This window comes from Dermacentor variabilis, chromosome 9 (assembly GCF_050947875.1).
Source record: "Dermacentor variabilis isolate Ectoservices chromosome 9, ASM5094787v1, whole genome shotgun sequence".
Taxonomy (NCBI): Eukaryota; Metazoa; Arthropoda; class Arachnida; order Ixodida; family Ixodidae; genus Dermacentor; species Dermacentor variabilis.
Genome location: NC_134576.1, coordinates 49,666,611 through 49,738,699, shown reverse-complemented (window position 1 = coordinate 49,738,699; position 72,089 = coordinate 49,666,611). Strand labels below are relative to the sequence as shown.

At 45.8% G+C, this 72,089-nt stretch overlaps 2 protein-coding genes across 2 annotated transcripts in view; both read right to left on the bottom strand.

The window, feature by feature from the left end:
* Positions 1–25,093, bottom strand: part of LOC142592664 (ATP-binding cassette sub-family C member 2-like) — an 87,880-nt gene extending 62,787 nt beyond the window's left edge. The window contains exons 1-3 of the mRNA XM_075704230.1: positions 24,916–25,093; positions 13,831–13,906; positions 10,608–10,821 (exon numbers count right to left, since the gene is read on the bottom strand). Of these exons, the coding sequence (XP_075560345.1) occupies positions 10,608–10,821; positions 13,831–13,906; positions 24,916–25,088 (463 nt within the window). The 5' untranslated portion in view covers positions 25,089–25,093. The remainder of the gene's footprint in view (positions 1–10,607; positions 10,822–13,830; positions 13,907–24,915) is intronic.
* A 6,888-nt stretch (positions 25,094–31,981) lies between these two features.
* On the bottom strand, positions 31,982–65,103 carry LOC142558346 (ATP-binding cassette sub-family C member 2-like). Its single transcript, XM_075670491.1, has 9 exons — positions 64,982–65,103; positions 57,479–57,641; positions 48,918–49,175; positions 46,529–46,732; positions 45,230–45,376; positions 41,185–41,281; positions 38,850–39,052; positions 36,237–36,413; positions 31,982–32,170 (listed from the first exon to the last, which is right to left on the bottom strand). Exons 1-9 carry the CDS (start codon positions 65,053–65,055, stop codon positions 31,982–31,984), a joined length of 1,512 nt encoding a protein of 503 aa, XP_075526606.1. The 5' UTR covers positions 65,056–65,103.
* Positions 65,104–72,089: the final 6,986 nt, after the last annotated feature.

Below are 72,089 nucleotides of genomic sequence, written 5' to 3'. Positions count from 1 at the left end.
CAAGCGTTGCATGTATGTCACATGTATTGTTTGTTACAAGTTTTGAGAAATTGGGCATTCGGAGTCCGTACGGACAAAGGACAGTCATCAAGAAATCCTCCGGGCGCAACGCAGTCAGTTTAGTCTGCTGCTGTATATGCGCCTGCCTGGGTTGTCATAAGCTAGTGTTTCTTATTATGTATTCCTTAATTGTTAATCAGAAAGTCTACACGAACGTTATATTGCAAGTGGTTATCTGTGATGTTTTCAACCATTGTAAATGAGGAAGTATGAATGTTTTGTACTTAGTGTGTTAATCTGTTGTCCTGCCCAAACTTTCTAGCATCCTTTGTATGCTTTGTTGCATGTACTATATTGTTGGTGTTTATTGTACTAAAATGTCTCTTCCACCCCCTACCCTTCCTTTTTATGTAATCTCTGATTGGCCTTCAGGGTAAATAAATAAAGAAAAAGAGAACGACAGCAGAAAAAGAAAGAAGAAGAATACACAGAAGTCAGTTTTGATAGACCCTGAGTATATATATATATATATGTTATCGAATTTATTGAGTTTCCTCTTTATGCATACAACATCACGCAGTACACATCCAGGGGGCCGGCTAAAAGCTCACCGCCGGACGAGGCCCACACTCCTTGTGACAGGGCATTGGGCACGTTGGCATGAAGGCGCTTCTCAAGTCGTAATAAACACAACGAAAATTTTTGCGCTTGTATATCCGAAAGTATAGGAAGTGTTGAATTAACAGGTCAGCGAATAATTGACAGCATAACCATTATAAACCGAATATTGCAGAGCCTTACATCGTAGTTTATGTACCGGCCAACCGTTTCCTTTACGATGTTGTCCGCGCCTTGGGAAGGCCTTTCATATTTACCTGCAACTAGATGTTCTTGTGCGATATCACGATGCTTCAGCTTTATCTGTATACGTAGTGTCGAATGTTATACTACAACACTCCGTTTCATTGCGAAATGGTAGTTAGTTGCGGGCTTGTTGTTATAACAACATATCATACGGCAAACAGAACAGATACAGCGGCGAAAAATTAAGGAACTGAACAACATGGCCACTGAATTCCAACTAAAGTTCTTTGCGAAGGAATGAAAGATATTGATAGAGAAAACCAACACAAGCGCAGAAAGAAAGTGCACGCACACACAGATAAAAACGATTACATCAGTGACTAAGATATTCTGAGTACGCGAGATGGTGTGAGAGGGAGGAGGGGAAGATGAATTATCTAGATACCCCGATTTTCTTGCGAAATAATCGAATGGATGCCGTACTGATGCAAAGCTTGTACTTGACAATAGTAAAGGCGTCGATTATCTTGCGTGTCGCGGGATCTGCATGTCTCTTCATGTCGGAGACTTCCTGGCCTTTATGCGTGCACCCGCACGACCTGCAGTGCGAAGCGAAGTTGGAGCCGTACTTTCGCTTTTCATTGTTGATATGCTCCCGGAAGCGATAGTTGAGGCAACGCCTGGTGTGCCCCGCGTATTGTCGACCGCGGTTTAGAGGGATGTCATAAACGACTCCCCTCATACAACTGGTGAAGGGCGCCTGGAGCCTCTTCTGACTTCCTGTGTGCATCGGAAAGTCGTGCTGGCTGACCCTCGTACGTGAGTTGTTCAGCTTACTTGAGCGGAGAAATCCCCAGGCACACACGCACTGTGAGACCACCGTGTTGGGCCAAGCAATGCTGCGACCTCCAAAGCCACCCAAATCAGCTGATTATATGCGACAAACTGTTTAACTGGTAACAATATTGGATATTAATACTGGACAAGTCCGAATTGTAGTTTGGTGAGGCGGCGAAGCTAAACAAGGACCGCTAAACATAGGATGATGTTTTTAGCTTTCGTAAGACGCCTTCGTCTTAAGCAGTAAAATCTATCATATTCATGCCATTTCGACATGTTGGATTGTAAGAAATCTAACATTTGTGAACACTTCGCCAGAACAGAGCATTTTCACCGAAGCAGCAGCGTTTCGATTGGCTAAATGTCAGAAATGCACACTATTTTTCAGCAAGAACGCTCCAAGCAAATAATAAATAGTGTATATTGGCTGTTATAGTAAGGGCAAATGTAGGCTTGAGTAATGTAAACGTATGGGACAGCGCATGCTAGGAAGCAGCGATGTGCAATTTATGTGGCTGTAATCATTAAAAAATAACAGTGCTGCTTACACTCTCTCTTATGTAAGCAAACGTTATGTAGAAACCATCGACCATGTTTGTCAATGCAAGCGAATTGCTCGAACCAACGGACGAAGAACAGCGAGCTAGAGACCGTACCCCCCTTCTCAGGGGCGTAGCCAGGGGGGGGGGGGGCTTATGGGGCTTCAGCCCCCCCCCCGAAATTTTTTCGTGCTGTCCATGCACCGCCGACAAAAGCAACACCCGGCGCCGGAAATCATTCTGGATTTTGTCTAGAGCATCTTTTTCACGCTCGAAAAGCCATTTCACCGCGAAAATTGCGAACTCGGGCTGAATTTTGCGGCAACGCCCATGCACCGGTAGTCACATAACGCAAGCAGCCCCATCCGAGCACAAAGTTTGAAGGATGTTTCATGGCGAATGGGCTCGCCGCGACATTTCGCGGAGGCCGCGGAATCTACACTCTATCATGGAATTTACGGAGCGCGTGGATATCAATTCCGAAACTTTATGGGTATAAAGTTCTCAAAAACTTTTGATGTGAAAGGTGCACTGACATTTCCAAACGTGTGCTTTAGATTTTCAATTGCGGAACTTTGTAAGTTTAATGCTCCCATAAATATTTGACGCCGAAGGGGCGTTGACTTTCCCAATGTCGCACATCGGGCCATACAACGAGACAAGCCAAATGAACACGCTATCAGACAAGTTGACAAAGCCCGCAGCGAGGCCCGATGAGACGAAACGTTGTGGTGGTTAATTCGTGCCGTAATGTCACATAAAAAATGTCATTTTTTTTTCACCTGCGCCAAAGGATCCAGTGAAGACACTAAAGCCACCCAAGGCAACTACGTTCTTATTTATTTTTTCTACTTTGACTTTTAATCGCGAGGACACAATGAGCCCCTTCAATTTTTTTGTTCTCGCTCCCCAACTCGCGCGCGGCCACAGCCAGCCAGAGCGCATGCGTTTTTTTCGTGTTGCCCCGACCACCGCGCGGCGCACTTCGGTGCGCGTTCGGTTTTCTCTGGCCGAGTGCATTTTCGCCTGGCAGAGCTTTGGACGCTTTCTAGCTAGCAGACGAGAAAAAGAAACAGTGGTCGCTAGCCGCCATCACTGTGGGGGCTCGGCGGATTGCACCGCGTTCGCTTGAGCGCAACTTCTCCAGAAAGTCTTGTCTCGCCGGTGTAGGATACCGAGCAGTATGCGCATGGTTCTTGGTGGACCAACCATCTCGTGTTTTCTTCGATATTCCTTTAATAGCCATATTAGTTGCCCAAAGTAAGCATTCGATTGTGACCAACATACTCTGGGTTTTTTTTTCATTACGGTGCCCCCACCCCACAAAAGGAAAAAAGAAGAGTTGTTGCGGTGCAGCGAATTGTCGCATAGTGAAAGTGCTATTTTGTTACTTCTTTTGCGGAAAGTAATGGGCCATGGGACGCTTCAGCTGCCGGATACTCTTATTATATTATTGCGATAGCAGTTATATGGACACTCTAGGCGCATACCTGCCGTCGCCGTCGCGCTGATGTTCCGCATAAAGTCCAAGTGCGATAACATAGTGACCCCGCGCCCCATGCTGTATGTGCGAGTGAAAGCGTGTGTTTGTGTGGGGGGGGGGGAAATAGGTTAGCCGATGATAGTGGCTCAGTCTTGTGTGCGCAAGGGAGAAAAGTGAGGAGCAAGCGCGCTGCCTTCCATCGCCCGTAATAAATCGGGGGGAGTGGATGGAATGGGGGCAGGATCTAGGATACTGTGAATTTGTGATTGCGCAACATGTTTATTTGCCTTGTTTCACGCATTATATACCGTGGCTTTTTCGTAGATACGTAGATTTATTGGAGACTTACTTATACGTATGTTTAAATATCTTGTTGCGAGGTTTTGTGTATATGTGCAGTTAACTTCGTCTCGAGTGGCACTTTTTTGCTCTATATCAAGCTGTATCTTCGCATTTGTATATTCCATTGCATCTTCGCATTTCTAATGTACGAGGGAGAGTCAAATGAAAGTGAGCCTACCCATCCCGCGCAATTATGGTTCTGTTCATTATCTGCAAGGCGTGCGCGTAGCACACAGGCATCTCTCATTTACAAAAGTGACACGCAGTTGTGAGGGTAAATGTTCTTTAATGCTCTCATGCACTGGGTTGAACATGGTTGCGTGCCGTAATGGACTCTCCACAAGTTCAGCAGCGTGGTGCCGTCATGTTTTTGACAGCTGAAGGTGTTTCCCAAAACGAAATTAGTCGCCGTATGGCTGCCGTATACATGGAACATTGCATTTCATTGGCCATTGGGGAGCGTTGGAAGAAATGGTTCAAAGAAGGACGTGAAAGTTGCAAAAACGATCCGAGACCGGGCCAAAACCATCGTGCAATCACCCCCAACAAGATTGCGAAGGTTGATGAGCTGATGAGACAAGAACGGAGGACAAGCATCGATGAACTGGCAGAGCGTGTAAACATCAGTCATGGTTTGGTTCACACCATAATTCATGAACATCTCGGTTATGGGCTCCTGTGTGCGCAATGGATGCGCAAGATTTTGAACCACCGTCCGAGTACGGAGAAGATCAGCGCTGCCTTTACTCATCTGATACGGTATCACAATAAAGGTGACGATTTCTTGTCTGCAATTGTGATCGGAGATGAACCATCATGCCACTACTAAGAGCCTGAAACACGACGGCAAAGCTTACAATGGAAATATTCAAATTCACCTTCCCCAAAGAAAGCAAAGGCCGTCATTTCCGCCAGAAAGGTGTTGAATTTCATTTTTCGATCGTCAGGGGCCATTACTGATCGAATTTGCTAAATCTTGAGAGACTATCAATTGTTTCCGATATTGTGAAATGCCGGATCGGCTGCGTGTCGCCATCAAGAACAAACTAGATGGAAAATTGGCGAATGGGGTTATCTTGTTCCACGACAATGCCCGTTCCCACGTCGCTGATGCGGTTAATACAAAACTGGAAAAGTTTAAGCGGGAAACGCTGCAGCATCCGCCATACAGCTCAGACCTGTCGCCTTGCGACTTCCACATTTTCGGGCAACCGAAAAAACAGCTCAAGGGAACGAGATTCGTCTCGGACGATGTCGTGAAAGTCCCTTGCAGACGGCTTGAAGCAACAACCCAAGGAGCTTTATGAGACGGGAATTGCGCGACGACTCTTCAGTCAATGGGAAAAATGTCTAAATGCTCATGGGGGCTACTTCTAATTAAAGTACTCCGTTTGTTATATATTCGCATTGGCTCACTTTCATTTCACTCGCCCTCGTATATTCTGCAGAACTCCTGCTTTTTATACGTGGTCTCTGTTGCGACTATAATTTCAGTGCAATTACTAACGATACACGACCGGTGACAGCTGCTGCTGCGTAATACATTGGAACAAATGGCAGCGACATTGAGATTTTTCACTGGCCATTGCATATGTACAAGAATGTAAACAATGATCTTGAATGACAAAGTGTCATTAACATATTTGTCCTCAGCTTGTTCATTTCATGGCCCTTACATTTTTCATATCAGCGGCATGCACTGCTTTGCTGGCTTCGAACTAATGTAGTTCTAAAGTTTGTGTGATATTTTCTTTACTTATGAAATAGACAAAGTACATGGAAGCATTCACGTCAGTTATGTTGGGCACAATTTTTGGCACATACGAGTACATTCTTTTATGAAAAAATGCATATTTTACTTGTATTGACAGTGCGTAGCGTTCCACAATTCGTTTGCAGCATCTTTGGCAATGGCAATGCAGTTATTATTCGTGTATTTGATCCTGAGGCAAATTGCTTAAGAGGAAGCTTTAGCTCGGGCCAAACTCCGACGCGCCCTATTCAGATACATGTAAAAGGCAGAAACGGTTTTCTGAGATAACACCTGAATCGCTTTTAATGAAATTTCTTGCATTTGAAAGAGTATGTTAAATTTTAGTGTCTGTTGGAAGTGGAATTTCAATTTAGTGGCTGAACTTTGTTTAAAATACTTTGAAAATTTCGGAAGTTCGAAAAAAAGAATAGAAGCACGAAGTTTAAATATTTCTGCAAAAGCCGTATTTCCATAATACTTAATTTTTTGAGACTCATGTGTAACACATCAATTTTGTCCGCTGTAGATGTACTATTATGAGCAATTGAGAGAATTGTGATATCAATTTTTATTGCTGCTTTACAGAGTTGTAAACTTAATTGTTTCGTTTTCTGAAAATTTTCGATTTTTGCCACTTTTCATTAAAATATTGACGACCTAAATCGAAGACTCGAAACAAACAGTCACTAGAATTTAAGTTTTTCTTTTAAATGCAACAAACCTCGTCAAATTTGGTGCAGTGGTTGCCGAGAAAAACGAATTCTCCTTCTACATGTATTTAGATAGGAGCATCCGACCTAATGTTTCCTCTTAAGAGGAAGCTTTAGCTCAAGTGCTCCTATCTAAATACATGTAAAAGGAGAATTCGTTTTTCTCGACAACCACTGCACCAAATTTGACGAGGTTTGTTGCATTTAAAAGAAAAACTTAAATTCTAGTGACTGTTTGTTTCGAATCTTCGATTTAGGTCGTCAATATTTTAATGAAAAGTGGCAAAAATCGAAAATTTTCAGAAAACGAAACAATTAAGTTTACAACTCTAACTTAACCACTAAAAATGATAAAACAATTCTGTGAATTGCATCTAATAGTACATCTAAAGCGGACAAAATTGATATGTTACACATGAATATAAAAAAAAAAATTAATCATAGAGAAATACAACTTTTGCAAAACCGTTGTAACCAACGTAACAAATTCACGTAAGATGTAAAATGACATATTGAATTTGTCCGCTTTGAATGATCTAATGGATGCCGTTTACAGAACCGCGATATCGGTTCTTGATGCAGAGCTATGAATTTATAAACTTCGTGCTTCTAATTTTTTCGAACGGTCAAATATTTGAAAATCGTTTTAAGAAAATTCAAGCCCTAAATCGAAATTCCGCTTCCAACAGTCACTAGAATTTAACTTTCTCTTTCAAATGCGACAAATTTCATCAAAGTCGGTCCAGGGGTTATCTCATAAAAACGTTTTTGCGTTTTACATGTATTTGAATAGGCCGCGTCGGAGTTGCGCCCGAGCTAAAGCTTCCTCTTAAGGGAGGAGGTCCACCTGGAACGTCCGCCCCCCCCCCCCCCCCCCATGAACGAAATTTCCGGCTACGCCACTGCCCCCTCTCCCTCTCTTTGCCGCGCATTGCCGGCTACTCAGTTGCCGAGAGCACGCGTCCTTTCACTCGGCGCCTTCTCGGAGTCGGCCTTGGAGAGCGAACGCGTCCGCTCCATGCTCTCGTTGGTGTGTTGGCGTCAACACCGTCAGTGTTGGACCGAACGCTCGCCTGCGTCTGAGGTTTTCGCTTCGTTGGCGAGAATCTGCTATGGATTCTTGCTCGCCGCGTCGTCCCCGACGTGTAGGTCACCCCTGGGAGGCCAACGAGACGCGAGACGAACGAGCGAGCGACAGCCTTCCCTCCTCCTTCCCATGGTTCCGCCCGGCCACTCGCTTGCCCGAGCGCACGCGCCCTTTCCCTCATAGCACAATTCGTTTCCAGCAGAACGTCCTGACACGGACAGGAAGAGACGACAACACACTCTGGGCTAGCAACTGAATGTTTATTATTACTTTCCCAGACTTTTTCTAGCCACAAGGCAGCGAATGCTTCTTTATTGTCATGCCGATTATTCTTTACGTTCCTTAGGTTCCTCAGGTTGAAATATCGTCCTTGCGCAAGTAGCCCTTTTCTTTTTCTGTTGGTACTATTGATGGCGTACTGCTGCAAGATTTCGAGCTTCTGTCAATTGCCATGGCTTCTAAAATTTAGTGCGTAAGCTTGTCTTTACTTTTTAGTAAACCTTTGATGTCGTGATAATGAAAAGCGGCCCGCCGTGGTTGCTCAGTGGCTATGATGTTAGGCTGTTGAGCATGAAGTCGCGGGATCGAATACCGGCCACGGCGGCCTTATTTCGATGGAGGCGAAATGCGATAGCACCCGTATACTTAGATTTAGGTGCACGTTAAAGAACGCCAGCTGGTCGAAATTTCCGAAGTCCTCCACTACGGCGTGCTCATAATCAGAAAGTGGTTTTGGCCCGTAAAACCCCGTTATGTGTTAATGAAAAGCGAAATGCCTAGCGGAGAGTCCTTCCAAAGATGCTGCATGCTCTCTTGTCCTGTTATTGATACACCTCCCTGGCTGTCCTATACATCGTCGGCCACATGGTAAGGCTATATCATATATCACCCCTATTTTGCAGGTAGTGTGCTTCTTCTCGTGGTTTATTGTGCTTTGCTTATTTTGCTGGCCGTTATTGACTCGTGCACGTATTGCTTGGTGCTGGGCACACAACCATTAGGCCTTTCTTTCCGGCTATCTTTAGCTCGTGGGTTAGGCCGTGTACATAAGACACAATGGCGACCTTCTTCCTTTTCTGTAGAATGCTTGCTTCTTGTTGAACCTTGCTGTTCAAGAGTCTCGCATTCTTTAGGAACCCTTCGGTGACCACTGTAAGCAGGCCTTTGGGATAGCCACCGTTGTTGAGCCTGGTTACCTGGTGCATTAAGCCCTCTAATATTACGTGATGACGCGACTTCTTTAGGGCGGCCTGTAGGACTGTGGTCACGATGGCTCATTTTACATTCTTTGAATCGTCAAAAACGTATGGCAGGAACCCGTTGCAAGAGCGGGTTTCGTACTTCCAGCATGTGTGCTGCTTTTTGAAGTTGATGACGAAATCAAGAAACATAATTATTTTTCTTTCTGGCATTTCAAAGCTGAAGTTTAAATCTGGACACACTTCATGGAAAGTAGTTTAGGACACCTTCCCTACATTTGTTCAGCTCTAGCCCGTACGCTGTATTGCAATACACGAGAAGATCATCTACGTAGCGAAAACTTGCTAGAACGTGGTTGTCTTTTAAAGCATCCCAAATTATTTTGCCCAAAGAGATATTTAAACATTTGGAGTAGGATAATCGGTGTGACACAAAAAAGAAGTATTGGCTGTCTTGTGCTATAAAAAGTGTAGGAAATCAATATTAAACCTTTAGTTGCTAGTTCAGCATGTGTCGTCGTCTGTTCCTGTCCGTGTCAGAACGTTCTGCTGGAAACCGATTGTGCTATGTGCAACTAACGACCTGAGGCAAACACTATACTGAACTTTTCTCATCTTCTCGTGACGAGTGAGCGAGCGAGCTAACGAGGGACAGTGCTTCCCCACTTTCCCCTCCCACCCTTCTTCGCCATAGGGTTACCCGAGAGAACGCACGCTTTCCCTCGGCGCGTTTACTCGCCCACGTGACCCGAAGTGCCACCACCGTCGTACCATCAACCTCCCATGAAAAAGGCCGAAAGAGCCAAAGGTTCACTTTAAAATTATTCAAATCCAGTGTGCAAGAGTGCTTAAAGCATGTAGTTTACGTTGGATTTATTTTTACTGTGGATTGCGTAGGCCTGATGTGAAGTCAGTAGTGCGTTCCATGAGGGTTCAACATTCAAAAGCCTGTTGGGAAGACAAAATCTGCCGCAGATTTATTCCACTGTCAGTAATAGGAGCCATCATTTGTTCTTGCGACAACGTTTACACTTTCTTTTTTTCGTCTTCGCTGCAAATCATTGTGTACTTCGATAAATTATTTGATAAAACCGACAAGTGGTGCCTAGAAACGCAAGGTTCCCCAAAAATGCCCCAAAATGTCACTTACGGCCTAAGTTTCATCACAAATGAGCCTGGAGCGCTTTAGCCGAAAGCGGTTTACACTGCCTTTCGAAATCCACGCAAGACAGAGTTTAGGCCCTAAGTCCGCCCATCGTTCTCTGTGAAGTTCATTGCCGTAATCCAACCTTTGAAAGAGTAGGAGCTTTTGCCAAACTATCCGAATGAGCGAATGAATGCCAGACTGAACGAATTCAAAACGATTTCATCGCTGGATGCATTCTATAACATCCTCTTACTTCTTGCTTTTGAAGTGCGACTCGACCAACATGCGGCAAGGAGCAACCACATGCTTAAAAGCTGTCTTCTGCTTTCAAAAACGCCAAAGAGGTATAAAAAAGAAATAGGAAAACGAAAGTAAAGTAAGAAATAAAATAAAACAGCTTCACGCTTGTGGAAGCAGTAGAGTCGTTTGCGGAATTTTTTCTGATTTCAAACTTCCACTATTTTTATGCACCCAAGTAGGAGGCGTCGGTGGGTGTCGGTGGAGGCCGAGTGAACCGAAGCAGCATGCTTTCGAGTTCGAACTAAACAATTTATTCTTCGACGATTTCCTCACCGAAGTTTCCCAGTACATTCGATTTAGGTGAACAGCCGAATTGACCGAGTTAAAACAACGGAAGCTGGCAAGCAACCCGGACCCAGTAACCGGTACAAAACGGGACAAAGACCGTGTGCACGTGACCTACCATCTGCGAGACACAAGGCGATGAGGATGCGAACCCACGGTGGTTGCGATGCCGAAGAAGCCGCTGAGTCGTGAACCGCGGAGGCGTCAGTCCATCGCTTTATCCAGAGCTGCTGCATTCCGAAGGCGCCCGCAGAACCAAGGAACATGAGGACACTGATGGGCGCTGGCCACTGTGCCAAGCGAAGCAGGCTGCTTAGCACCTGCCACGCTGTCTGGAAGCAATAAGAGTCATTTGTACAGTTCATCATCATCATCATCATCATCATCATCATCATCATCATCATCATCATCATCATCATCATCATCATCATCATCATCATCATCATCATCATCATCATCATCATCATCATCATCATCATCATCATCATCATCATCATCATCATCATCATCATCATCATCAACAGCATCATAATCATCATCATCTTTTAAGTGTTACGCATATCTTGGCGAACATTCGCCACTTCGACAGTATATATATACATCTATCTATCTGGCCGCCTGTCTTGGTGCTCTCATTGGCATAGTATGACAAGAGTATATGATGTACATAAATGATAGGTCATGACATGAATGTGACGACATGCGTGTCATGTAGGTCATGAAAGAGCTGCCTAGGCCTTGGTGCTCTCATGGTCGTTTTGTTAACTTGATATGCTCCCCTCCTCGCACACTGCTTAGCATAACATCGATTCTCAGAGGGCGTGGGATCTGCCGGCTTTTTTGTGTCCTCTGCAGGACGAAGGTCACTCCCGGCAATCTCTACTCACGGCTGTCTTGCATGAGCACATTTTTTATTCTTCTCTAAATTTCATATCTCATGATCTGGGTCTCTTGCGAGTAATTGACCTAGTCATAAGTACCCTTTCAGAGACTCTAAAGGCACTACGGCAACCAGTAGGTAAACTCCCAACCGTATTGAAAAATCCATATGCCTCATAAGTCCTACATCCAATAATTTGATGTGCAGCATATAGGATCCCACGCAAAACCCCGTTTTTCCCATATTCTGATAGTTTTATTGGATATAGGAGTTATGCGGAATACGGGGTTATTTCCGTCGGGAAGTAACAAAGGACTTTATAATGAAACGATAAAGCATGCAAGTGCCTAACTCAATATATCATGCAGAATTAACTAAACTGTTAAAGCTGGTAAACAAGAAAGTAAGCAATATTCTTAATGACAAGGTCAAAAGAATTGAGGAAGCCGTAAAATATGGCCGCAGCATGAAATCAGTGCGAGGAAAACCTGGCATAGGAAAAGGCAAGGTGTGTGCAAAGATAATTAGCGCAATGTCATTAGGAAGTTTGGTGATATATAAAAGAAGCAGAATAATACTATACTGACCTGTGAAGTACCCATAGCAGCCATGCAACCTTCATTTAAAGCAGCGAAGAACAGGATACAGGGGCTCCTACAGCTAGCGATGAAGTTAGAAGGGACTTGCAAGACATGTCGCGAGGAAAAGCGGCTGACGAAGATGGAATAACAGTCGATTTAATAAAAGATGGAGGAGATATGCTTGGAAAGCTTCCGGCCCTTTATACACAATGCTTCATGACTTCAAGTGTACCAGAGAGGTGGAAGAACGCCAACGCTATACTAACCCCCATAAGAAGAGGACGTTAAATAATTGACGAATTATAGGCTGATTAGCTTGCTTTCAGTATTGCACGAAGTGCTCACCAAGATGATTCTGCTGCTCAAGCGGAGACAAAATATTGCGAGATCTGCGAGTGCGTACCAAACTGCGTATTTGCGCACTCTGACGAAGGAAGCCCCTAGTGTTGAGACGTGGCATTGTGAGACATGACCAGGTGCATCGTACGTCATAGCGTGCTTCTGAGCCTGCCAATACACCCGCTTCTGTCCAACATGCTATCGCAATGGCAATGAGAGCAGAAGGCGACATAGTGGCGTCTGTTCCGGCCAATTGAGAGTGTGGTGCATTGTCGCTGGTGACAAATTAGGTCTGTCCGTATTGGTGAATCGATAAAAACTTACTAAAAGATGTTTCGCTGTGCCACTAGGGCTAGATTAGAAGCGGACAAGTATTTAGGTCATTGCGATGTACCACGGTTTATACTGATGTACACAAGCAGCAATTCCGCAAGCAAGTGTCATTAACTAAACAATCACCACAATACCTGCGCATACGACAAGAATACTTCTGTGCCCAAAGTTAACTTCAGAAGTTGGAAACTCTGGAAGATTTTCAGAAAGCCACTGTCAGGAAATAGGTTAAATTATGAAAGTAGACCTTGCCGTCCACCATTTTATAGTTGATGGTGCGTGCTTGCCGCCTCAAGCTTCTTGCATCATGGTCCCCGCTTGTGGTCAAAATCCATACAGGATAACACGGCTGTGTTTTTGGTAATATATGGAAGAGGCCCATTATAATTTTGGCAACGAAAAATCCGAGGACGCCTTAGCACTTCTTAGGAGTTGTGAAAGCGCAATCATTATTGCCTACTTGAACGCCTCCGAGCAGTCCTCCGAGTTTGGAACTCCTCGCGGGCAAGCGAACGCGTTGAGACGCTCGGCCAAGACTTACTAGATAGCACAAGGCCGGTGCACTTCGGCGCTTGGCTTCATGTTACCTTGCCAGACTTCCGGCGAACGCAGTCGCTGATCGTCGAAAATCTGATCCGCCGGTCGAGCGCGTCGGCTTTTATGCACGAGTCATCGAAGTTTCCAGGGGAATCGCTGGTGCCCGCGTGTCTTGCAGAAAGTATTACACAATTCGCGTCGCGTATATCATCAGATTACGCAAGTTTCGGTGATGACAACGCGTAAACCATCGATAACGTTCCAGTAAGATCTAATCATGCAGGCGTGTGTTGCGCTGAGCGATAACTATGTTCTTAGTGGGCGAAATGCAGTCCCCTAGAAAAGGATAAATAAGCACACGTGTCAAAATTTGTTGGCTACACAACTGCACTTTGCCCCTTTTCAAGCGTTGGGTAGCCGGCCAGATATTTTACTAGTTAAAATTTCGACATTAAACTTTCCTTTTCTGCTCTGTCTCTCCAAAATTCATATGAACAATGCACTTATTGGAAGTTGCATTATGTCCATGATCAGCCGTAACAGATGAAACAAAATACGCATAAGCTAAACGTTCGAGCTTTGTTGCCTATACAGAGGCGTCGCGAGCTTCTAGCTGCCATTGGGAAATATAACGCTAAATGGACAGTGCGGGATAGGTCAAGTGTTCTCACCTTTGTTGATTTTCCCAGCTCCTCTCGGGTTATTCGTCCCTCTGTGTAATTTTCTTCCAGCGTTTCCGCTTCAGCGCTGAAACAAGCATTAAGCCAGACATTCGAAGGCGATACCTTTAACATCAGTTACTAGTATTCGACAGAAAGTTCCATAAGCACCTGCAAATTTACATATTTAGAATTGCGTTTAGAAGAGTGTCTTGAGTTTATGAAGTTGCTATGTCGGCTCCACGAAGTAAGCATATGAACAGTGTCGACTTGCATGAAAAGGTGAGTTAAGATGTCGATCATTAGTAAAAACAAAGCTCGGCATTTTCATAACCCAGAAGTAAGGCAATAATTGTGGTGTGTTACCTGAAGCTTTAAGTTACACACGCTCAGCTTATGCCATGGCGCATCTACTTCATTTATTTATTATGCGCGTCAGGTCAACCGCTTATATTAGTATTTACGGGTAAGCCGACAAACATTCGTGGGGAATGGAGTGTAAATAGAGAATAACCGGTTTACGAAATACCACCAAACGTGCAAGCACCAACCAACAAATGCAGCAGACTGGTGCTACCTTGAAGAAGCACTTCTAATTAAGCCGAACACGCTAAACGTTCATCATACAAATCACTTAACACCACCCCCATTTCACCAAAGTACAAACTTGGCCTAGTGTATCTCGGGCCAGTGGCAAACATAGCTGAAGGTGACCGTGCGAGACTTTTGAACAATCGATTAAGATTTTTTTCTAAATACTAAAGTTCATACATACACATTTACCATCGTACAGAGATTTGTCATAGCATTCCCCGACTTTTTGCTAAATTAGACTTCATTTGCATTTGGCAAGATAACGAGCTAAATTATGCGCTCGAATTGTAAAACACTCATAACGTTCGGAAGCGCATGTATACGTAATTTATTACAAAGGACGCAATTCGCCCACCCTCTTTGAAATTTACCTGCACGTCACTCATTAACTGATCTTGTCATTCAACAAACATAAACAAGGCGCCTGGTTTAGTTCACCAAGGACACCGACAGAAGATCGTACAATGCTTAAAAACATTGAAGGTTGAATATAAATTTGTAAGACTCCTAATTCAGGCAGAAATCGTTTATTTCGCGACACACGCTGCTCAATATGGTCCCAAATTCTACTGACTATTAAAGTTTGTGCAGCACGGAGTCGTCCCGGTACATTGGGAAACGGAATCGAAAATGGCCGCGTCACATTTTCTACCACTTGTTAAAGAAATGTTTGGCAAAAGTTGCGTTTAAACCACATGCACATAGAACTTCGTACAGAAATTTGCCTTAATAGCTACATTATGCTAAGTTGGATCTGTGTGGCGTTTGTAGTTATACCAGGGCAGCATGCACAATTTCGTGCGGCTTCGAAAACATACTCATACCAATCTGGAGATCTTGTACACGTAATTCATTTAAAAAGGCCACAATTACCCGCCACACTTCGGGATTTGCCTTATACTTTGCTCATAATGTTCCCCTCATGTTTGTTAGATATAAGCCAGGTTTCTTGTTTAGTTAACCTACTGTGAATTCCTTATAACAAATGAAAATAAGGGAAAAAAGAGGGTTGGGGGAATTAATTGCGATAGTTCTAATTGAGCCCGTACGTGATAGTTTTGCCACGAATTAAACATAAAATGTAGCTGAACAATATTAAGATTAATTTGGTGTCTGTACGGTTGTTTTACTATGGATGGATGGATGGATCGATGGATACAACTTTCTTGTATGTCCGGCAAGGTTTAACGCTACCCGGGCTCACGTATTCCACGGGGGAACGTCAAGGCCCTGCCTCAACGCCGCCTCACGGGCTTGCTGGACTGCCCACGTCTAGATTCCGAGGTCTGAGCTGCGCAGAGCGGCGGCCCACCTCAACGACAGGGTCTCCGGAGTAACTGCCATCCCTCCTATACCTATATTGCACTCCGACAGCATGTGTTTGAGTGCTGATGGTCCTTCCTGGCACAATTTGCACGTGTCGCCCTGATGCTTATCTGGGAAGATACGTTTCAGACGGAATGGATTAGGGAAGGTGTTCGTCTGGAGTTGTCGCCAAGCGACGGCCTGCCTCCTCTTCAATTGGAGACTCGGCGGTGTGTATATCCTTCTGGCGTTCAAATATGCACTGGTTATGTCGTTGTATCTGGTGAGCCTGTCTCGTTCTGCTCGAGAAGCGTTCGCTATCGTGCGAGAGGCGTTGCCCTGTTCTGCGTGGCGGGTCTTGTGTCCCGCCGTCCAGTGCGCCGTCTCGTTTAGGTTCGGAAGCGCGTCGCCTACCCTGGTGACGTGCGCGGGGAACCATCTGATCCTCGATCTCGCGGTTTTGGATCTGCCCGCTTTGGCCAGAATGGACAGGGCTTCCTTGGAAATTCGACCTTTGGCATAATTCTTTACTGCCGTTTGCTTGTCACTTAGTGCGACTTCGCATTCCTGTTCTGTGAGGGCCAGCGCAATCACTACTTCCTCCGCTATTTCCGAGTGTTTGGTGCATACACTGCATGTGCTTCTGATTTCTGACTCTGCGTCTATGACTACGGCGGTGTATTTTTGGCGGCCGTTCGCATATTCGGCTGCGTCGACAAAGTGCGCGTTTCTCTCCCTGCCGAATGAACGATGCAGAGCCTCGGCTCTTGCCTTTCTTCTACCTCGGTTGTAATCGGGGTGCACGTCTCTTGGGAAGGTTGCCACCGTAATGGTCTCTCTGATTTTGTTGGGGATTTGCATTTTCTGCCGTGCTGGTTGTGGTACGTTATGGCGAGCGTGTTCATAATGTACCTTCCCGTCGTGGAGGTCGACTGGCGTTCGAGCTGCGAGATGCGTTGTGCTTCGGCTATTTCTTCTAGGGTATTGTATAAGCCCAGCTGAGCCAGGAGCTCGGTGCTCGTCGATTCCGGGAGGCCCAGGGCTATCTTGTACGTTTTCCTTATGAGCGTGTTGATCTTGTTCTTTTCCGCGACGTACCAGTTGTGGTAGGCGGCTACGTAGGCGATGTGGCTGACAACGAATGAGTGGATCAGTCGAATGACGTTTTCTTCCTTCATGCTCGCGTGTCTATTAGTTATTCTCTTTATGAGTCTCGTGGCGCTGGTGACTTTGCCTTCGATTTTCGTCACGGTTTCGCCGTTAGCTCCGTTGGCCTCAATGATCATTCCGAGAATTGTGATCTTGTTTACTTTGGGGATTGCGTTTCCGTCTTGGGTGTACAGGCCGATTTCCTCGTACTCCCGGGGTCCTGTGTAGCTCTTTGGTGGCATGCCTCTGCGCGTGGGCCGGTAAAGGAGTAGTTCGGACTTGCTCGGGGAGCATTTCAGGCCCTTTCCTTGGAGGTACTCTTCAACTTTGTGAATGGCCGTTTGTAGTGCGTGTTCAATTTGCCCGTCACTGCCGCGGTCCGCCCAAATCGTTATATCGTCTGCGTATATAGCGTGGTGGATTCCTTCGATTTCCCGTAGTTTGCTGGGAAGACCCAGCATGACTAAGTTGAAAAGGAGCGGAGATATAACTGAGCCCTGCGGGGTACCTGCACTTCCCTGGGTTCGTTCTTCGGACTCGAGGTCGCCAACCGTCAGGGTGGCTTTGCGATCCTTCAGAAAGTCCCTCACGTAGTTGTAGGCCCTTTACCCCAGGTTTAGATTAAATACTTGTTTAAGGATCGACTCGTGAGCGACGTTGTCGAATGCTTTCTCCAGGTCTAGTCCTAGGATGGCTCTGGTGTTTCTTGTCTTGTCGTCAAGGATCTGGTTCTTTAGTTGTAACATGACGTCCTGAGTGGACAGGCAGGATCGGAAGCCTATGATGGTGTGGGGGTAGGCTTCCGTCTCTTCCAGATGGCTGTTGATACGGTTGAGGAAGGCGTGTTCCAAGACCTTCCACGCACGACGTGAGAGAGATTGGGCGTAGGTTCTCCAAACTCAACGGCTTTCCGTGCTTGTGTATGAGGATAGCCTTGGACCTCTTCCACTGCTCCGATTTGCGGCCTTCTCTCCAGCACTTGTTAATATAGCCTGTGAGTTTGGTGTCAGATTTGTCGTCCAGCTTTTTGAGCGTTTTGTTGTTAACCATGTCCGGTCCTGGGGCTGACTTGCCGTTGAGTCCTTGGAGTGCCGTTCTGATTTCAGCCTCACTGAAGTCTTCATCTAACTTGGTACTAGGACTGCCAATGTACCGGCCGTGCTCGACCGTCGGTCGTTGCGGGAGGTACTTGTCGCAGAGTTTCATGACGATTTGCTTCTCGCTCGCCGTCCCTTTTTCTTTGTGCAGAAGTCCCTCCATGTCGGCTCTTTGCTTGGATTTGCATTGGGTTTCGCCCAGCAGGTGCCTCAGCAGTTGCCACGCACTTCTGTTGTGAAGTTGGACATCCGCGGCGTTGCAGACTTCGTCCCACTGTTGCTTGCTCAAGGTTTTGCAGTGCTCTTCGATTTGTTTAAGTCGGCTATCTTTTTTCTCAGCTTTCGATTGAGCCGCTGGCCTTGCCATGGGGTTTGTCTGGATTTCTTGGCTTCCCAGAGGTAGGCGAGGCGACTGTCCATCTTCTCCTTCAGGAAATCGGGAGTGATGGTTTGCGTGGCCTCCCCGACATCCCTGGTCAGGTCCGCGATCCATCTGTCAATGCCACCGATTGGCTCGTCATCTTGCCTGATGTCCCGGTGCTTGCGGAACTTGCTTCAGCTGTCCATTTGAAGCTTTTGACTGGGAGGGTGGTTCCCGCTCGGGGGATAGTGATCTCGATGATCATGTAGTCCCTACCTAGATCTTCTAAGGTGTTTCTCGAGGTAGCCCTCTCGATGTTTATGATCATTGTTCAGTCCGGTGTGCTATCTCTTGCAACCAAATTGCCCATACGCGTTGGGGCGCTGGAATACGTGATGAGCGTGTATTCGAAGTCTTGCGAGTCCTGCCATAACTGTTTGCCCTTGGTTGTGGTGTGGCCGTATCCTCAGGCATGGCACGGCGCGTTGAAGTCCCCACCAACAATTAGCGGGTTCAGGCCGGCGAGCTCGGCTGCCTTTTTGAGCAGGGAGCGAAAACGTTGCCGTCTTTTGGATGGTTTACTCTATATGCTCAGTATAAAGATGCTATTTTTTGCGTTTTGTTAGGAATAGTTTCTGTCATTGTATGCTCGGCCTGCGGGCCTTTAATCTCATGTTCTATGGGTACTAGGCCTTTCTGATTAGTGTGGCGATGCCCCTATCTTTTTGGAATTTAGGGACGAGGGCATGGTAGCCCGGAATGTTGACCGACGCACCCGCGGTTTATTGTAGCATTATCACATCGGGTTTGGGTTGGATGTTTCTTACGTATTCTTGTAGGACAGGTTCTTTCCCGGCTATACCTCTGCAGTTCCACTGCCAGACCAATAGCTCCTTATCAGGTCTGGCCATCCTGGAGTCTTTAATGAGGAGCTGTTGAGAAACTGGAGCGGTGCGCGGGGGGCGGTGCCACCATGGGAACGTCTGAGGTTACGGGATTTATATTATGAGTTCCCGTGTTTGGCTGTGGTGATTGCGACAGAGACGGTGCCCACATCGCATATTCTTTGAGCTTGACCACCCTGGTTGTGAGGACGGATATGGCGGAAGACAGATTGCCGATCGCACTTTGTAGTTCGGTAAGCATGGCTTTTATTTCCGATCTCGCCTGTTCGGCGCGGCTGGTGTCTTGGCTTTGTACGGCTCGCTTTTCCGCGGGTGGGGTTGCTTTGTCCTGTTCCTCGCCATTGTTGCTCGGAGCAGGAGTGCTGACGGGAGTGGGTCTAGGGGGTTGCGCGGGAGGCGCGACCTTTCTCAGTTCGCGTACCTCTTGGGTTAGCTGTTGTACTAAGCTCCTGAGCATGGCGTTCTCACGTTTTATTTCTGCAATATCTCATTGCCTATGTTCTTTGTGACTTGCTGTTCTGAGGCAATTACTCCGAAGACCCCGCGCCTTGGCGCACCCTTGACCGCGTCTGCCCAGCTCACCTTTTCTGGGAGGGCCTGGATGGATCTGGACCCTGCTCGGCCCGGTCCCGGGGTGCGACTACGAGCTGTGCTCCTCAACCGGCTGTGCTGGCGGGACTGAGGGGTCCCGGTAGCCGACGTCGATCTGGACCTGACCCGGCCTCTGGATCTGGATCTTGGCTTTGGCAGGATGGGGGCTTGCTCTCCTCCGGATTCCTTGACCACCTCGATTTCTGCTTCCGCTTCGGCTCTTTTCCTTTCCCATCTTCGTTTCTTGACTATATACGGGGTGTTGAACTTTGCTCGGCAGGATTTGTCTGCCGTAGGGTGTTTCCCTCCGCATAAGCGGCAGTTTGGCGTGCACTGGGGATTGGGTTCTGGGTTCTTGGCAGCACAGCCCCTGCAGATCTTGTCCTGGGGATTTGGGCAGACGTCCATACGGTGCCCCAGTCTACCGCATTGATGACAGATATCGACCTGCTTCCTGTACAGCGAACAGCGAAGCAGAGTGCCTCCGTACCTGACGAGAGTGGGCACTTTTAGGCCTTCGAAGGCGATGATGACTGTGGTCGTGTTGCTAAGACGCTTGGCTGCTAGGGCTGTCGGGTTCCTGTCGTTCACGATCTTGGAGTTAATGGCCCTGGGGTCTTCTTCGAGAGCTATGCCGCGGATGACTCCGTTGGGCGTATGATCTGGTGCCGTTTCATACGCGTTGACCTCGTATTGGCGGTCGCCGATCCTGATGACCTCGAGCTACCTGCATTTTTCTGCGTTGGTGCTGCTGGGTGTGCTGATAACGACGATGTTTTGATGGGTATTGGAACAGACGGTATATTCGCTGGCGTCTTCATCGGACACACCTGCAGCCCGGTATATGGCTGACGCAATCCTGACTGCGCCGTTCGTTGCGGTGTTGAGGCCGCCCTTGGGTCTAACGACAATCTTGATGTCTTTCCTCGGGAGAGCCGGCATTCTGCTGGCCTTGACTATTTGCTGTTTTACGTTCCGCGGGCGTCGTGGCCGTTGTCGACCGTCTCCCTCGCCGGTGCAGGAGTAGGCTTCGTTCTTTGGTCTATCCCGCGATGCGCTGGGACCGGACCGGCTTTTGGAGCCGATCATGCACCAGCCGGCATCTTCACCGAATTGTTCGGAAGACATCTCCTCTCCTTCGACCTGGACCTCCATGCTTGGCGAAAAATTGATTCGTAGGGCATGGCTATTGTTAGGCCTGGCGGGCGGTAGCTCACCTAGGCTTTCCTCCAGGAGTGCGCAGCGTCTAAACGCGGCGTCGGCGTTGCTCGGGCGGAAGTGCTTTCTAAAGTAGCGAAAAATCATTTGCCACCTTGAAACTTGATACCAGCACGCTCCTGGCAGCTTGCTACATTCGATAATAGCTGAGCTAGCTGTTTTACTATTCTGGAAAATATAGGGGATAACGGCATCATAACACTTTCACACATATGATTAGAAATTTTATTGCAAGAGCAATACTTTACCTGCACGCATTTAATTTCACAAAGAGGTTTGCCATAAAATTGCCCCTATTTTCCCTAAATTGGATATTAGTTACATATACAGTGATGTCTGGGCTGAGTGTTAAATCTTGCGCCGCTCGTAAAAGCCTACAACATACGCCTAAAAGCGTCTATATGCGTAATATATCGCACAAGTAATAATGTTCCCCAAAACTTCGAATTCCGTCCACTCACAACCCACAACGTTACCCTTGTTTTCGCAAAATATTAACTCTGTCTAAAGTCTAGTTTCCGGAGAACAGTCAGAAACATGGGGTAAAATTGTCAGATGATGCTTTCGACCACATTAAAAAATGTTTTACGAAGGCACATGCATGTAAACAACATTTTTTCCTTATCGTTCCCTACGCACAAGTTGGCTAAGTTTCATCTCGGTGGCACGGGGAGTCATGCCAGGGAAGCGGGATAAATATCGCGCCGCTCGTAGAGTACTGTCATAAGCTCCCGAGCACTTGTATACAAAATTTGATGCAAAAGCCGAATTTACTCTGCAGACTTCGAACTTTGCCTACATATTACTCATAACGTGTCCCTATTGTTCGCCAAATATAAACATGGTGCGTTGTTTTGTTCGCCGTAGACACCGGAGGAACCAACTAGGAACCTCTTATGACACTTGGAATCAAGAAAAGGACGAGGGTTGAGTTCTAGTCTGTAACGCTTGTATTTAAGCCTGGAACGTGACAGAACCTAATTGGTTTTCGCCAAATTCGAAGTTGGCGTCTCATACAGCCGTGTTATAACTATGAGAAATATCGTGGAAAAAATTGCAGCAGAAACTCTATGCGCTGGGCTTGAATAAGTATGGTTAAGCGTCGTGCTACTTGCTCATCTACGCTCAGCCCGATGACATTATCGATGTTATCAAACTTGATCCGACCAGTATAAACACTTATCAACGCTTATCGGTTATTATTAGCCTTATCGGACAAGATACGACCCGTATCAACCCTTATCGTTTGTTATCACCCTCATCAGACTCGATCCGACCTTTATCAACCCTTATCGGTCGTTATAAACCTTATAGCAATCGATCCGATCCTTATCAACTCTTATCTCCCCGTATCATTTTTATCGGACATGATCTAACTCTTACAAACTATTAGCAGTCCTTATCAACCTTATCGGACTTGATCCGTCCTTTATCGTTCCTTGTCAATCTTATCAGAATTGATCCGGTTATTGTAAGCCCTTATCGCTCTTTAGAAGCTTATCCATATGCGTCCAACCATTGTAAACCGTGATGAGACCCGTATGACCCCTAATCACTACTTATTGTGCTTACCAACTCAGTGACTGCTTATCTGTCAGTGTTGCGCGAGGTGAAGCACATGAGCGCTCAAAGATCGGTGGCATTTCGGTCTGCGTGAAAACGACCCAACGGAAGGCGCATACTGCGACCTCCGAAACGCATCGCCATGTGGCGCGTTTGGCATTAAAATTTCGCAAGGTCGCCATTTTCCTGATAAGTACAATGCTCCTGGTCGGTTCACATGTGGTCCAAGATCTCAGATAACTTTAATCAATCATCGTCAAATCTTTCGGCAAAGCCTTCATAGAAACTGTTCTCCTTTGGCATTTGTTGTGTGCCACCGGTAAAACATATTGATATGGTTCAGATATATTCACCTTCTGCGAGCTTGGGTATTTAGCCCAGTGCGTAAGACACTCGGCTTGTGAGCGTGGAGTCGCCGTTTCGAATTTATTTTGTATTATACATTTTTTACGCTGATTCGTCTTGCGTGACGGACAGATGGACGGACGGGTTTCTTCGTTGGGTCGGCCCAGAAGTGTTTACGCAAGTAAAGGTTGTCGGTACACTGGAACGCTCGAGTAAGCATCTTTCTGCAAAGATTGTAAATAACTTACGCTGATTAATTAAACGTATATGGCTCGTCCCTCACAACATGCCTCCTACTTTAACGGAACTTAAACACTCTACCTCACATAGTTCGCCGAGGAGGCCAGGGAAGAACGGCAACATGCCTCGTATTGTGCAGAATATTACGGGGAAGACAAGTATTCAGTAATTAATATGATAGCACATAATAAACCTGCATATTCGAAACTTTCACTGCACGTACGTCACCTGCAGAGTGGCTCCCTTTCTCTTCAAATGTGGTAGCTCTTGCGTGTTTGGTCGTCTCGGGAAAGTGGCGTAAATTTTTAAGCATTTCATATAGCGCTTCGAAACGGGCTGAAAACAATGATTCATGATTTTTTTTATTCAGCCATTAATTGTCACACACGCGTCAAAGCTTGCCTGCTTATTGCCTCCAACAGTCTCCACATTTTCCGAAAATATAAGCTTTGGGAGTTATATAATCTTCCTGATAGGCGTCAGAAAGGGCATATAATGTTTCTGAACGTTTCTTGTCGAATTAACAGCTTTGTTGTAAAAGCAATCCTGGGATGATAAAAAACAACAAAAACATGAAGCCTTCAAATCATAAAACTAAGACATTTGTGGAATAGCAGTAACGACGTAATAGTTTCTTGAATATGCGGATATAATGAAGGACCACAAAGTCATTAGCGGTACAATCGTTGTTTCTTCTGTATGCATACACGACATTGACCCCTTAATGTCATGAGGTAGGTAATGCCATTAGTGCATGTAGGAGAGTCGGTGTGATCCACCTGACAATGCAGGTTGAAATTTGCGTTAGCGTCAATTCGAATAGGCATAAATGACTGGGTAGTAAATGACATTGCACATCATTGTCTGAAGAGGACATGCATCTCATGATCGCTATTGATTCGGTATTAAAGTTTTGCACTAGAACACAGCACTTGTGAATACACTTTAAATGGGCAGAACCGTTATGCGGTATGCTAAGCACTGTCTCGTTGACAATAAAGTTCCATTATCTATTGATACTTCCCGTTTTACTTGAGTGTCAGGGGTTCACTCATGAGAAAAGCATTGCAAACGTTTATGTAAAAGAAAAATGCAAAACTGTAGTTTGTTGTGCTTGTCCTACAGTTGTCCTACATTTGTCCTAATACGCTTGCACCCGTGTTTTACTCAAGTGTTTTATATCAACGCTCTGTTTTCTAAAAGCATCAACATTCTTAAAATATCTTGTATATTTCGTTTTCTTGTACTACACTTGTTCAGCGCGATTTTCTGTCTTTTCTAACTAATCTTTTTTTCTTCATGACGTGACTAGTCAATCCCTGAAGGGGCAAATATATTCAAATAGATAGGCAGAGAGACAGACAGACAGACAAATAAATAAATAAATAAATAAATAAATAAATAAATAAATAAATAAATAAATAAATAAATAAATAAATAAATAAACGTAATGGTTTCATGATGATAAGTCTAGTGAGATGAATACCGGCTAGTAAAAGGAAAATAGTTGGGATGCGTGAACCTAACATGTACATTCCTACTCATGACGTCTTACCGCGAGGCAGGAGAAGAATCAACTTTCGAAGTTCTACTGCTTGCCGCATGCACTTATGAGAACAAGGTTTATTATTTCCTCGCCACTTCCTCGGAAACCTTACGGAACCATTTCAGCAGGAGCTCCAACTAGATGCGGGACTGGATTGGGATGATGCAGAAAGAAGGTTCTCACCCACTTTTGTCGCCTCGCTGTGAAGTGCCCTGCTCAAGCGCTTCGCGAAAATTTTGCGGTGACTCGGGGTCGCTGATGAGATCTTCCAACTTGTCGTAAACTCTGATTCGCTTTCCATGTACCAAGACAAGCTTGTCCATCTCCTTCAGGTAATGCCCTTGGTTGCAGACCATAATACGAGTCTGAAAAGAAGACGCGTCGCAACACAAATTTATTATAACGAACACGCAAGGCACACTACAAAGGTGGAAATACAGGCACAGCACGGTTAGTGGCAGTAGCAATGCTTCATAAACAACTATTTCGAATGAGAAAATATACCTGCACAGAGCGCCTTTTCAGCCGCAGATATTCTGGTGATACTGACTTATTTACCCTCTTTAATAAAATAACCAAATCGCTGTTACTACAGTGGTGCAACTACAATTAGAACATTACTACAATTTACTACACTTGTCTCCGATTCTCTCTGCTGTCTGTGGGTGCCTCGAAATCGCTTAGACATCGTAACCTGCAGCGCCAACGATATAATACTGCAAGGAGGGGGCGGTGCATGGTATAAATTGGAATTGACCACAAGAATAAGCAAGTGTACAACAATTGAAAGCAAGGAAGCAAAGTACAACAAATAGAAAGAACAAAACATGGTGAGCGGCAAAAATATACTTGCGAAGTAATTCACGTCGCAAGCCTTGTGAAACGCTGTCAGTAACAGATTTAGGCAGGCAGATGGTTCTATATGGAACATACAAGTGAGAAGAACGAGTATCTAAATCAGATTCATGAGGCGCTGCATTTCATGGACCTTGCAGGCACGGTCTCCACGGCAGAACAGTGTGGAGGCAAAAGATAAGTTCATCTCTATATCGCAAACTTTTCAGAGTAAATATTGTATAGAACTATCAGTTTATCCCATCGCCTCTATTCGCTTAAATGGTTCTAGCCTATCTTAGCTTTTTTGAAGTATCAATGTGGTAGTAATATTCATTTGAAACAAACCTGGAAAGTGGAATTTGTGCACGTTCACGCATAATGCATAAATTGGCAGACAGAGCATCCCAAAGGCACGCTAGCGTACTCCAGTATATAGGCCTGACGTTAGCCTCTAAAGCATCTCCTTCTCAATAAATGGTGCTTTGCTAAAGTTGCGCTTACTTAAATTCGGCATCCGATACTGGCTCTCGCGGTGACTTATGTACTGCGGTTCTCGACATCGCCATGGCCACCAACTCACAGGCGTTCTTTGTACATGCAGGTATTCGCCCATTTCCTTTCTAGGTACACCTCGATGCTTCTGGGCATGCAGGCTTTGGGGAAACTGGCGTCTGCGCCTCTAGTGCTTGACCACTGATAAACCATCGATGGAACACTGCAAACACCATTACTGCAGTTCACTGCCTTGTTTCTTCATCCGCCAACTTCGGCTACGAGTGTGCTCTTCGCAACTGGCAACCAGTCACAGGCAGCGCTATCATACCAGAGGCAAGGTTTTTTTAAACGCTGCGTCGCCGAAACGCTGCCAGGGCCCAATACCAACATGGTCAGCCTTACGCCCGTTCTTTCTATACGTGGGTTATTTACAACGCGCTCCGAGCTATGACAGCTGATCGTTGTATCAGTACGGTGTTGGGATACAATTGTCTTTTTTATGCTATGCAATATTCAATTTATACGATTTGTTATGCCTTCCACACAGTGTCCCAATTTTACTGAAGCTCTCGGAAGACGCTGAAAGAAGCCCAGGTCCTCTGAGGGCCCTCCTTGTGCTTGGTTCTTCTACTGTGATACTGATAGTACAAGCGTCAAATAACCTTTACGAAATTGTTAAGTGACTCGAATGTAGTCAAACGTGCTTTCTGCAAGGGATGCATGTCATGAACGAGCAGAAAGCTGCCATGGATACATAGATGCAACATCTACTTAGCCAAGTAACTGTGCTATAGAAGGCGACATGCTTACAAGCAGAACTTCTAAGCTCTGAGGAAAATTAAAGCTATTATTTGAAAACAAAAATAACACACCAAGAAAAAAACGACCTTCTAATATTTGTTGTAAAAGAAAGAGACTGCTAAGAGTAAACAGCACACTCCTCTCTTTATTAACGCTAGACGTAAAAACCATGCCACGACATAATGACAGTACTTTCCAGCTGTCGACAGTAGCATTTAGATATTATAATGCTACGGACCAGTGACTACTAATTCGTAAAAGCCATGGACGCGGCCTTTTATGAAAGAGTTGTACAAAGCTGCCAAAATCAGCCCTAAAACCCCGTGTGATCCCACTCTCGTGCTTGCCAGCATGAAGTTTTGCTTCAGCGGAACGCCGTGACTCTCGAGTGTGATTTATAACCCATCAAGTCGAGCTCGCAAGCTAAGACAGGTTCAAGTAGAAGCTTTGGACTAATTAGGGAACCCCTTAGGTCGGTGACTTACTGGGAAAAAGGAACTATTCACGCGCACGCAAACATAAAGAGACCTCGAATTTCGCCTCTCCACCTCGCCCACATCAGGCTTCTCTCCTAAGCATCGCAATACGTCCACATGGTGAACCGCCGAGGATAAATTCCCGTTTTCACTGTCACCCCGTCGCCCGCGACCCCCATCATTACCGTTGGCGTCCACCCCGGATCCCACTCCCCGACTACTGTAATCCTCTGGCCGTCCTCGTTCTTACGGGCCCCACTCCGACCACGTTGCCTCTCAAGAACTTGGCGCTCAGTCTCACTACGTCTTCGTTCCGCCAGGCCACTTCCAGGGAGCCCGCCATCCACGACAGGCCCGGGGTGGTGTCTCTGTTGACGCTGTTCCCCTTTCGGGTGACGACGCCTGGTTCATTAAGGAGTGCCATTTCTTGGTCCTCCATTGCCTTTGCTAGAGCCTTGCCTCGTTTAGATTGGTATTTGTAACCCCATGTAGTGTGAGGGGTGTTGAAGTCGCCTAGGACCAGGAGCGGCCTGTTCCCCGCCAACCTCTTCGCCTGGCTCACTGTTGTTTCAAATTCGTACTGCCTTTGTGACGGCCTGCAGTATGCGCTCATCACAAACAGGTTTCCGGCACTGCCAATAGTCCTTGTGTGAATCTCGACCAGCGTGTGTTCGCAGCCCTTTTGCGCCGTGAGGTGCTGGGTGGCTGCTATGTTGGTGCGCACCAGTAACGCCGTCCCGCCTTCCGTCGGATCCGTGTAGGTCACGTAACCTGGGAGTCTGGGTCTGCCGTGTGTCTCTTGTAACGCGATCATATCCGGTTTCTGGTCGAGCCCATCTATGTGAAGTTGTAACTCGGCTTCCTTGGTGCGGATGCCCCTGCAATTCCGCTGGTAAATGATCGTTGTTTCCCCCCCGCGGATTTGCTTTTTATTGTTCGGCGGAACGAAGACGTAGACCTGGGCTCCTACCACAGCATCATAAGTGTAACGATCAAGGGACCAAGGTACCGGGCAGCCCTCGGCAAAGCCCGGATCACCGACTGGGACCGAATGCGCAAGCACACGGACGAAGAAAACGAGACCTCCGGAGAAAACGCGGAGGAGGGCAGACATCAAACGTACGCAGAATGGGCGCGAGAACAAAAGATCGCGCTCGACAGATTTACCCAAGAAGTTGTGACAACGATGCAGACGCCCTTCGTAGACACCAAACTAGCACACATGTCGGAGGCACGGCACTCGCTCACGCGAAGATGGAAGCGTCAACGTCGAAACAAGAAGCTCGTCAAACGCATCGCGGTCCTCAACAAACAGATCGCTGAATACGGAACCAAGTTGTGCCGAGAGAACTGGATGAGTACGTGCGACGAGCTGCAGGGAAAGCTGTCGGCACGCAAGACCTGGTGCCTGCTCAGACACCTGATCGACCCGTTGAGCAGCAAGACCGCAACCAACCACAGCCTCACCGAAGTTCTGAACGCTTACGATGGCAACGGCCAAAGGCTCATTGAAGACCTCAAGGCGATCTACCTCAAGACGGAGAGAGGGCGATTTCCGATACCGGAGGGATACGGGGGACCGGAAAATCCGGCATTGGATGAACCGTTCACCATCACGGAGTTATTAACAGCCATAGACGAGAGTAATAAGACGAGCGCACCCGGAACGGACGCCATTACCTACAGGCTGCTCAATAACATGAGTGATGCGGCTGCACGCGGGCTCCTGGGTCACATCAACAGAACCTGGGAAAGCTCGAAGTTGCCCGCAGAATGGAAAGAGGCCGAGGTACGGTTCATACCTAAACCCGGCAAACCTCTGACGATCGAGAACATGCGCCCTATCTCGCGCACGTCCTGTGTGGGCAAGGTCATGGAACGCATGGTTCTCAGAAGACTTCAAGCACACCTGGACGAGACAAATCAGATGCCGGCGACCATGTATGGATTCCGCCAGCACCTGAGAACCCAAGACGTCCTGATCCAATTACACGAACTAGTGATTAAAAGAGCTACCACAGGCACGCGCCCCGGGGTATACTGGCTTTGGACCTCAAAGGGGCCTTCGACAACGTGTCCCACGCCAGCGTGCTCGAGAACCTGCGCAAGACGGGGTGTGGCCGCAAGACGTACGGCTATATTAAAGATTTCCTAACCAATAGAACTGCAACTATACGTATAGGAAATGAACGGTCAGAGCCTGTGGAGCTCGGTGACAGGGGTACCTCACAGGGGTCTGTCCTGTCGCCTCTGCTTTTCAACCTAGTACTCCTGCCCCTGCCCGAACTACTCAATCAGATCGAGGGCGTGGACCACGCGTTCTATGCCGACGATATAACGGTGTGGAAGAACCGCGCGGGGTCCGATGCCTGGGCGGAGGAAGCCCTGCAGAGAGCGGCAACGACCGTCCACGAGTATGCCACGACCTGCGGCCTAAGCTGCGCTCCACAGAAATCGGAGCTGCTCATGGTACAGCCCGGAAGACCAAAGAAAGAGCTGCCGTCGAACATAATCATCACCATCGACAGCTCAGAGATCAAACCAACGCAGCAGATCCGGATACTGGGCCTGCTGTTGCGCAGCGACGGCAAGACGCACGCAGCCGTCAACAAAATCAAGACAACATCAGAGCAAGTCCTAAGCATGATCGGGAGAATCACCAACCGGAACAGAGGAATCAAAGAAGAAGACTCACTGCGCCTGGTGCAGGCTTTCGTCATGTCACACGTTACGTACTCTGCCCCATACCTCCAGCTTGCGAAGGTGAACCGCGAGACGCTGAACACGACGATAAGGAAAGCAGTCAAACTGGCCATGGGCATCCCAGTCTACTCGTCAACGGAGAAGCTGCTGGAAATGGGTGCTCACAACACGGTGGAAGAGCTGGTGGAAGCACACCTATCCCGCCAGAGAGTAAGGCTGAGCCGGACGCAGCACGGTCGGGCCGTCCTACGCAAGATAGGATGGCAAATTGAGCAGCAGCCGACAACGGAGCCGCTCCCCACAACGTGGAGAGACATTATTAAGACCAAGCCCCTCCCCCGGAACACGCAGCCGGGGAGGAACAACGAGAGACGCTCTGCGCGGGTCAAGGCACTGGCTCGACAGCTGGAAGAGGGCCCCGAGGTCCTCTACGCGGACGCCTCGCTTCCCAAGCACGGAACCAGAGCAACGGCGGTCATCACCACCATCGATAAACTGGTCACAGGCGCGTCGATACGGACGACGAATACAGCCGAAGCAGAAGAAGTGGCCATGGCCCTCGCACTCGCACAACCGGGAGTGAGGACCATGGTCACAGACTCCCGACCGCCTACGCAAGCTACCGCAAGGGGAACATCTCTCCCGCGGCACTAGCGATCCTCACCAAATGCAAATCACCGGGACGGGCCGTTGAGCTCGTATGGGTCCCGGCTCACTCGCAAGTGGAAGGCAACGCACTCGCCGACCACTATGCCCGAGAACTGTGAATCCGGGCCGAGGACGAGCCAGAGCTACCGCACCCCGTGACAAGTTACAAAGAAATCACGCAAATGTACAGAAGCGGCAGACAGATGTAGGCTTCCCCGTCCGCATCCGCAACTCAGCCGAATGCAGCAAACGATCTTGCGACGCATGCAAGCGGGGTCGCTAGCGCATCCCGTGCTCTTGCACAAGATGTTCCCAACACAGCATGACACTTCATGTCCTTTTTGCAGACGGTCAAAAGGCACTCTAGCACACATCGTTGCAGAGTGCACTAAGCTCAAGAACCCCCCACCATCCCTACCCCCACCCTCCACAGCCCCAACCCCCCGAGCGATGGGAGACCTTGTTGTCCAGCCCCGACCTACCGACCCAGCTCGCGCTGGCGGCTTGGGGCCAGGAACTGCTGGACGCATATGGGACCTGGGAAGAAGGTTCCACTCCATCTGGTGCCAGCGCGCACCAACCGTCACTAACGGCTCAGTACAAAAGTTGATTCTCTCTCTTTCTCAGTCTCACTACACCCGCTCACTTGTATGGTAGTTTTCTACCGCCAGCCCTCCCGACCATCTTCACCGAGTTGTTCTACAAGGCTAGCCCTGTCGAAAAACTAGGCGACGAAGCCCCTTAGGTAGCGCTGCGTCGTTTCCACCAACCCAAAAGCCTTTTATTCTCGCTCGCCACAATTCAGTAGCTACTCGACGTATAAGATGACGGCGCACATGTTACTGCTCTAATCGGCGCTCGGACTCACCTCTGGATCGTGAGTGCTTACTTCGTGAAAAAAAATCTATAGCTTTGAAGGACAAAAGTAGTCCGTGTCGCCGAAGGCGGAACAGTGACTGTCATCAAAATTTGTACCACCTGCGTCTGCATCTCCAATCAACACAAAGTTGTTCTCTTCACTGCCTTTTACAAATGTCCCATAAAGTAATCTTTCACATTCACTTCCTCCCCACGAACGTTTCCCTCACCGACTGTTCGGTCAACACCTTCAGTTCTTGCCTTCCCCTCATGGACCTTGCTAGTCAGACACCGAGTCGCCTCAATTGCGCTTACTACGGTCACTTGCCACCTCAAGCGTTGACATGCGTCGATTTAGTATTGTACCATAAAAACGAGTATTGCGCTTTTTATGCTGCTGTGTATTTACATGGATCACACATGAACCGCGTTCAAGTTAACGTGGAGCTCGCCTTGTTTCTCAGCAAGCCGTCGCTGCTGATGACCTCCCGGAACAGGCAGCTGGCGACGACAGGGTCGAGAGAGCTGAGCGGGTCGTCGAGCAGGTAGACGTCGCTCTGGCTGTACACCGCCCGCGCGATGGAGATGCGTTGCTTTTGGCCGCCGCTCAGGTTTGTTCCCTGAGTGTTTTAAATGCGAAAAGATCGACATGACAACCGACGTAATAACCGATTGACATGACATTGATAACTGAGTTGCGCGCTATTCTATACACATACTAGAGCTCCCTGCCGGAAAACTCGACGCTACTATTCTATAGTGTTCTACTAGTCGGTTATTCGTGATCTTCAAACGACAGCTCCTAAAAAAAGAGACAAATTAAGGGACGAGCGTTTACGCTATAGTTATACACGTGTACATTATATTTATAACAAACTTTCATTCACGGACTCAGGCAATCGAATGGCTTACGGAAGAGACATGCATGCCAGGAGAGTCGACAGCTACATTAGAAACATGATATTTGAACGCTAAAGAAGGGCGTCCCTCTAAGAGTAACTGCCAGCAAAAAAAGTGCGGTGTCAGTGAGAGCACAATTGCAAGACAGAATACTTGGAGTGAGAGTCAATTGGCAATACCGGCCGGTAAGGGAAGGCAGTGCTGGAACCCTAACTTCCCACACTGTTGTTTAGAAGTGAAGTGGCTGGAAAGGCACGTTTCTGAGTTCTTTAGCATTGTCTTCTACAGCACTCAGTTATCGTCGAACTGAGCTAATTCAGATATCAAAAACACACAGGAGATTATTTATTGCGTTTACTGCATGTGACGCCGCTCAAGTTCTGTATGAGACGCTGTAGAGGAGAACTCCGTAGCAGTTTTTACCATCCGAGCTTTTTTTTTTTTCAACATGAACCTAAATGTAAGTCTCTTCGACGTCCGAGGCATCTTGGCGCTGGACATCGCCAAGGCCTTCGACACGGTCAAACACAAGCACCTCCTCGACTCTGTGACGAGACTGAACCTTGGCGAACGCTTCCATGCGTACGTGAGCTCTTTCCTAAGAGATCGCAAGGCCACGATCAAGTTGGGCCAGATCAAGTCGGACGGATGCGCGCTGGGAGCCTGCGGCACGCCGCAGGGTGCGGTGTTATCTCCACTGCTCTTCAACATCGCCATGAGAGACCTATCAGTCCGACTCGACCGAATCGGGGCCGCCAATCTTAATCACGCTCTCTACGCGGACGACATCACCGTCTGGTGCGGCGGTGGCTCGGACGCAGCGGTGGAGCGGGCCCTGCAAGAGGCCTTGCACGTCACGGAAGAATTCCTCGAGGGCACGGGACTGGTCCTCTCGCCGACCAAGTCGGAACTCTTGCTGTATCGGCCCGACAGAAAAGGCCGCAAGTTCGACACGACGCTGGACCAAGTACCGATTGAACTCAGAACGAAGACGGGTCAGCGCATCCAGAGGGTGGATTCTCTCAGGGTGCTCGGACTGGTCCTCAATGCAAAGGGCAGCAACGCGCAAACGATCGCGCGCCTGAGCGCGAAGACGGAGAACATGCTCAGACTCGTTTCGCGAGTGACGAGCAGGAAGGGGGGCATCAGCGAAGCCAACCTCATAAGGATCTACCACGCCTTCCTCTTGAGCCATATCAACTACGTGGCTTCTGCGCTAAGCTGGTCGCGGTCGGAGGAGAACAAGATCGAAGCACTCATGAGGAAGAGCATTAAACGAGTCCTCGGCATCCCCGTGACGACTAGCACGGAGAAGCTGATGCAACTCGGGGTCCACAACACCCTGAGCGAAGTGATCGAAGCACAGAAAACGGCACAGATTGTTCGCCTCTCTACCACCAAGGCCGGCCGTCGAATACTGGAGATGGCGGGTCTGGCAGCCATGGCCGAGGAGTCGTGCGCAGTCCCGCTCTGCGAGGGTGAAAGGGACGCCTTTCGAGTCTCCCCCTTCCCGAGGAACGTTCATCCACAGCACAACGAGGCCCGGCGCGCAGCCAGAGCCCGAGCACTCATCAAGACTGCCCTGCAGAACCCAGAGCTCGCGTCCTTTGTCGACGCGGCGCGGTATCCCGGATCGAACTCCTACGTGGCTGCGGTGGTTGACCCACAGGGCAAGATCCTGAATGCGGCGTCTATACAACGTTCGACGGCGTCCGTCGCAGAGCAAGTCGCAGTGGCGCTGGCTCTGTGCGAACCCGGGCGCACGCAGATCTTCACAGACTCCAGGTCGGCGGCGATGGCCTTTCTCGCCGGCTCGGTCTCGGCCGAGGCTGCAGCGGTGCTGAGGACCCGCAAGACAGGCACGGCCCGTCACGTCATCACTTGGTTCCCGGCTCACATGGGCCGGAACGTCTCCCCCGGCTCGATCAACCCGAATGAGCTGGCCCACGACCAGGCGCGAGGTCTCATCAACCGCGTCGGTCCGAGGGGCCCAGCTTCGCAGGGGATCGACCGAACCACGGACCCGCTGCTAACTTTCCACGAGATAACTGCTCACTACCAGCTGGGACGCAGACAGTTTCCGGCTCCTCACCCGAAGCTAGGCAGACCCCAGGCGTCGGTGCTAAGAATGCTGCAGACGGGCTCCTTTCCGTCTCGCTCAAGGCTGAGCCACTACACTCCGGGTGTGGATCCCCGCTGCCCAGACTGCGGCGAGGAACGATCCACTTTGAACCACATGCTGTGGCAATGTTCTGTGTTGCGCCACTCGCCTTTCAACAGGCAAGAAGATTGGGATGAAGCCGTCAAGAGCGACAAGCTTCAAGTCCAACTTCGGGCTGTCCAAAGGGCCTGCGCCAGGGCTGAAGATCACGGTCTTCCGCCCCCGGCGCGGGTGCGGCCCGCGACTACGACAACGTAGTCCCTTCGGACCAATTAAAGTTTCTTGTCTGTCTGTCTGTCTGTCTTCCCGCTCTATCATATTAAAAGGGAGGTAGTTTAGGAGCGCAGGCACAGCGACTTTGTGCAACAGAAATTCTCTTCGAGCTTTTGGCATTAATATTTTATGGTGCTCATTTCAGGAGCCTTTAAATCAAGGGGAAGGGGGCCAGGATAATCTGCATTGGACATGCGCTTAGAAATAGTGGCCAAGTTGACTTCTTTGTTTATTTAAACACCATGAATAAAGCGTAGCAGACTGCATGATGACAATGACGCATGTTTAAAGAAACAAATATTTGTGGCAAAATTTAGTGTCGGCCCCAAAGGAACGTTGCTGCCAATATGGGGCTGTGTATATGGGTGTTATTAGTTTAGCGAGCGCTTGTAGCTCGTCAGACGAACACCAGCGAGCAGGAAAGATGCTCTGCTGCTGATATATGTGCCAGTGAACGTCACTGCTAAAGTTACACAACGGAGAACGCGAGGCAATATTGTACCTTTTGCCGACCCTATTAGCAACTAAAACATTTTTTAAAACTTTTTTTATCCTCTTACCGCATGCACAATAGACTTCTATATCTGCTACTGAAATGCTAAAACCTACTGTAGGCCTTGTTAAAGCCAAACGCAGATATTCTTTATGTATACGTGTAAGTCTTCGTAACAATTCGATATGGCACCTTGGTTTGTACTCCTTTTTATTCTTTTCCGGATGTTTTTGTCAGAATGTAAACTGCATAAGGTCGTGAACCTACGTAAAGCAGTTCTAAATCAGATGGCTGAAACAAAAGTGGGTCTCAGTCAAGTGTTTCGTTCTATCTAGGAATGTATCCCGGGAATTACTTGTGCTCATACTGTTTGTGTTAATTGGCCAAGTTATTACCATAAAAACGTTGTAGCAATTATTTAGACCTAGTTCCAGCACCTCCGTTTTGCATACCAGTACCCTAATTTTAATTCGTGATTGTATAACTCAGTCGGATGTGCGAACATGTCTTTATAATAAATAGTTTAATTTACGTTTCAGCTGTATATTACTCTCATAATTTCACTCCCACCCATTTACCTGTAGTAAACTTGAGTTTTCGCCATACATATGTTTCTGTTACTGTCTGCCATATTTGGAGGCGCAGACCTTTTCAAGCCTGCATATAGCTTTTTGTTTAATTGTCCATTTGACACTGAAATCTAAAGGTGAGCGATTGGCTGATTGAAATTGGGAATGAAGCAGTCGTAGCACAAAAGGAAAACGTAGGACGACGTGATAAAGCAGAACAATCATATCTCGTACCACATTTCAGTGATAGCGACATTCGTTAGCGCTGTTCTCCGTAAACGGAACTCTACCTTTTCTCCAACTTCGGTCATATCTCCTGACTGCAGCCTGTTGAAGTCGTTCATCAGTTGACAGCTTCGTACAACTCTTTCGTAAAAGGCCGCGTCCATGGATTTTCCGTACACGATATTGTCCCGTATTGTCATATTGTGCAGAACCGGTAGCTGAGGCGCGAATGCTATGCGGCCCTGAAAAGAACCAAACACGTAAGATTCTTGATGAACAGTAATTCTTTATATTTTGTTCATTTACTAAAACGGTCACCATCGTTTCATCTATAGCGGCTGGGAGACTTAACACACATACACAATGCCCTGAAAAGGCCGTGCCAGCTAGAGCGTGGATATCTGAATTTCTATTTTATTTGACCAGTGTCTTTTCTCTGCAAAGTTCCTCCAGCAAGCTGCACCTCAATATGGGGATATAACAGGTGACAATAGAATCAATTTTAAAACATGTAAGTGGCTCTGCCTGGCAGAACATTAAACTGGCAGCCGGACAAGTGGGCACTGCACGACAGATTATACTTACGTACGGCAGTTAGAACCACCGGTTGCGGCTTGGAAAGTACTTACTAGTTTGGTTAAAAAAAGCATAGGACATAATCTTCAGCGCTGAACACTATGATTGAATGATCGCACACTTTGCGTGGCCATCGGAATTTACTGCGTAAGCGTGCATGCGGCTTAACTAGTCCGAAGCTCCATCTGTTGTTTATAAAGAAAAATAGTTATTACTAATAATATTCTGTCTTTTTTCTCAACGTGCCGTAACCATGGCAGATGAACTTTCTGAAGGGGTTATCAAACAAATATCGAATGGTAGGACTAAACGTTAAAGATTCACCATATTTGCAGGCAGAGCCATCTGACTGCCGCAAGTGATGATTTACAGGGCACACAAAAGATTCGGACTCGTGATTTGTTTGGTTTATGAAAGAGCCGTCCTGCGTCGAACATTTGAAAAAGAAAATGTGCGCTGATACAGTTCTTGCTTGACTATATAACAAGTTTGCAGGTTAAAAATGTCGATGACGCCTTCATCAGTATACTTGGACAGAGAAATATCGAAAGTTGCAATGAAGGTGTGCTCTAGAGTCAGACGCGCGAGAAAAAATCCTCAAATAATACGAAGAAACACCAAGGTTATCTGCGCTTACCGCGAGTTACGGCGCTTTAAAAGCAGTGCCTCAAAACGCTACTACAAAAGCGAGGAATGGCTGTAAAAGGAAAGCTGCGATAAGTTGCGCGTTTATTCCCGTTTTTCATCTATTGGGGGTATTTCGTCTCTGTTACAAGACGAGACAAGTGCGGGTTGTGACAGTCTCGCGGATACAAGCCCGGTAACAGCACGAAGCCTTGCAGTTTGATTTTCAGGCAGTGCTACCGTGTTCTCTTAAATTGTTTGAGCAGTGGTTGTGATGTTTACTGTGGCTACGTAACTGAAATCCATAGGTTAAATGTTGACCACACTCCAGTGAAAACTGCATTTAGGTTTAGGGGTTGTCAGTGTACTTAAGTTACACAACTGTCACACACACGCATTGTAGATGCATCAGACCTACTTCATTTATTGTTCCTCACTTTACTACATAGGGACGGTGTCATTAGCACGGCAACATGTCTAAAATATTTTAACTGACATTTTTTGTGCTTCAATGAAGATTTTGAGTCTGTTCGTGGCGCACGAAGAAAAATGATCGAAATCATAGAAAGCGCAAGTTTCGACACTTCCAACAGGTACATACGAATTGCGTTTATAATAACCCACTACTTTGGCTCAGAATTTGCGAAATATACTTTCACAATGCAGCGCACCCATATCGTGCTGAATATAAGAGTGACACAAATAGGATGCTAGTATAAAGGGGGTTAATTGAGTGGCCCGATTTTTATTAGTCATATCATGAGAAGCGAACAAAGGCTGACACCATGGACAACATAGGGGAAATTACTTATGATTAATAAATGATATAAAGAAAGGTTAATCTAATGGAAATGAAAGTAGATGAAAAAACAACTTGTCGCAGGTGGGTAACGATCCTACAACCTTCGCATTTCAGTGTTTGTTCGCTTCTTATGATATGACTAATAAATATCGGGCACCTCGGATAACCCCCTTTATAATCGTTTATTACATAACGAGGGTGTCGAATCCGGCAACATTGAAGCCTTGAGGTAGCATGTGTGGGTTTATTGACCAGTTGCCTTCACTCAAAAGGATCACGCTCTCGCGACGTCTGTGGCAGAAAGGACGTTCCACGTCCGCCACTAAGGTCTGTGAGTGGTGGCGCTGGCTAACACTCCCAGGCTTCGACTAGGAAAACCTAAATACCCAAGAAAGTGGATGGGGAAACGGTGCCGCGGTAGCTCAATTGGTAGAGCATCGCAGGCGAAATGCGAAGGTTGTGGGATCGTTCCCCACCTGCGGCAAGTCGTTTTTTCGTCCACTTTGATTTCCATTAATTTATCCTTTCTTTATTTTATTTATTAGGCACAAGTAATTCCCCTAGTTTGTCCTTGGTGTCAGTGTTTGTTCGCTTCTTAGAAGAGGATGCTAGTCATATCTGCTATGGAAGCCAAGCTACTTGATGCGACTGACACAAGTTAGTTTTAAGTACTTACTCTGCAGGCGACATTGCCCCTAATTAGGTGCATGTCTCCGAGTATAGCAGCGAGCAGAGAGGATTTGCCGCTGCCCACGAAACCAACGACGCCAATCAAGGCCCCTGGCTCTACCGAAAGGTCTATATCGGTCAGCTGGGCAAGAGAGACACCGTGGGTAGGTTTCGCCCACGAGAAGGAGCACTTCTGCAGTAGCACGGTACCTGCGACATTTTTTTCAGCAGTCGAAGTCAACCAATGTGCTTGCTGCGAAATTCCGACTTCCACTATGATTAACTTTCTTCGAGACAGAGGAAAGGTTACTCACTTTTCAGCACCAAAAGGTCACATTTGATGGCGTAGCATTCCCGTCAACAGAGTCACACGCACACATATGACAGTACACGTGGGCAGGTGCCATATTCTGACTTTTACATTAAAACAAATTTTGCAGTGACGGCTTTATTTGCCAACTGAGGCAAGCTGTGCCAGTAATTTGTCCCAGTAATTTGTACCATATGTCTATGAGACAGCTTAAAAAATTGCAGTACATTGCTCCTCATATTACATCCGTTCGCTGATCAACCTTGATGCTTTCGAAAAAACAAAGCACCATTTCTTGTGATACCGGTAACATGTGACAGGTAATTGCGATGTATCGAAGTACACACGAAAATAATATTATCTGCATCTTTTAAATGATGACTATAATGCCTTGCTAATTATTTAACCACCGGAAGAATAAGAACATTCGTACAAATTAACGGTTTTGTTTTGTTTGTAGCACCAAGAAGCAGGTTTTACATTTTTTGCAAATTACCGTTCTAATAAAGAATGACTACGAAATTTCTATAGCAACATGACCATGGGTATTATGCTTTCGCCTCTTTTGGGTATCCACCAACAACATAAAATAACATGCTTTGTCCCCTTTAGGCAAGCACAAATTTTCCAAAGGTGATTGCGCACATTAAAGGAGCAGACTTTTCCTTCGTTGCAATAATATCATTCAGACGTTCGTGGCAGCTGTCAAACTCATGAGCTGGAGTGAATGGTTCTTATCGCACGTAACTACTGTGCGTGATTTGCTACAGTCACAACGACCAACCATTTATCACGCCATTGTCTGCTACGAGTGATCGATGCCTTGAGTCGACAGGTTAACAAGGAAACAGTTTCACTGAATTTAGCATTTTCGAAACGACCTAATTGATGGGAGTAAGAACATCTGTAGTTATGAATGATCATATAATCCACATACTTTTCAATGGGAACCACCTTCGTGTTCTTATGAGCACTATATGAAACATGATAGAACGCCACTGAAACTGACCGAAATAGTGGCACAGGCGCTTCTAAATACGGGACTATGACAAAACACTTAACCCATGTATTCAGAAGTGCAACTTAAGTTGAAGCCCTTGCTTGACTTGATTGAAATGACACCTGGCGTTACCGCGCCCAAGGACGCTCACCACGTTTTTTTCGGCGCATTCACGATAGTCGTTTTTTAGATGAAGTCAATCATGGGCTTCAACTTAAGTTGCATTTCTGAATACGGGGGTTAGGGTACCATTATAAATTTAGCAGAGCAGTGCCATTCTTCTGAACAGCCTTATATCATAAGACGTAACGCGATTACTGAGCCTCCAGAGTTTGAGCTGTGCCATGTGGATGAATCTGCACAGCGTGTGTGACTACGCTCAGTACGTGCGAGAGTGGCAGAGATTGTGTTAACTGTTGGTCACCCCGACAGCCAATCTTTGTCAGAGAAAGTAATATTGGGCCCTAGGCGGAGCTGCAGGCCATCCAAGTCTTACATGACTACGCGTCTGGATTCTGGGCTGCTAGAAGGCTTGCCTATGTGTTCAGCGCTCTGTCCTAATCGTTGCTCACCTTGTTCCTGTTTTCTCTCCTCTTTCGCTCACCACGGAATAGCCGCCTAGAGCAATGTGTGCCTGCCTTTGCTATCCTTCAGCGTTGCTCTTTTTGCAAGTCAGCTCCCGGCAGACGTATATGACAATTGCTGAATGCTTGTAACATTCAAAGGCTAAAAATATGAACTCCATTCCGAAAAGTGATGCTCTGTGCAACATTCTGCATTTCAAGAAGGGAACAATGTAGTTGTCATTTCGTGTTTCAATATGACCTTGACAAACAAGAGCGAGAGCTAGAAATCAACAATAAATATAGTTAAAAGCCAACATGTCAGTCACAAAATTTGGTTTAATGTAACACATTTTATAAAAGAAGACGGCCCTATGAGATTTAGTTAAAAGGCATATGATGCCTTAATGTTTGTAAATAGGACAAGTTAGTAACGTTTTGCCTATAACAGCAAAGGTTGGCTTGCTACCTTGTCTCGTGGAAGCAGAATTGTTGGCGTCACATTTTGTTTCCTTGAACTCTTCAGCCGTACAGAAGTCTGCTATTCTTTTCAGAGAGAGTTTGACCTGAAAAAGGTATGAGAAGCACTCTTAGCATAACAGACAACACTGTGGAATTGAAGCGCTTGTTAGCACTAGTCGCAGTAACAATCATATTTGAAAGTAATTTAAATTATACAATTATGAGACGAAAATATGCCGACTACATTCACACCGGCTCGTAAGGCATATTTTGGATGGTTTTATCATTCTTAACTAATAGCAAGCCATATATATCGGCATTATACCAGGCTTCGGAACTGGACCGCACTCAACCGAACAGTATGCTGGCAGTTGCGCACTTACTCGAAGATGCAAGGACAGTGAATCATTGCAATAATTATGCTTACCTCTATTACAAACTGCGCTTAATGGCAGCAGTCACCAGCAGTTCACCAAGGCACATTATTTACTGTGAGCCGCCCAGCCTAAGCGTGGATCATGTGTCAAGCGTAAACTGCCTCGTTTGAAAGGTAACGTTATAACACGTTTTAAAGGAAACATTAGGGCAATAATGCGTTCTCGAAGAAATGATTAAAAGTACTTGTTCTGAGACACCAACAGTTTGCTAAAGATTTGCGCAGCCTTGTGAACATTTTTCGATTACGGCCTGTGCTCTGAGTAACAAAGCTGGGAAGTAGCCTCAGGTGACTCTTTGAAGAGCTAGCGCATTCTGTGACCGTCATTCATTTTCTTTCACTTTTTGCATCTTTGTAGTCATTTTTGGACACGCTATCAATCAATAAGTATTGAACATCATATTTGTAAAGTTGTTGCATATGTGGATGAACATACAGAAGGAAATCCCACACCTCACAGCTCTTACATCCAAGATATTCTAGTAGAACATGCATCTATTGGTCTTCAAACGGAAATTTATGTTTCACATTTCATATCTATCCGTTCTTCACCACTAATTCCCCCGTAAGGATTGTTTTAGAAAAATACATCAACGTGAACGTGTGTCATAGAACTACAGCTTTTTTGTCGCTAATAAATTTTATTTCACATATTACTGAAGTTAAAGAACAACACCAATTACCGAGAGTGGGATTTACCCATCTAACCCAATATAAGGCGAAATTGTATTCAGAAAAGTGTGCAACACAAAAATCGCAACGATAGCGCCGAGTAATAGGTCACGGGCCATATCTGTATTCCCATATATACATGTATCGTCGTGTACTTAAAGGCAATTCATTGCAAACGTGATTTGCAGCGCATACATAGACAACTAGGGGACAGAAAGAACGGCTGAAATGAGCGCTGTCTTGCAACTGAATTTTATTTCGAATAACAATTATAGATAACCAAGAAACCAAGACAAGAGCATCCCCTCTAAAACGCAAAGCCAATGTGTGCAAGTTAAACGAGCCACAACTGCCCTCTTAAGAGCAACGAGAGCGCATGTGCTATCCCAAGAAGGCAAGTGCTTTATTTGTTAATGCTATTGACGGTTTGCTGACCATGTCACCCTTCGAAATCACTGCTGCTTCAATTATAAGTCTAGTGTTTTCAATAGGATACCTTGCTACGATACTGGTCCTTTGAAAGAACGAAACAAAGTCGCATTGTGCGCAATGGACTCCAAGAAAGACTCCTCGCTCTTTTCGCACGGTATTGCTGTGTTCTTGCTGTCTAACGTTGACATCTACCTGTTTGCCCTACACAAGACAGACCGCATTGCAAGCGCCTCTTGTAAGCTACACCTTTTGTACAATCCGTAAACTTTTTTGTTATTGATAGTGCAATAAGTACGTTCTTTGGCATCATTATTAGTTGTAGTGCAAAGCTCTGCAAGTTTTCTAGGATCAGAAAAAAACTACATCGACACCTGCTCTGTCCTATTTTCTTATATCTGTGAGAGATGAATATACGACAGAACAGATGCCTTATTTTTTCACTCATGTACCTGAGGCTCACTTCTCTGAGGATTGCTTAACCTACTGCGCAAAATCTCTGAGAGAAAGACAAGAAGGTTGCTGAAGGCACCCAGCTGCCTTCAATCAAGCGATCGGCGAACTGTAACTAGGTTCTATTAAATGATAGCAAACTTTATTTAGTGCCTTGTGCAGGCAGGAATGAGCAATGCCTCTCTGAATCAGTTTTGAATGGGCGGATGCGTGGGATAATAAAGGCATATTGACACACGGCTCGTACATCGAGCAAGCGTTATGCCGAGTAAATGATAGTCTCAAATCTACAGGCCAAAGAATAAGTCTGTTTTGGAGGGATCGCCGTTGTCTTGGTTTCTTGGTCATATATGATTGTTATTTGAAATTAAAAAAATCAGTTGGAAGACATCCCTTGTCTTCATCAATCTTCCTGTCCGCTTGTCTATGTATGCGCTCTAAGGTACGTTTGCAGTGGATTACCAAATAGCCGGTATTAAAACCCTGCTTCAAGGTAAACGCTGATGCTCAAGTTGCGAAGAAAGGTTGCGAGAAAATTTTCATTCACAAAAATGAACGCAACATGAAGCAAAACGAGTTTTTGAGCTCCAAACTACCTTTTGCTTCCACTTGTAAAGCAAAAACTGTCAACCGGAAGACAACATTGCTTCCGGATAAATGGGGTGAACTTTTGAGATTTTCAAAGACGTCGTACAGTTTAGTAGAATATTTTGGGGCACAAGAGGTTCATTTTGCTGGGCCGTGACGGCAAGTAAACGTAAGTGCCCGCTTGAATGTACTGGAGACAGCGTCCGGTGCGCCTAAAATTCACAAGTGTATGAGCTTTCAATTTTCAGCGAAACAATTCAATTTTCCTGTTGAAAGACGGCTCAAAGCAGGTCGTTTAGGCACCACAGCTTGTGTAAATAATTATGTTGCTGTGCATCAAGACCCACATATGATCATGTCAAGGATGACTGGTTCGTACGGTCAGCATCATTCGTTAGGCTACAAATTTGGCCTTTATTTGTAAATTATCTTTTTCCCTATACTCCCTGATGTTCTTCAGCTCTCTATCAGCAATAATTATGGCATTTTAGAAGTTGACGAGGCCGTAGAAGAAAAGCTTGCTTGAAAAAAATATTGCTGATATTCAAGCATTCGTCAAAACTTTTATTGAACACAGTGCGCGGAATCGTGGACCTGCCAAAAACAGAAACAAGCGCAAGTAGGAACTGCTTTATTACTTCAAAATTATTAGCGTAAATAGTGACAACATGTGCTCTTAGTTCACTGATCACACGTGCACTTGCGTGTGCCAAGGCAGGTACTTGTGAAACATTATGCACAACATATAAGAGCGCTGGCGTGCGAGAAACACAATCACAGTAAGCATTATCTATTGAGGTATTTATGACGTGAAAGCTGATGTAGGCTTTTTTAAGTGAGAACATATCCTACTCGTATAACCTTCAACTTCGTATCTGTTTGCCAGTACATGGAGTACCTTTTTGTTCATAGTTTCTTGGGCCCTTCAGTTTGGCAATTTTTCGAGGTGCCAGCGATGCCTGCATAAACATGGTATTTGTTGTTGAGTTGTAAAAAAATGCACACGATGCCACTTTTCGCGAAATTTGTGGCCGCCACGCCACAAAAAGCCAACATATCTCAGCTCCAGTACTTCAGCAGTCACGCTGTCAGTATCCAAGCCAGATCTGGCCGCATGGCCGTACGTTTTATGTGCTGTGGCACCGGTGAAAAAATGTTATTTTTGCAATCCGCTGGAGAAGTACGTTTTGGGCTAAATTTTAGGGGCTTTACTTTGACGTAACGCTCTGTCCAAGTCAGCTTTCGCAGGATTATGAGTTATCCTGTTAGTGCTATTGAGAACAATGAGGAAATATTTCGATACTCTAACCTCATTGAGCATATGGACATGAAAGATTGGACACTTAGCTGAAGCCAAAGTGTAATGTTAAGTATAACTTTTTAACGCAGCAACGAAGATAACGCTACGGTTGCTTGAATATACGCTAGACATTTGGAAATTTCATTCCCCGTGGCAATTTTGTTTCGCACTCACCTGGCTGAAAATCCTTAGCGCTTGGCCGCTGCTGCCCATTGCGAGATCGGTTATGTAGAGCAGCGACACGCAGGAGAACGACAATGCTGGAGTGAGCACGATGTCCGGTTCCAAAGCGTACAGTGTAGAGAAGAGGATGATTGTGAGCTGCAAGAGTCGTGCAGGATATATCTGAACACTTCGCAATACTTGACTAATCACAGAAGCGTAAATTCGTCAAAAAGATATGTAAAACATAGTGACGTACTCAAACATGCAGCACGATTACGGATAAAATCGACTCTTTACTATGCATGTATTACAAAGCTGCCTCCTATGCACACGCAGATTTGCAATGTCTAGCGGCACGCCAAAGCGCTGAATTGGTATTTATAAAAAAAGTATTTACAGCACCCTGGCGTGAGGACGTCGCCCACGTAGGGTGAAGACGTCGTCTGCTCACTTGATAAATAACGTTTAATACTACTACTACCACTACTGCAGGCTTAATAACATGATGTGGTGCAGGGGTACGGCTACAAAGCAGACACACAGAATACTTTGCGCCATATTATGTCATCAAGCCCTGCTTAGCGTGAAAAGTCAACTGAGTTTGTTGCCCAAGAAAGTTCATGAAAGTAAATTATGGGGAAAAAGCAGAAATCAACCACTCCACGATACATACAATACCCCACTAATTAGTGACGACCAAGGAAACAATACAATGGCTGTGCAATGATAATGGAGGAACATGGACAGATAATTCCTTATCTGTCCATGTGTCGCTACATGAACTCATTGTTCATTTAGTGCAAGAACGCCTTTGGTGCAAGAAAAACGCAGAAGTAGAACATAGCGGTATGGTCTACATGGACATACACGTAGTGACATTGCAAGAAGTTCGTTCCATTCATTAAACGAAAACGTACGAGCATGTCGCTTCTATCAATAAAAACGGTGCAAAAGCAGAAAGTACCGAAACGAAATGTACAAGGTGAAATGAAAGACATACATATAAATGCTGATCCCTAACTCAAGGGCCTTATCTGGCAAGGACTGTAGTTATTGAGCACGTGGCAGCATCGGCAGATCATCAAGAGCCGGCGTACGTAATCAAGCTCAATAACAAATCCATTTAAAAGGTCAAACGAGACACAGAAATTGAGAATAATGCAACAGAAGTATGTAATTTTCTAATATACAGTGCTTTGAACCAAGTTCTTTTTTTTAAGGGATAGCACGGAGCTTCGGCATTTTTAAACAGTACTTTTTGCATTGAGGCCAGTATTTTACCCCACTAGCTTTTGCCCTTGCACCCACCACTGAACTAGTGGAGGAGTAGACGCAGTCCAATAGGGCGTCCAGAAGATTCACTCGGAACAACCATTTGAGCTCCACGTTTCTGGGGCGGAGGACGGTCTCCTGAAGGGCGTCTTCCCACGCGTACATTTTGACAACTCGTATCGTAGAAAGCAAATCAGCAATGGCCTTGAGACGCTCGTCACGAGCCCGCAGCACGTTGACCTGTGAGAATGCGCGTTAAGCAATGCTTAATTTCGCTGCAGTGTAGACGACACCAGCGATTAGATACATTTGCCAACTTCATCACAAAGACTTAACCCAGGACAATGCTTCAACTCTGCCAAACGAAAAATCCCCATTTTTGAAATAGATGAATAAAAGTTAAAATAAAATGCAGCTGCTCTGCACATAGTTGAAGTAATTCACTTACAAAAATTGGACGTTCGAGAAGTCTACTCACGGTCATAGCGAAAAATCAGCTAAAAATTGATTCTGAATGCAAGTGTTATGAAAATGCAAGGTCAGCATATTTTTTCTGGAAAACCGCGTAGCTTATCCTGATTGATCCATATTATCATGATGATCCATATCCTGATTGACAGAGGTATATATTATTTCGAGCAGCCGCTTACTGGAACAGCCTTCCGCAACTTCTCCAATTCATTTGACAATTCTACTAGCGCTAATAGCAGTTCTTAAGTAGTCGCGCCTTATTTAGTACGCCATGATTGCATACATGTATATATATTTATGTATAAGTATGTCTACATGGTATATATTTTTGTAGTAAAATTCTTTAATGATCCTCTTGTTTCCTGTGTGTAGTTACGCGCACCCACCTTCACGCAAAACCCCTCCTCAGCTCGTTTTAACTCTTGCCCTACGATGGCGAAAATACGTGTGTTTTGCATGTTACGCTAGATTCTTTTGGAACTATTCATCCCATGGGCTTTGGAGGACTCGAATGGCATTCCTGGATGAACCACTTAAACGCCAGACACTGTTCACTTTTGTGAATTATTATAGTACAAGCAGGAATTTTGTGTTCTTACTGAATTTTAGAATTCTACCACTCCGCGCTCTAATTCTCAAAGGCGGAAATAAGTACAGCTGAAATGACAGCAGGAACTCAACGGCTACGCATAAAATCACGGCTTGCTCTTGCGTGAGAAGAAAGCTCGTTTTATTGTATGGCCAGTAATTTCTCCAGCAAGCCCCGCGCCATGTCGCTACACTGTCAAAGCCGTGGTCACAACAGACGAATATTCTTCTCGCGGCAAAACGTGAATTTTCTGTATTCAGTGCCTGCGCTCATTTCTTTAACTGGAATGGACAACAAGTAATGCCAATATGCCTGGTTTAATTATTTTTCCTCTCAATGTGGTCCACAGAATAAATAATCACTGCGGCATCTATAACTTCTATAGTTTCTGCGAATTGTGCATATTTACCCTACGGTATGACGTCGGGCGCTTGTGGATAATATACTGTTAAGCGCTCCATGAAGCGTGAGATTTTTGAAATCATGCTTGGATAGGTCATACTCATACTCGCGCGAGCAAAATGGTTTAAAGTGCGGGTTTTTACGCAATGGTGAAAGGAGGGAAAATTACGAAAGAAAATCAAAGACAGGAAATGTCGACCCAACACGTGGTCATGCCGCGGTAAGGTTTTCCAACACCACTCTAGTCACTCTCGGCACACGCTGTTCCGAAAAGACAACGGGCTAGATATCACCGTACAGTGGTCGCTAGAGCCGCACGTTGCGAAGAAGGCGACAAATGCATACGTCGCAATAAATGACCGAAATTGCGCAAGGGTGTCGGGAAGTACAGGCACAAAGCGGTTCGCAAAGCGCCAAAACAAGTGGGCATTGTTTATAATCTATCGGGAACCAAGCTCAGTGGGTCGAGTCCGCCGAACGTGGGGTCACGTTGGGCCGACGTTTTGAGAGAGAAATGTTGAAAGGGGATGCCTTCCCGGAGAGATGACTTGTGAAGACTGGCTACATGACCTACTGCTTGCTTTCACGGAGGAAGGGGAAACAGTAGCAGCGAACACTGGGCAACAAGATTGTAGTGAAACGAATTGGCCCAACACGTTATTCAGAAGTCAGAGGGCGTGGTAAGGTTTTAGTGCTTCCGCTCTGCAAGCAGAGCTACGGCATGAAAGCCAAAGAATGCCGCGTTCATTAAAACCACCCCTTAAGAAAACATTCTCAAGCCGTACGCCGAGTCTCAGAGCTAACGTGTTCGGCCCATACTGCGAGGGAACAGAGAGAGTTCGCGCGCGTCAAAATTTGCTTCGTTGGGCATTGCTTCTCTCCCAGCTTATTTTCTTGCTACGCGCCCCCACCTACTCGATTTGCTTCCACCCCATGCTTCAAACCATTAGCATCGGCGCTCACCCAGAAGCGCTTTTGCAGGAAGGAGCTCAGAAAAGGCAGGAACAGAACCAGTACGGTCCAGGCGGCGCAACACAGCGACGGGCCGACTCCGGTCCGCACTGCGAGCATCCAGAAGACAAAAGGGAGGAGCAGGGCTCCGAAAAGTGGCAGCACAATCGCCATGGAAGAGCAGCAGGACAGCCATGTGTCGACGCTCAGCAGCGCAGTGATGTGCCCGGCTGGGTAGCGTCGTCTGCTTTCGGTTGACATATTTGTGACCTGAAACGTATAGACCATGGCACGCAGCATGAGTAGGCGTCCAACATGGTGAACAAGCTTCTCTGGAAATATATTATGTTATATAGCGACGTTCATCTTTGCCAAGAAATCATGTCTAGACTGTCTAGCTGTGCTTTTCTCATTGGTATATGTAATAGTGTCTCATTCGTGCCTCTTAAAAAAAGCCTACCTAAGACAAACCAGGCCTTGAGCCTATTTGAGGAGGACTGTCACATTTTGTAGCGATGAACATTCTTGGCTAATTTAAATAATATAGGGCACTGTCGAATCAAATGCGGATCGAGTAGGTACTCACGGTTCGAGTCGTGTTCGTCTCTAGAAACGACTATTCGAAATAGCGGATATTCCTTTACATTGAACATTAAGTGGACAACAACAGTGCTTGGAGTTTGAAAGGAGAGAGAACGGTGTAAGTGCGGACTGCTCCGAATGATTCTGGTGCACAGGAGCTGGATCTAGGGCGCAGTGGCAACGGTTCCTGAGCGAGTTAGCGCATAGGGCAAATATGCTCATTATGAATTATTGAAAATTATTTAGAACACGTTTTCACTTGTATGCCTCATAACACAAACTAAAGACTCTACATGCATTTATGAACGTGTTACCTCATTTAATTAATGTCAATCTTATCGTAGCTCTAGATAACTTAAAGCAGTTGTTTCTCATCAACAATCTCCTCAGCTGACCAGACGTCTCTCTGCCAGCAGTATTACGCACGTTAAAATGTACCTGAAAATAAGCCATGTAGATAACGTCAATAAGGCTATTCGAACAGCCCTTAAGTATGCTTATTCCATTAACTCTTACTTTTTATTTTTTATGCTACTTAGAACTAACTGAAAAGTAGTAGCCATCCCCTGTGAGTCACAGCAGCTCCTCTGCTTAATCTTAGTTAAAGACAGTAATAAAAAACAGTGCACACTTAATATAAATATGAATATGTTGCCCAAATGAAATATTGCACTTGCGCGTGTAGGATATTCCGAATGATTACAGCAAAGCGCAATAATTTAGCTGCACAATATTATTTTACATTGTGACCATTCATCCTCTAATACTGTCCCAATTAATTATTTAGCTCGATATTGCGAATACTGCATGCGTTCAGAGAGAATTGTTGTAGAGGTAAAATATATTGCTGTACAGTACTAAAAGAAACAAAAATTACTGCAGTATACAAATTAGGTACATCTGCAAATGAGTTGCAAAATGAATGCTTTTATTTCTTCTAAACACAGCTGTCAACGTAGCGTGGTACAGGCACAAAACTACCTGTTCGCCTCTGTACATTCACGCATAGTCGAAAAACACACGGTACTGCTGTTTGCAGAAGTTGTAGCACAATATTTGAAGCCTACGTGAAACAGTGAGAATACGCGTAAAGCCAGAACACCTTTATTCTCGTTAGTCGTGACCACATAAATCCAACAGACAGAGAAGCCAAGGAAACGGTAAGGGAAATCAGGTGTGGTCGAAATTAAAATGTAGAAAACGATGAAGAAAATGGAAATAATAGTGGACGAAAGGATGAGTTCCCGCCGGTGGCAGCCAAACCAACAACCTCCGCATTACGCCTTCGTTGCACAACCAATTATGCTACGACGATAGCTATAAATCCAGCCACTGTCTTAGATATTCATGTTTGCTAGATCTAGCCCTGGAGTGTTAGCGAGCGCTACTTAGGACCATCCATGTTGGGCGGATATGGGACATAATTTTTCGCCCGATGGAATCACGTAACACCTGCACTTTGGTTCCTACCGGTCGGCAAGTTATCTTTTCGTCCACTTTAATTTACGTTTGCTTCAATACGTTTGCTTCCATCCATCCATCCAATTATCCATCCATCCAATTATCCATCCATCCATCCATCCATCCATCCATCCATCCATCCGTCCGTCCATCCGTCCGTCCGTCCGTCCGTCCGTCCGTCCGTCCAACCATCCGTCCGTCCGTCCGTCCAACCATCCGTCCGTCCGTCCGTCCGTCCGTCCGTCCGTCCGTCCGTCCGTCCGTCCGTCTGTCTGTCTGTCTGTCTGTCTGTCTGCCTGTCTGCCTGTCTGCCTGTCTGCCTGTCTGCCTGTCTGCCTGTCTGCCTGTCTGTCTGTCTGTCTGTCTGTCTGTCTGTCTGTCTGTCTGTCTGTCTGTCTATCTATCTATCTATGACCTGCCACACCATTACTGAGCAGAATCTCAGTTATGGTGTGGCCTCTGCGAGTTCTGCGAGTTTTTGCAGTTTTTAGATATTAACATCACTTTAACACCAGATCACACGTGTTGGATGTACTCCCCACGAGCCCGGAAAGACCTGTTGCCTTTTGAGTCCGCTCATTCTAAGACGGTAAAACGCGCCATTGTTATGCTGTGCCTGAAGGAAGCCCTGCAGAAATCATGTGTTCACCTGGTAAAGGACAGCCTCAACAATCAGATTGGCAGGTTACAGAAGGCTGGTTTTCCCGTTTCCGTCGTGGCTGCTGTGGCAGAGAAGCTTCTGCAAAGCTTGAAACCTAGAACACCTCGAGAAGGCGGCGGTCAACCGAAGACCAGACTGGTGGTTCTCCCCTATATTCATAGGGTCTCCCACAACCTAAAGAATGTAGCCAATCGCTACGGTGTGCCGGTGGTATTTTCTGCCCCGCGCAAGTTGGCCTCTTTGTTCCCCCGGATTGTCTCCGGCTAGGAATGCGTGCGAGACTGCACGAAACGTCACGCCACCCAGTTTGTCAGGTGTTCGGTCGGGGCTGTGTATGAAATTCCCCTGACTTGTGGAAAAGTTTACATTGGCCAGACGGGCCGTTGTATAAATGAACGACTAAGGGAACATAAGCTTTCTATGGTTAACGAAAAAGGGTCAAATTTGCCCTTACATTGCAGCGTATGCCCTTTGGCTGCGCCTGATAAAGCATGCCAGCCTTTGCTGGCTAGAACCAAAATCTTAAGGCGCAGTCGTAACCAGGTAGCACGTGAACTCGCGGAGGCTTTTTACATTGATAAGTCAGGTGATGAATGCGTAAGTGATTCTAGTATCAATTTGTATAAGAAAGAGAAAACGTTCTTATCATGTGCGCTTAGGCAATGATTGAACAATAATCTAGGTATATATATATTTATGTTCTTTCTGAATAAAATCAGTCGCGAGTTTGCGCCCGTCCATGTCTTTACTCGTCCATGTCTTTTTTTAGCGCAATTCCCTTCTTTAAGTATGTACGACCGACTCGCCCAACAACGTGCTCTCCTGAGTCACCGTGAGATGGTCTGAAGGTTAGGTTCGGCACGTTGGAAAGATGTACGACACGGAGGAAGACGAATTAGACAAGGCGTTTCGTTGCAACACATATAGAATATATTAAATCGGTACACACATATTACACACATGAAAAGCTCTGTCAAACACGAGGCGTCCTAAAATATGGCTAGTCGGTCTCATGTTCCCAGGGTGCTAGTGGCGCCAGATGCGGTAGAGCTGTCTCCGGTGGGGTAATGGCCGAAACGGGGCACCCTCCGTCCTGTAGACGGACGCCCGAACTTCAGAACACCTCGCGTAGCTGCGGGTACAGCTGTCCCTGTGGGCCTTGTCGCACCCACCCAGCCCAGCGATGTTCGAAGAATCTCATCAGACAGGTGTTCATTCGCGATGTCACAATCAACGCGAACCGAGCAGCGGCGGGCGGTCCCTCCCTGTCTCCCGCAATTATTCCATTTAGCGCTACAGAAATTATGGAACATCTGCGCTGCGGGCGTCAAATATACGAGACTCGTCACAAGTCCCTCGCTAGGGAATAGGCTGTCGATCTTGGAAACATGCAGACGTTTATCCGCATTCGCTAAAGCTACACGCTACACATCCGACGCCATACCCAAACTCGTGTCCGTGGTGCGGAGGTAGGCCCGCACTCTACCACATATCGCGGTGGAATGAGCGGAAACACCGAACTCGAGATAATTACCTCCTAGGCAAACAATCAACCCCCAGTATGGAGTAATGGAAGATAAAGCTCGCCAGCTCAGACCCAGAGGTGCCATTGTCGCTTCTGAACCAAGTCCGGCTAGCAGCCGGGGCCAGTGGAGCCCAGGACCTAGGGCCCCACCCATAGGTTCTCCAAGACCATCTTACTCCCCAATAAATGTTTTCATCACCATCACCATCATTTCTACATAATCATGATGGTGCTGATGAACCTCTCTTATAGTCGCGCTGCACGAGACGTTCCCTTCTATTTTGTCTTCTTGCTGGTATAAGCTGTTCCCGTGTGCTATCTTTCCTGCCTTGAATTCTGCACTGTACTTCATCACAGAGGTCTTCCGGAATTTATTTCATTACTTAAGCCAACAATGGGTAACGCCATGTGGCAAGTGGGAAATATTTTCCGTATATAATTTTCGAATAAACAATCTGGTCTTCAACCAGCATGGAAAATAAGGTTTCTGATTCAGTGACAACAGCTGGGCAAGCTGTGCGAACGAATAAGCGTGGAATTATTGTGAGACTAATGAACTGCCCAAGCGTTAGTCTTTTATTGTGAGAGTCTTGTCTCTCCTAAGGGACTGACAAAAGAAAACTTCAAGTGCCGTTTCTGATACTAAGCAAAAGTTATCATCATATACCGGTTCAAGGAACGAAAACCTGAACTAGTTGATGCCAACGTAAAAATAAAAAAAAGTTTGTGGTTTTATGTTCCAAAATCCCTATCTGATTGTGAGGCACTACCGTAGTGGGCGACTCCGAAAATTTAGACCACCTGGGTTTCTTCAACGTACAGCTAAATCTAAGTACACGAGTGTTTTCGCCTTTCGCCCCCATCAAATGCGGCCGCCGCGGCAGAACAGAACACTTTCAAGGGTGTTACACTGATGTGACACATTTCGCTTCTTCCATAGAGCTACAATACATATTTCTAAAGTGCAGGCGGCAACTTTGTTTTAATATATTTTAGCTTATAAAATGCTTTTGTATAGTACTGTCCATTGTAAGAAACTTCGTGACAATTGAGTGGCGACCCCTGGTGCTGGTTATGCGCACCTCGTGTGAGGCAGCAAGGGCCTTTTGAGACTTCCAAAACGTCCTGTGTCGGCGCCTTGCGTCGGACGTCGTTCAGCGAAAAGAATCATTCCGAACTAGGGTGGTTGCTTGGGCTAGTTGGTAATTCATGATCAAAAATAACGTACAGCGCGAAGGACAACGACAGCGAGAAGGTCAACGCTGTGTATGTCGTCTATCGCTGTCCTTGTCCTTCGCGCTGTACGTTATTTTTGATAATTTTGAACCACAACCACGCAGGCCCACGGCGTAGCGCAGAGGCCTACCGGACTAATTGAATTCCTCAAGATACGTCAGAAAAATCGTGAAGTACAACCTAAACACAATCTACAGACATGATGGTGTCGGAATGCCGTTTGAATGTACCGGAAAACACAATTGTGTTACGCGTAAACTCAAACATTAACCTCTTTTCCAGCATTTCTACCATTCATAGAGTGGCGCGCTGCGCTCGGTTACTTGCAACGCAAACATCCAGATGGCGCTCTCCTCCGCGCATCTGCGGCCAACCGCAACAAACTTTGTTTCCACCAGAACGCTCGCCCACTCGCCTTCACGTATAGCGTTTGCCGCCAGTGCTTCCGGGTAAACATTACGGTTACATAAGGTGTAGTTGCTGGGAAGCATGGGATCTTTGAGTGCTATCGAGTTCCAATATTAAGAGGAAGCTTTAGCTCGGGCCCAACTCCGACGCGGCCTATTCAAATACATGTAAAACGCAAGAACGTTTTTCTGAGCCCCCGGACCGATTTTAATGAAATGTGTTGCATTTGAGAGAGAAAATTATATTCTAGTGACTGTTGTAAGCGGAATTTCGATTTAGGACTTGAATTTTCTTAAAACGATTTTCAAATATTTGACCGTTTGAAAAAAATAGAAGCACGAAGTTTATAAATTCATAGCTCTGCATCAAGAACCGATATCGCGGTTCTGTAAACGGCATCCATTAGATCATTCAAAGCGCACAAATTCAGTATGTCATTTTACATCTTACGTGAATTTGTTACGTTGGTTACAACGGTTTTGCAAAAGTTGTATTTCTCTATTATTACATTTTTTTATATTCATGCGTAACATATCAATTTTGTCCGCTTTAGATGCACTATTAGATGCAATTCACAGAATTGTATTATCATGTTTAGTGGTTAAGTTACAGAGTTGTAAAGTTGATAGTTTCGGTTTATGAAAATTTTTGATTTTTGCCAATTTTTAATAAAAAATTGACAATCTAACTCAAAAATTCGAAACCAACAGTCACTAGATTTTAAGTTTGTCTTTTAAATGCAACAAACCTCGTCAAATTTGGTGCAGTGGTTGCCGAGAAAAACGAATTCTCCTTTTACATGTATTTAGATAGGAGCACTCGAGCTAAAGCTTCCTCTTAAGAGGAAGCTTTAGCTCAAGTGCTCCTATCTAAATACATGTAGAAGGAGAATTCGTTTTTCTCGGCAACCACTGCACCAAATTTGACGAAGCTTGTTGCATTTAAAAGAGAAACTTAAAATATAGTGACTGTTGGTTTCGAATTTTTGAGTTAGATCGTCAATTTTTTATTAAAAATTGGCAAAAATCAAAAATTTTCATAAAACGAAACTATCAACTTTACAACTCTGTAACTTAACCACTAAACATGATAATACAATTCTGTGAATTGCATCTAATAGTACATCTAAAGCGGACAAAATTGATATGTGACACATGAATACAACAAAATTTAATCATAGAGAAATACAACTTTCGCAAAACCGTTGTAACCAACGTAACAAATTCACGTAAGATGTAAAATAACATATTGAATTTGTCCGCTTTGAGTGATCTAATGGATGCCGTTTACAGAACCGCGTTATCGGTTCTTGATGCAGAGCTATGAATTTATAAACTTCGTGCTTCTATTTTTTTCAAACGGTCAAATATTTGAAAATCGTTTTAAGAAAATTGAAGCCCTAAATCGAAATTCCGCTACCAACAGTCACTAGAATTTAACTTTCTCTTTCAAATGCGACAAATTTCATTAAAATCGGTCCAGGGGTTATCTCATAAAAACGTTTTTGCGTTTTGCATGTATTTGAATAGGCCGCGTCAGAGTTGGGCCCGAGCTAAAGCTTCCTCTTAAGAGGAAGCTTTTGGGCCGAGCTAAAGCTTCCTCTTAAGAGGAAGCTTTAGCTCGGGCCCAACTCCGACGCGGCCTATTCAAATACATGTGAAAACGCAAAAACGTTTTTCTGAGATAACCCCTGGACCGATTTTAATGAAATTTGTTGCATTTGAGAGGGAAAGTGAAATTCTAGTGACGGTTGGTCGCGGAATTTCTATTTGGGTCCTGAATTTTGTTAAAAAGATTTTCAAAAATTCGAAAATTTGAAAAAAATAGAAGCACGAAGTTTACAGATTCATAGCTCTGCATAAAAAACAGATATCTCGGTTCTGTAAACGGGATCCATTAGATCATTGAAAGCGGACAAATTCGGTACATCATTTTATATCTTACGTGAATTTGTTACGTTGTTTACAAGGGTTCCGCAAAAGCTACATTTCCATATTACTAAATTATTTGACATTCATGTGTAACATATCAGTTTTGTCCGCTTTAGATTTACTATTATATGCATTTCAGGGAATTGTATTATCAGTTTTCGTTGCTGACTTACAGAGTTGTAAACTTGATAGTTTCGTTTTTTGAAAATCGTCAATTTTTGCCAATTTTTAATAAAAAATTTACGACATAAATCAAAAATCCCAAACCAACGGTCACTAGATCTTAAGTTTTTCTTTTAAATGCAACAAACCTCGTCAAATTTGGTGCAGTGGTTGCCGATAAAAACGAATTCTGCTTTTACATGTATTTAGATAGGAGCACCCGAGCTAAAGCTTCCTCTTAAGCGCCCTCTATTTTTTTCCTAGCGGCACCCCTCACAACATTTAGGTGCTTAGAGAACAAGTGTTGATGAAGCGATAAAATTTATGGCGCACATGTACCTAATTCAGCGAGTTTGGCGCCTACGAGATTGCGCGCCATTTCTGAACATTCTCGACCTGTGAGAAAGATGCTAGAAATTCTCGGAGAACACGCTGTACAGCAGCTCAGATTTCACGAACTCACCAATCTGGATTGCTAGTCGTTGCTGCAGCACCGAGAGACATTCAGCGAAACGCGGTACTGTTCAGTGTCCACTTTTGTCATGGCAGCTGGCTTCAGTTTTATGGCCCTAAAATGTAGAGCACGGGAACAATTGGGAACGCGCACCTTGCTGAAGATGAGGCCTTGAATAATAGAGCGTGTTCTCCCGGCCAATATAGTCTGCAGGTCCATTTGGTAGCACGTCATGAGGAATTCGCAGGCAGTTGTTGCAGCAAAAAGTAGCGCCGCAGTGGTGATGCCCGTACGGCTGCGACTGCTTACCAACAACCTGAAATTGCGAAGTGTGCAATATCTGATTCATCTTAATTTCTACGTCCACATAATATGCATACGGCAAAACATGTGCAGACAAAGGGAAGGATGACATCGCGCAGTTAATTAGTATCACTGGTGTGACTGTGAGCGTGTAATTTGCGTGCTTTGTGCAGTTAAGGTACGCAAGTGAAACAACGGCTTCAAAGATGTTCACACAAAACTTGTAGAATACACGGCAATTCAGGGGTCTGCGAAAAACCACAGCCCTGAAAATGAGGGCATGAAAGGATGGGTGAACGTTGTTCTGGCTCTCCTTGGCCTTTTACAGTGAAGCTGTTAGAACCTCGTTGGATTTCTCTTGACGTACGCAGCTTCGCCGAGCTAGTGGAGAGAGAACTGAGAGAGAGTGAAAGTAGAGTATAAAAATAGCATCGTGCAGTATAGCGACGCGGCGAGGGTGCGTGGAGCCTAGCGGGGGAGTAGGAGCGATGCGCATGCGAGCCAGGAACGCGATCCGGATGCGTGCCCTCTCCTGCGGGGCGCGAGGCAGGGGCTCAGGCGAAGGAGGAGGGGCGTTCTTCTCCGGCGGCTGCTAGGGTGCCTCGATGCACTCTTCGCCCGCCGCTCCGTACAGAGTGGAGATAACCGCGGCATTTGTTACGGCGTTGGCCACGCGAATCGCGGACGCCGTAGTAGACGCCTTCGACGGACGTCGTAGGGACGCGTTGCCGGCGCTCGTGTGTCTTGTCTGCGGTTTGGCACTACTTTACTGGCCTACCCCCTACTCCACTAGTCTCTTGTGTTTGCGGTAGACGGGCCACGCATAACTTCTTGTAATTTTGAACCAGTTTTGTTTTATGCGAAGCATATTACTAGAGCTCAACCCAGCTCCTCAGGCGCGGCGGTGTCGCCTTCAATACCACGTGACACCGTGACGTCACGACAGAGGAGAAACGGGGCTCCAACTCGCGCCGTCGCTCGCGGCGTCGCCCTCAAGGCTGACCACGTGACACCGTGACGTCACGACAGAGGAGAAACGGGGCTCCAACTCCCGCCGTCGCTCGCGGCGTCGCGGCGGTATATAAGCAGCTGCGCTTGTTTCTAGGTGGCTTTGGCTCAACTCTTGCAAGATGGGCTGGGTGGGAATCGAACCAGGGCCTCCGGAGTGTGAGACGGAGACGCTACCACTGAGCCACGAGTACGATGCTTCAAAGCGGTACAAAAGCGCCTCTAGTGAATGCGGTGTTGCCTTAGAAACGAGCTGTTTCTAGGCTCAGGCGTGCGTCGCTTGCTCAGGCGCACATTTCGTTGCCGCGCCGAACGCTGCGATGCTCGACGCTCACCGCGTCCAATGCGGGGCGCGTAGTCGCTGCGCCGTAGCCCATTGTCTTACACCCCTTGGCGGGTCGACGGGAACGCTGTCGCGTTCCACTCTTGAAGGCGAAGCAGAGTAACGCATGAGTTGTTTCTTCGTCTAGCCGAACCAAATATAGCCAAGCAACAGCAGTTCACCAGGCTAAACAGTGGTTCAACAACTAAAATAAAGGCTAGTATGCTTCGCATCCTGGGCTTAACCTTAGCTAAGCCACAGCCATTTTATTACCTTATGTTGCTCTGTTATTGCGGCAGGAAATGACAGTTCGAAGCTTGGTTCCCTTCGTCGCTTCCTTTGCGGTGATAGCTGCTCAAATCACTCATTCAGTGAATAATAATTTATTGCTAGCATCTTGAAACTGTAAAAGCGCACGAAGACGAGAACAAAGAGAGTGGGCAGGACGAGTCGGTAGTTACAGAAACAATATATTTTTGTACCGATAGGACCCATGAACACTTCAAGGGCTATGTTTCTATGGTCGTCAGTGCATTAAAAATACTTGTGTTCGAATTCACCAAGACTGTATGGTGTGTGAGAATTTAGATTGCGTTTTATGCAATTAGAATTCTTGGGCCATTTACGGAGCTCGTGCTCGGAGTTTCCGCTCGGCGACCATGTGAATACCTAACCATTTTATTCTTCAATAAAAAGAATAACATTTAAATTCCTCCCGTGATACGGGGAATCCAACTGAGGTGAGATGTTTCTCTCAAGTAGAGCAGACTGCCGCTTTTGAGAGCTGCGCCAGAAATACACTTCATGTGCCCCATTCTTCATGATCCTCTCGCACGCTAAGTTGTCACTGGGCATGTACCACTGGGTGCGCCGCCAGCGAGGGAATCGTTTTGAGTGTCCACATGGCCCCGCGCGCCACACATCTCGGAGACCACGCTCGGACCTCTCCGGCAGCGTCGCTAGATGGCGCAGAGTGTCCAGAGGGAAGCGCCAGCCAGGAGCCCGATTGCAGTACACGCCTCATGGAAAGCTCATGTATCAGCATTCGAAGCCACCGGCGCTCCATGCATTCCAAAGGCCACACGCGGACCGATAGATAGCGCAGTGTGTACAGGGGGAAATGCGATAAAGGAGTCCAGCTACGGTGAACATGCCTCATGGATGACGCGTTTTCGCGGTGGCAGTGCGTTTATTCGCTACAATACTTCTGCGGCTGTGACTCTTTTCAAGGAAATTACTGTAGGCGCACATTTATTTATTTTATTTATTCATGGCTGTCAGCGCAAGCCAAGACAGGAGTTGCGGTTACATTGCTGCCATCAAACTAGACATAGTAGATGGTTAAACAATTCAATACAAAGCTATCAGGATAGGAAGGCACAGCACATAAAAAAATATGAAGCAATAAACATGACTTACAATGAATAAACTATAGCACTATATGGATCTAACGAAAAAGTAACGCGCCGAAACAACTGCAACCGACAAACAGCTAACCATAAAACGTATTATCAACCGTTTACAAATAATTGGTAACATGCCTTTACAAAATATTGTAAATCATTACATTCTACTGTATCATGTGGCAAGCTGTTCCAATCGTCTATTCTTCGAGCCAGGAACGAATTTTTGAAGGATTCTGTTCCATAATTAAGTGGTTTAATATGTTTTGGATGCTTTTTTCTGGGGTTAGCAGGTCTCTCTAACGTGGTGTGTTTTTCTAAGTCTACTTTATAGTCTCCGCTTCATACGTGAAAAAAGAATGTCAGCCGTTAAGCTGCATTTTTTGCTTGACAGTCATGAGGCCAGCTCTATTTCTAAGTTCGGTGACGGACTGGGTTCTAGCGCATGCGTTAAAAATAAACCTCAAGGCCCTGTTTTGTACGCGCTCACATTTTAGTGCGTTCTGTTGAGTGTACGGCTCCCAAACATGGCTTGCATAAGTCAGTACAGGAAGTACAGTCATTTTGTAGGCCATTGTTTTTACCTCTGGTGTGGCTTCGTGAAGTTTTCTTCGTAATAACCAAAGTGTGCACATGGCCTTATTACAGGTGTTGTCGACATGTACCGACCAGTTCAAATCATGTGCCAGATGAATTCCTAGGTATTTAAATTCCTTAACCTCAGCTAATTCGGCTGCGTTAATGCTGTAGGAGAAAATTAAAGGATCTTTTTTACGCGTCATACGCATACAAACAGTTTTTGATGCATTCAATTCCATTTGCCATTCATCACACCAGAGACTTACTTTTTGTAAATGGTTACTAAGCTCCTGTTGATCATTAGGAGTGAATATTTTAGCATATATAATGATGTCATCTGCATAATGCTTGATGGATATTTGCGGCGAAAGACCTGGTCCCATATCGCTAATATAAATGGAAAAAAGTAAAGGGCCTATAACAGATCCATGCGGCACACCTCATCGAACTGGTTTATTGGTAGTGCAAACAGAATTTAATGAAACAAATTGTTCTCTTTCTGACAAATATGCCTCAATCCATTTTAATAGCTGGGTATTGCCTAAGAAATGAGACAGCTTCATAAGCAGCTTTCTATGAGATATTCTGTCGAATGATTTGCGGAAATCAATAAATACCATATCTATTTGACCCCTTCCATCAATACATCGACCGATTTCATGCGTAACTTCAGTGAGATTAGTAACTGTGCATGGAGTACCATCGGCAAAAGCCAAGCTGTTTTTACCCAAATTGTCCTTCTCTTCAATAAATTTAGTTATGTGGGTAGTTGGGATGTGCTCTGGCGTTTTGCAACATGTACTTGTCAAAAAGATTGGTTGGTAATTAGTGACGTCATGTTTGGAACCCTGTTTGTGAATCGGTACTACCTTAGCCCACTTCCAGCCTCTCGGAACGTCGCCAGATTCTAGAGATTTAGTATAGATATCCGAAAGGAAACATGAGCACCACTCGGCGTACCTCTTTAAAGAAGCGTTGGGAATTTGATCAGAGCCAGGAAATTTTTTTCTCATCTAGTATAAGGAGCAGGTTCAAAATGCCGTCCTGTCTAATAGTTGGTTCAGATATACAGTGCCTAATGGAATGTACTGTTTGGGGTGTAGTACCATCATCCCATGTGAAGAGCAATTCAAAATATTCATTGAAGAGGCAAGCCATTTCAGAGCTGTTTGTGATAGTCTTATTTTCACGTGTCAGAAATTGAATGCGAGATTTGGGCCCTGAAATGTAGCTCCAAAATATCCCCGGAGAGGATTTAATAAAATTGGTGTTTTATTCATGTAACAATGTTTCGCTCTAATAATTTCCATATTAAGTTCCTGTGAAGCGGAATGAATACAATTACGTGTTCTTGTAGAGAATTTTCGAGACCTCATTCGTTTGAAGAGACGCTTTTTATGAATTATTTTCGCTGTAATCCATGAGTTTTTGTGTTAACTTTCTTGGGGCGCTTGGGAAAAAATCATCTCCAAAAAATATTACCTCCAGAGCTGTGTAAGACGAAAGGGCTCACGTGCTTGCAGCGCGAGAATAGAACACGCTACTGCGCTCGACCTGAACGGCCGCGCTACCGACCGCTCCAGCGATTGCGTGACACCATGGCTGGGCGGCCTGAATAAACCGCGGCGACGGCGGCTACCTCTTCGCGCTGTTTTCCACACTTCTAAGCTAAGTGCATTACCGTCGACAGTTCTCGCGAGATTGGTTCCGCCGGAATTTTATTGCGATAGCCACAACATGGAGACTCCAGGCGCATTTCTGCCGTCGCCTTCGCCGTGAGGTTCCGTATAATGTCCATGGGCGATAGAATCGTCGCCGCGCGCCGTATGCTGCATGTGCGAGTGAGGAGCGTGAGCCGGCGATGGGGCAGCAATCTCGCGCACGCAATGGCGGAAAGCGGGGAGGAAGCGCACAACCTTCTTTTGTGTGTGAGGCTTGGGGGAAGAGAGAGAGGCGCGTTCTATTCCGGGCCGCTGAGGGGGCTGCGCGCGCTCAGTCGCGTATAAGGAAAACCTATCCCACACAGGAAGTGCGTGGTATATAGAAACGCTGCGCAACCCTTGAGGATCGAGCATTGCGCAGCGTTTCTCGAAGCTGTTCAAATTGATTCACGTGCCTCGAATAGGCCGCAATGCAAGTTATGCGTGTTCCTATCACCAAATTGAGTGTCAGTGCCCAATGCTGCAGTGTGTTCACCGCGGCGGCAGCCAGTATTCCGAGTCAACTCTTGCGCTGGTTATATCAGCATGGAATATCAAATAGCCCGGTCTCACACCTTGTGGCAGCCAGCGTCAGAGCGTAAACAAAATGAAATCTTGAAGGGAACGTCGGCGGCTAAGGCCCCGGGTGCTGCTATGCTAGTGGAAGTGGCCTGTGGCGAGAGCCAATAGGTGCGCAGCTCTGACCCCCGTTTTCCGTGGGATATGCTTGGCCGGGCCGCTGTATCTGTCAAAGCCATCTTGCGATGGGTAAAGAGTCCGCATTGCGCTCTGTTTTCGCGTTGATGGGAGCAACTTCACGCAGGTCAATTCGCTCGCTGCCACTGCCGCGTTTCCTCACTGCAGCGCCTTGGCAGCGAGTTTCCGCGGTTGAGTGAAATGTATTCATGCTGTCCCGTACGCACAGGAAACCGTGCTTATTATATGCACTCGCGAACAACTTTCTTTGTCTATGAAAAGAAAGCTACGGAGGCAAGTTACTACGAAAACAAAGCAACACACTAAGAAAGAGGCAGGACAAAGGAAAGATCGCACAAGGGCGAGCGCTTGTGAAAACAGTCGCGCGTTGTAATCCGCGTTAGTTTAGGCTGGCGAAGACAAAACATAAACCACTTATAAACGATAGTTAAGTAAGACAGAATGCACCACTGAGTGCAAAGCTTTACTTATTTTGCGGTTTTTCCCTGCGTCGGGGGAAATGCGAAACCGTCGCACGTGGAAGCTGCGTCGATTCAGCGTCCGTTCCGAGCAACCAAAAGCACAGTCAAACGCTGCCGGACCACTTGGCGCGGTAACACATGTGCAGCAGCCAAGCTCCCGTAGCTTTCCCTTCAAAGCCACAGAAAGTTGTCCGCATGTTGAGTGTGTCTATGTTTACACCCTATACAGCAGATAAAACTACTATGCTTACTTCGTATAGCTGCGCAATAACTTGCTATGGCAATCGATGCTTCACCTTTCGGGCGAAATTGCGACTTTCTTTATTATTTACAGTCGGCTTGGAACTCAACACTAAGATTTTTGCAATAGCTTGAAAGCCGGCTTCCGTGCATTCTGCTAGCCCTCCTTCTTTCTCAACAGGCTCGAGATCAGCGATAATTGTCTGCTGACTGACTAGAGGTATCTTCTATTTGGCTGACCCTCTCACAGTAATTCAGAGAGCGCAGCACTTTTGACCTCGATTTAACGGCGCTGCGCGCGCCGCCTGCACTGCGTTCTTTGATTTGCGTCAGGACAGTTGAGCTCGAGTTCATTGTTGTCCTGCTCTAGCTAATTTTACAACGTAGCCGACGCAGATCTATGAGCAGCAGACAATATGGCGCAGGGCTATAAATCTCGTGGTGGAGGTATATGGATGCCTGCTGCTTTGGTTACAACACTTAACCAGCTAGCATAAAACAGCGATATGTCTTTGTCAGAGTACGTTGGCTAAGGTTTGCAACGCGCTTAATGCTTTCGTTAAAACAATGTTTTCTTGGGGCACGTTTTCTGACAAAGAATAGCACCCATAGCCAACATTCCTTCGGCTACCTGCCCATTGGAACCTATGCAGTGGTGGAAAAGACTTAAGCTCCTGCAACAGGCGCCAGATCTCCTTCGTTGTTGCACTTTTCCCCTTGATTTGAAATAACCCCGAAGCGCACAGACGCAAAACTGCATTTTTATGATGGGAACTTGTCCACCATAGCGGACGAAAGTTTCTGCAATTGGTTCAGAAATATGCATCGAAATCAGACAGACCTTAATATTTCACCAGAGGCGCTATCCTCAAATTATTTGATAGTACATCAGCTATGCACTATACCCATGGCTTATAACTTACTCGAGGGCAGGGATTCTTGCGAATACGGAGGCGTAGTAGCCCACGACGGCCAGTACAATCCACAGGACGTCCATCCACAAGACCTTCAGCAGAACGAGCACGAATGAACCACGGCTCCTAGGAGCTATTTTACTGGAAAAACACAACACAATCTAGTCATGAAAATTGCTTATAATACCAACAAAGGATCTAATGCATCAGAAATGAATCCTTTTAAAGGTTTATCTTTGCCAGGGTCTGACACGTGCCGACATCATATGCTGGACTGCATTTCTCAGCTCACTCAGCAATCGGAATGCGCCAGAACGTTGCGTTTTTTTTGGTTATTGGTAAGCTACATGCATTAAAACAAATATGGTGGGAAACAATCCTGCTTTACGGTTAAGCAGTCCTGAAATTCTCAGTGAGTGCCAATTTTCGGTAACGCACATGATGTATCGAAACCCCATCTGCCCATCGTGACCAAGCTAACTAGGTCCATACTATTACAAAAACGTGTGCCCCTTAGGAGGAGGATATCGTGCACTCTGTTCGCTAGCAATAGAGTTCCCCAAATCCAGGTACTCTTTTGCTGGTATCGTGGATTACCCAAGTGTTAAAAAAATTACATATTCAAATTAAGGCTTGCTTGTGTAATCACCCAAGTTCGAGGGCATAATTAAGCTCAGTTTTCAAGTACATCATAACGGGTACACGCTATACATTTTTTCAGGATTTTTAAAGCTGTGGCACAAGATACGCGACCAATGCTAAGTGAGCACTCGCACGCACCTTGAGAGAGTGGTGCGAGCGCTCTCAAAATGGGGCATCGAACGAATAACGGTTCTAAATGGCTCACTCAGACTAGATTACGTGTTTTTACTTGCCAAAACCACGGTCTCATTACGAGGTACGCCGCAGTGAGGGACTCCGGAATATTTTGGACCGCCTGAGGTTCCTTAACCTGGACCTAATTCAAAGTACATGAGTGTTTTTGCATTTCGTCCGCCTCGAAATGCGGCCGCCTGTGGGCGGGATTTTATCCCGCGACCTCGTGCTTAGCAGTCCGACACCATAGCCACTGGCTGAGTTGACGACCGCATTAAGTGACAAGGCGTGAGCGTAACTGTTAATTTGGCTGCTCCTGACAGAAATCCCAGTTTTTTCTGTAGCTTGCAGGTCACGTGGCTGCTCTTTCTTTGAAGGAGCCAACATTTACAGCAACCACTAGGCATGTTCACGAGGTCGCCAAGTCGAATTTACTGTCTTATTACCCCTTCGAAATCGCCGGTGCAGAGTAGACGAGGCGCGCAGTAGCACGTTGAATTCAAAGTAATATTTTGTGTACTTTGTTTGACAGCTTTGAAACCCCTAAAATAACGAATAACACTGAAATAAATACGATTTATATATATTGGGCTCAGGCGAGTGTGGGAAAACTGATCTGTGGCCAATCCATAGTATTGCTCACTGTTACTGCATCTCTATTGGCCAGAAGCCTGTTTGGTCCTCCATCTGCGTGCGACTGAAACCCAGTCGTAATATGTTTGCACATACATCAGGTGAGTTCAGTTCGAGCAATAGACCTCAATTGTAATTACTGAAAGCATGTAACGTTATGTTTCTCAAGGCTCAAAACAGTAGGCAAACTTCCATCAGCAGCCATAGAAACTTTCACCTGCAAAGTACACGCACAGACACATACTCGAGACTGCCTCGTATTGGAATTCTTTGAGGAACAGCATTATCTATTGGACACTTGAAGAGTTCTTAAGCAAAGAACAAAGTTCGTCAGAACTGGAATATTTGTTTGTTACCGTGACATGAGTCGTGCCGTAATTGTGTGGATAAGTCCTTTGCATCGAATTCCTCTGCGGAGGGCAGGTATCCGAGCCGTTGCTGAAACTCCATGTCGATTCACGTCTTTGAAGAGCCTGCGTTATCGTCCCCCCTATGATTAACCGGTCATGTGGCTGTATTTTTTATCAACGAACTTCCTATTAAGTGCATATTTATGAGGAAGTCTTGGGACACAAAGACATGAGCAAAATATTACTTTTTCACTTCTACCCTAATGTTGCAGCTTGAGCAGCAACGTCCGCTCTGCAAGGTGGCGACACCTTATGGTGGATGGGATACCCACAACACTGCTCGAGCACGCAAAGGTACCTCGCAGACTTCCATTTCGGACCACACGTCTAAAATGACATTTGTAAATCATGTATGTTTCGTTTGACGTGTGCGTTTATTAGCGCTGGTCAAGTCGCTTTCAACAACAACAAAACCAAAAAGACCAAATAGTGCACAAATTTTTATTTTTACTTTTTTGCTTTTGGTAACACAATTTGAAATGCGAACAACTCGCGATCTTATCTGAGAGCGAGTGCACAGCTTCCCACGAACAAATGAATAATCACACGATTCTGGCACTTCTTCTTTGTTCACTTATGTTTCTGTTTCACATTGAACGCTGGTACAAAAAAGCGCCAGGCGAGCTGCTCTAGCGCAGTTTCTATATTTTGCTGAAGTTTCCTCTCCTCTTTATTAAATAATTTTAGTTCAGTGTCAAGCACAGCAACGTATTCTGTAAGCAGCTCTAGGTTCCTTCTAATTTATCGTTTCCCCTCGTTTGTAGAGTGAACATATTTGGAATGATTAACACTTGTTCACAAATATTTCACGAGGACAAGTCCACTTGTCGAAACATTGCCACCTGCTTTTACCTTGTTCTTGTGTTGCTCATCGTTTTGAATTTCCATCTCCCGCCTTTCCCGTGTTTTTGCTTCTTCAGAATTAGGCACACAAGAAAGAAAACTTCATACTGTGAGAGGGTTGCAGGTTTTAAGCCGTCTTAGGGAACACTTCGACATCCACGTAGATCAAAAGATGAGAACTTTGTTGACAAACAAAGTTTTTATTCTAGAAAGTGCTGAATCTGGCAAAAAAGGTATTGCATGCTGATTAAGCGGCATACTATGTTTGATGAAATTCAAACGTTTACTGTAAAACAGCCCCATGGCTGGCCATTCCTTGTTACTTTGTTTGTGCAAGGACACCGCGAAGGCTTACTGAAATAATTGCGGTGCCGTTATTTCTGTGCAAGAATCCGTAGTAGTAGTTCCACCGTGAATTACTTCGGTACGGTGAATTGTTGGTTCGCAAAACTAAAGCGGAGTCACTAAAATGTAATGTTAGCTTAGCCCTCTTTGTATTGTAGAATTCACGACTGGTATAACCCGGCGCCTGAAAAAATATACCATGAGAGGATAGCAATCAGTTCGCATTTTATTCAAAGCCTTAATGCTGTTAGCTTGTCATGCGCTTCAGGTAGCACTTAAGTATGCGATGACTGAATCTCTCTGTGTAACATCTTGGTGCAATTTTAGTCTGGAATGACCCAGTCTTTGACATTTATCCAGCAGGTTGCTGTTTCCACAAATTTAGAAAGTTGGGCTTTATAACATGCGCATTCTGCGTGATAGAACATTCAACGTCATTATTAGAATAAGCCTATTTTGTTGCCCACTGCCGGACGTAACCCTCTTGCAGCGATGTGCAATTACTCCTGTCTTGCGCTAGCGGATTACAGGTTGCATCCGCAAGTTTTATTGATTTCCTTACCCCACCTAATGTTCTGCCGTCCCCGACTGCGCTTCTCTTTCTTGGCACTCATTCTGTGACACTAAAAGCCCGCCGGTTATATGCTTCATGGACTGCCGACCAGTGTTTGTTTCTCTTAATGTCAACTGGAATACTGGCTACCGCAGTTTTCTCTCAGAACCACACCGCTCTTTTCCCGTTTCAACGTTACGCCCCCCATATGTCGTTCCTTAACTCTTGGCGTGGTCCGTAACGTTTATCGAGCTCCTTTTCGACTTCATAGTTTCTAGAATAGAATGCAATAATTGAATGATTTTCTTTTTACCGGCAGCACTAAGCTCTAGAACTGTGCTTACATAGCTCGATTGAAACAATGACGCACAGAGAAGCAAATACCACATAACAAGCACTGACTACCAACTAGGTCATGATTCGGTAATGTCTGCCGAATGCACTCCAACCAATTTTTATTCTTCTGTGAGTTTCCGTCTCAAGATCGGGGTCCCCTGTAAGTAATTGACATAGCTAACAGTACTTCACAGATTTTAGAGGCTGATTGGCGATGCCGAATTCTCGTTCTCTTGCCATGCTATTGGACATTACCTTTGTCTTCTCCATGTTGGTCTTCAACTATACTAGTAGAGGGGGGTTGAACATCCACCCTTTGTAGCAGTTGCTACGATTGGGTGCATGTCTCCTTTTCCCTTTGTTAATTACTTCCCAACTGCTTGCGGGTTTCCGCAGAACTATTACGTCCTACTCTTACACTTTCTCGGTTAAGGTCCTCATTCATTTGGTGCGATTCGTCGCCATCGCTACTGAGCAAGGCCATGTGATCTGCCAGCCGAAGGTTGTTGAGATATTCACCTCCGATCCTCCTTTCTAATCCACCCCAGTGTAATACTTGTAAGCATGCAGTGAATAACATTGGAGAGATTGTGCCTTCTTACTTTATCCCTTTCCTGATAGGTGTGTTCCCACTCGTGAAGAATAAAGGTCCTGGGGATGCTGTAGAGCTGTGAAGAACTTTCAGTTTTAGCGTGAGTAAAAATGGGCCTGTTTTGTCCACAAAGTATATTTGCCACAGGAAGGACACAATAAAAGGAAGACACACTCACGGTTCCGCGGGCGGTACTTTTAGCTGTGTTATTTAGGGTGCAAACCCACGAAGAAGTCGAGAAAAAAAGACACGCATGCGCAAGCTAACACGCTTGTGCATGCGCGTTTTTCCATATTTATTCATGAAGCAGGTATGTCTTTCAGCAAATACTAACCGGGCCAAGAAGCTCTCGTGTCTGGTGGACAGATTAGAATTTAAAATAAGTTGCAAAAAGTATTCTATAGTACTTACGGAAGCAGTATTGTGCAGGCTTGGCGCGAAAGTAGTGATGACGAATCTTCATCAACCGGTCTCTGAAATTTAGTACAAACACGTATGCGGAATGTTTTTCTTTAAGGAATACATTACAATACAGTAGATATGAGTGACACGTTGTGTAGGAAAAGTTCAAGTTTTTACTAGAACCAGACGACAGAAAATTAGGCAGCCGAGTGCGAAAATATGCAACGTGTAATAACCAAATTAATTCCTGGAAACCTCACGAGAAAGCACAACATTAAACGACCACATACAGAATTTTAGAAACGGTATGAAATATTCGAAAAGGCAAATCTGGTGTTTGAAAAAAAAAACTTTGCGACAGAATTCCTGCTGAAACTACCACCACAACAGAAAAGAAGGCGAACGAGAAAAATTTGAACAAGCTTTTAGGAATATATGAAGCGTCCTGCAGTTTACGCTGCTAATGTACCGACCGTGGGACACTTTTTAAGTTATCTTTATTTTTTTCTAAGTTTTGTATACGCCGTCCCAAAGTTTGCGTCGTCATTTAGTTGCTTAAAGCTTTGTTTCAAATGCTTGCCTTTAGCCCTTTTCTTATTTTGTTTGGTCTACCTCTCTATCAATCTAGTGTAACCGATCCCCTCGTGGGTACAAGCCATGTTTTGAGGCAACAACAACAATAAGAGCATGTTAGAAAAGGTTGGTATAGGGGCAGACACAAGTGGAGGGAAACGGTGTTGTCCGTTTCCTGGTTCTCGTTCTAGTTTCAGCACGCCTTTCTTTCTTTATTATAAAAAAAGAAGGAATTACTACTTAGTTAAATTACGTCACCCGATGCCCACATAGACAACAAATGCACAGTGAACGAGCAGAATAAATCAAAGGCTCAATGCATGCTCAACGCCTTGTGTTGAATGCTGGTGCGCTATACAGGTGGTGCCATTCCACTGAACTAATGAGTTAATATATACTAATAAATCGGGGGTTTTTACGTGCCAAAACTACAATATTGTTATGAGACACGCCTTAGTGGGGGACACCGGAAATATGGACCACCTGGGGTACTTTAATATGCACCTAAATCTAAGTACATGGGGGTTATTGCCTTCCTCCCCCATCAGAATGCGGCCACCGTGTTCGGCGTTCGATCCTGCGACCTCGTGCTTAGCAGCCCATCACCATACCCTCAAAGAAACCATGGCGGGTAATGAGTTAATGGATATAGTTAATATTCCTTTACCACGCAATCAGCAACTTGACGGCAGTTCTTTCAACAGAAGCTTTCTCTTTTACAATAATCGCCTACATTGTCTACCCGAACGTGATGCTCTACTAAATTGGGTAACGGTGAAAACTGCCGTACCATGAACTTTCCTTGGTACTTTAGGCTTGTACACGCATACGCAGCCTAGCCCTCAAAATGTTTGCCAGTGGCCGTCGCTTGTATGGTTGTCATGGCTGTTCTTATCAGCGTAGACATGAACCATGTGCGGCAGCTTTCAATTGGAATCAGGTATCTCTTTTGTTCAGGAGGGGCTTGGGTTATAAAAAGTGATTCTTCTGAAGAAATGAAATGCCTCTGAGCCCTGTATATATGACTCATATGTCAGATGACTGTACTGCCTCGGCTTGTACCAGAGCACTTGATTGTGCTCGTACATATAAAAGAAGGAAATAAGAGACAGGCTCCTTGGTACCAAACTTTTGGAAGGAATTGATAAGGTGTGGTTGAGCATGGTTGACTTGACACATCCTATGCACACAACAGCTGACTCTCTTGTGTTTCAAAAATCTAATTGAGACATATCGACCCTCATATTGTCGGAAACCAGCAACTTAATCTTTTTACGAAGCAGAGCTTTGGATTAGCTATAGTCAAGCTGAACGAAATCGCATCTGTGCTTTGGCGTTATATTTGATCATGCAAAGAAATATACGCGGAGAAAATACAAGCACAAATACTAAAATACAGCGCATCCGTTGAAAACTGCCACATCGTGGCGTACTCGTATAGCAAGAAGTGAAGTAATTAAGCAATATCTAGCCTGAATTACTATCGTACACTTAATGCCAATCTTTCTTCAGGTGTACTTCGTTAAGGTAATACAAAGTTAATATTCTTTATATAGAAAAAAGCCTTTAGGCTTTTGCGATGTTGAACACTCCGATATAATGGACTGAACGTTG

What these genes read in the sequence shown, in the direction of transcription:
- LOC142558346 (XM_075670491.1), bottom strand. Translation starts at nt 65,055, where the DNA reads ATGGACGTCCTGTGGATTGTACTGGCCGTCGTGGGCTACTACGCCTCC. An exon ending in ACTCCTCCACTAGTTCAGTG is followed by an intron (nt 45,377 to 46,528) that starts GTGGGTGCAAGG and finishes CGACTCTTGCAG; the next exon opens with CTCACAATCATCCTCTTCTC. An exon ending in CGCTAAGGATTTTCAGCCAG is followed by an intron (nt 41,282 to 45,229) that starts GTGAGTGCGAAA and finishes TACCTTTTTCAG; the next exon opens with GTCAAACTCTCTCTGAAAAG.